This window comes from Gymnogyps californianus, chromosome 1 (genome assembly GCF_018139145.2).
Source record: "Gymnogyps californianus isolate 813 chromosome 1, ASM1813914v2, whole genome shotgun sequence".
In the NCBI taxonomy this organism is placed as follows: domain Eukaryota; kingdom Metazoa; phylum Chordata; class Aves; order Accipitriformes; family Cathartidae; genus Gymnogyps; species Gymnogyps californianus.
In genome coordinates, this window is record NC_059471.1 from 161679902 (window position 1) to 161749866 (window position 69965).

Consider the following 69965-nt stretch of genomic DNA (forward strand, 5'->3'; position numbering starts at 1 on the left):
CTGTCCAATTCCTGTGTCCTGGGCCTGTGCCAGTATCTTGAATATCTTTACAGTGCCAGGCAATGCTTTGGTTGTCCTATTAAGCCCCTCCTCCCAGGGGAGGGGAGTCAGTTTTCAATCAACTTATTACCACAGATTCAGGGCAGCATTTGTTATTAATACTGAATTTGGCAAAGGGTAAGAACACCCCACTTTCCATAACGCATTTCTCATACAGCAGAGCCGAGCCTGGAAATCCTGCTTAGCATATACAGAATGGTATGTCTCAACTGCGCTGGGTTTCTGAGCTTTTAATGAGGGCAAATTGAATTTACGTCGCCAATCTAGATTTCAGAGATGCATTTCAGTCTTTCCACATGATCAACAATCAAAGGGAGAAACCTCTGCTGTCTACATGGACCCGTGCTGCAAAGACTGACTTACCACAGACAGGCAAATACGGTTCTGAAGTCCTGACAGCAGGCCACAGGGAAAACAGCACTGGAGAGAAAGTCTTAACAGGCTGGAGTTATCTACACAGGTAGGATCCATCGCCTCTCACTGCTGCAGGAAGAGAGGGAGGAGGAAGGTGGGAAGAGCAATGCACAGAGAAGTATCTTTATCCAAGGGATATCAATTGCAGAACAAGGCGGCAGGCTAGAGATCCAGCTCTCTTTCCACCTCCACATGCCCTCTCCCCACAAATGCAGCTGCCGCCACTTAACAGGATAAAAGGCGAATTGTTCAGCTTGCTGCTTTCACATCTAGGAGGGGAGTCTTTGCCAGGGAAAGGGCTGTCAGTTTTTCAGATGGACAAAGCAATGACAAACACACACCCCCTACGCTGCCCTTTTTTGCGTATCTGAAAGGGGAAAAAGGAGAAGAGAGAAAAAAAAAAAGGTCTCTGTAAACATTTTAAGAGGAGACATTTTGGATTTTTTTTCCTTAAGGGATAAAATAACCCTTCCCTAGCCCCACCCTAAAAGCACTGGTTTTGGGGAGCACTGAAAACAGAGATTCAGAACTGCGCACTCCGGTCTCGGAAGAAGCCCTCAGCCACTTGTGCTTCTCTGAAAGTGACGGTAATGGAGTTTGCCGTGATGTCTGTCACTGTCACTTCACTGGGGGGCACAGTGGGAATCCAAGGGAGACTGCCATCCACATCTGCTGCAGAAGGAGAGGCAGATAAAAGCATGTTAGTAAGAGAGAAGGAAGGAGGAAGAAGAGAGGGAAGGGAAGGATGGAAGAGAGACCTCCTTTCTGACAAACGGTAGGTGAAATCAGCCTGTACTGAATCCGCACACACAAGGCAAGAAAGAGCATGGGCAAGCCCTCCCCTTAGAGGCTAAGGGAAAATGGAGGATCATTGCAGGATATAATGGGAAAAGGAAAGAGTAGCAAAGGTGTCCAGACACACACCGGCATCGGAGCAGCCTACACAGAGGTCAAAAGACCCTGTAACGCCACCCTAACCATCCACAATTCCCTGATACCTCTCACCCCATCTCAGCCCCTAATTTGGCTCTGTGTCAGCAAAGCACACTCATCCAGGTGTGAGCGTACCTGCTTGTAAATGCCCTACCCTGCTGAAAAGTCAAAAATCACAAACTCTTACACACGCTCTTCAGATACTCCTATGGGAGTCAAAGGGATCCAAAATGGAGGGTCTTCCTTGTACTACACCTGCAAGGCATCCTGGGTGCGATTCTCTCAAAAATCCATCAATACTGCTTCATGGGAAGGCTGCTCTCCCTTTCTCGTATCCCTCCTTTGCTCCCGGATAGCTCCATACAAGAAACCCAAGCATCCCTGCACTTTCTCACTGTAAGAATAAGTACCAGTCCCTCTGCCACCCAAAGCCTCGCTTCCCACCAACCTCCCAGAGACATCCACAAAAATACAGAGAGAGAGGAAGGAAAACATACCCTCTCCCTGTCACTATACCTGTACTATATACCTTGTTGTCCCAACCTGGGCAAGGAACAAGGGCCCCTTAAGAGTGTATTTCCCGGCCTCTTGGCTCAAATACCTGGGGTGCCTACTTTCACCTCACAAAGAGTCCAATCCCCCCTAACAATAACCGGAATTCCATGCAGGCCATGTGTCAACGGGAGAACAAAAAGAGTTACATTTCTGTAGTGCCGTTCACTCTTCTGATCACCAAATGCTTTAGCACCAAGTGCTTCTAGGGGGGAACAGCCCCACACATTTGCCCATTGCCAGTATGCAACACTGGGTTCCTCTGTCCTACCCCCATTGCTGCCTCCCTGGATTTTGGGCACTGTTTGAGTCCCTCTCAGAAAGGAGGGGATAGCGTTGATTCCCAGAACACAGCCCTCTCCCCAAAATCCTGCCTAACCCAGCCTGGCTAACAGTTACTCCTAGCAAGGAGTAACAGGATTCCCTTAGCTACTACAAGCAGCACAAGCCCTGGTTTTCTACTCCTCAGGAAAGCTACGCCTTCAGAAGCTCTAATAATGCAGAGATAGAGTTTCCCTGGTAACTCAGAGCAACACGCACATCCCACAGCCCTCCTGCACAAGATGCTGGTATCCCTCCCCAAAATGCCAAATGTGCTTGGACATCACCCGTGCCTACACTCATGCTGCCTACTCAGTGGGATCAGGCAGGAGTTACCATCCTCACTTCATCTCTCTCATCCCCCTCTCACATAGCTCCATAGCAAGAGACTTTAGAGGACGTGGGGTGTGGAGAGGAAAGGGAAGGAGGAGGTAGAGGAATGCACTATGGGTTCCTAGCGACATTCCTGTATGCTCCTCGGAGCAGCACTATGAGAGGAGTGCTAGTGTCCAAGCTTGTCCACTACCAGCCAAGCTCCTTTCAGCAGAGCAGCAGGCTGAATACGTGTGGATATGTGGACAGAGGCAGAGTTCATCACTATCACACCTGCATGTCACCTCTGCTGGCAGGAAACTGTAAGAGGGGAGTAACTTGCAGTATCTTCCGTGTGTCTTCCAGCACTGGGAGGGGCGTCAATGATACAAGACTACAGAGAGGCAACAGCACCAAAAAAGCAGATTAATCTGTGCTGTTTGTCCAAACAAGAAAGGAACTTGCAGACAAGAGGGCCACAATGTGAGCCAGTGAGAGCTGCTCTGAGGACCTGACCTAAACCACAATCCCAGGATGAGGTGAGCAAGGAGGAAGCATGCAGAACATCCTTCGCATGCCCCAGAACTTCATAGCCGCGGGGTGTCTGGCCTTACCTTCTTTGCTGGTGTGCTGCATTGCCTCCCAGTCCTCAGGGCCCTGCCTGGCCTCTAGGCCCACTGTATCATTCAGGAAGAACTCATGCCTGCAGTTTCGGCTCTCCAGGCTCGCCATGCGGGGGAACTTCTTCCTTGACAGTCGCAGGTACTTCTGGTTTTTGCGTTGCTTCCGGAGAGAAAATGGCAGGACCGCTCCTCCAGTCTTCTCTGAGAACTCTGCCTGCCCTGGCTTGGCCCCTGGCAGACTACTGTCTCCGCCTCCAAACCTCCGTGCAAGAGAGAAACAGAGCTTCTCCTTTCCCTTGTGGGCACTCCTCAAGTCCATGCCATACAGCCGCTGCCAAGACATCAACGCAGCAACGGTCAGAGTGGAAATCTGATAATACCGTCAGGGTTCCCACCTGGAAGTCAGGAAACTATTCTTTGTTCAGTCCCTAAACATCTAGATGAGCTAGGATAAGTTGTCCTGCTTCTACAACACTGTTTCTCTCACCTCGTCAACTGCCATCTAAGCTCTTCCTAATATGTGCCTCCTAGGATTGGCTGCTTTGCTTGGCAACAGTCAAAGCATGCTGGAACTCTGCTTCCAACCAGTGGCTACCTTTAACATGATGGAAAGTCCAAGCCCAACAGCAAATTAAGAGAGCACACAAACCAGGTAACCTGCCACCATCCAAGCCCAAAGTTTATAAAAACCTAGTTCAGAGAGCAAGGGCTGTTGTTGGTTTGGTTTTTTTGTTTTGTTTTGCTTTTTTAAAGACAAGTTAGCTGGCTCTTCAGCTAACAGGTTAAAACAATCTGCCTACCCATTGATTTCATGTTGTTGTGTTAGCTTGTCACCTCCAATTTTGTCCATGCAACAGCAAACGGACAGTTTCCACCTCCCTGTGAGCAGAGGAGCAGCACAGCAGCTAACGAGTTAGAAATACACAGAGGAGCAAGAGGCTACCTGCAGTAGGAGGCGCTTTGGTTTGGGGCCTCTTTTCCTGTACCCCGATGCACGGTCTCTCTCTTCCCTGTGAAAGAGGAACACAAATCAAACCGAGTACTAAATACCACAGCACAAAACCTAGTCGGGACTTCCACCTTTTGCAGCACAGCTCCCTCATTTCCTTCATTAAAACCCAATGGTGACCAGTGTGGGCTTGGAAAACATCCTAGAATTGCTTCTTGGAGGAGTGAAAGCCTTGCAAGTAAGGGAATTTCTCGGACTCAGCTGATCAAGGATGGGTTAGAGAAACTTATTCACCTTGCATCACTCCAGTCCAGCCCTGCACCTGATTAAAACCTGAGACTGATTGCTCTTTGGCTCAATGGTGCTTGTTCTTGGCCTCATATCCTGAACAGTGCCAATCAAAGCTGCTTTAACGCTGTCTTGTCCGTCTCAGCCAACATCAGGGTACACAGATCAAGCAGGATTCATTGCTATACATCTCAACTTTGATTGAAATAGGGACAACAGGGACACTTCATGCACGCTATGAAATAAAGACACTATTTCCCCTTTTCCTGTGTCCAGGGAGAGAGAGAACATGCACCCTTACTTTTCTTCATAAGCCACTACCAGGCGAGGGTCCAAGATATGATCCTCTGGCTCCCATGTGCTGTATCTGAAGAAAAACATAAGGAATATAAAGTAAACAATACTTTAATGAAACATTCTCTCTGCAGGCCTGCTACCAGTGTGCTGCAGCCCTGGATACTGTCTTCACAAGGGTCGGTGGGGCCTGCCACAACATTGCGAGAGCTTTGAGGAATCCCAGCCATTCCCTCCCCAACTTCCTGCAGACACCACCTCCCCCTCCCAAAACAGGCAGGGCCAAGCATCAAGCAGCTCTTTGTAGGAGAACAGGGAAGACTTTCCTCCCCAGGGCCCCCTCCACGCTGTTTGCAAAGCCTGTGCAGACACTTGCAAACAGATTTTAAGTCAATGCCTAAACAGGTCTCATCTGCAGCACTCCCTCAAATCCAACAAACCCCATGGAACAATGAGACGTGATCTGATACAGCTTTCTGAAAAATAGGTCTCTCTTAATTTAGAGTGCTCAAAGAGTAAGTATGCTTTCTCACCTGCATTATTAATTACCTCTAATCACTGGAGCCAAAAGTATTCATTTAAGAAGAGTTTAATTTTTCTCCAGTGATGCCACTCAACTGAACATGTTTAGACCTAGGCCCTGAGGCAAGCTGATGGCAACCTTCCCACTATTCCTCCTCTTGCTCGACTCCCCCTGCAGGTTACTTCTATCTAGCAGAGGTCATCAGTATTTCTGTACCAGCACAGGAGGAACCCACTGCATTGTGGTCAGGGCTACCAAAACTACTCAAAATAAGCCTGATACTCTGAAAGTAGCCTGTGAACAGTGTCACTCACTGCCCCATCTCCCTCCTCAACTGCCAGACAGCTGTGACAGGAGTCAGATGCTCAGGAAAGGACTGAACCCACCCAGCAGGCAACGCCAAAACCGGTTCCCAAAGGGCACAACTGCACTTAATAGCAGGGAGAAGCAGCCAAAAACTCCCATTATGGAAGGTGAAAGGATCACAAGGTGGTCCTCATGGCATGTTTGCTTCTAAGGGGTCATGTTTGCCCAGAAAAGGTGGGTGGCATGTCTCTACCACACAAACTCAGAGGCAAGAAAGCAAGTCTGAAACCCCAAATGCCTCAGAACATTAACCTTCCTGGAATGTGAGGTCCAGGGCCTGGAGGCAGAGACCCTCCCAGCCCCTGGGGAGGAGGGCCAGAGAGGAGCCACATGCAGGTGGCCAAGGGTGCATTTGTATCAGTACCTTTAAGCAGGGGGAAAGCATTTTAGGATGTTTACATTTCTGGATGAAGCGCAGGCTGCACATGAGGGCATGTGATACATGCATATATGTACACAGGGGAGGTGGTTTGGGAATGCTTTTCTCTTTCATCTCTCCCTTAGCTAGAAGAAAGGTACCGAAATATAGGAGCATTCCTGGAGAACGGGTCTAGAAATAAACATACCATTCTTTTACAAAAGGGAGAAACAAAAATATGAAATTCAGATATCCCAAGGTGCACTGTACATCAGAGAGTTAAGAACAGACATGTCTTCAAAACCCGCTGATCCCTCCCTCCCTCCTTTGCTCAAGCCTCCTGCAGCAACCTGACTGTGAGCTGTCAAAGCCAAGATGCTATTTGAACAGAGGAAGGTTTCCTCCCAGCTGCAGGGATTCTGGCACTCATTCTACAAATTTAAGAAAAATAGTAACACAAGGGGGGAAAAAAGACATCGGATTGCTTTTCATGGGCAGGAGAAGAAAGGGGATCTGCTTTTAAAAAAACCTGGTGGGTGTTGCCTTTTTCTCTGCAGCTCAGTTTCTGGCTTCACTGCAGTGGCAAAACACTGCATATAAAAAAACCATGGTTCAGTTTGCCGCGTGCGCGCGCACACGCACAGAGCTGTATATACGGGTACACACAGCCCAGGCTGCAGCAGAATTGCAGTGAGCAGGCACTCTGGAAAACATAGATCATATGATCTTCCTTCTCCCTCCTTCTACTCCTCCTCTTCCCCCTCCCCTCTTAACTCCAACACAAGTTGTAAACAAGCTTGTAGCTAGAATCAGATTGTAACTCCTCCATTCCCTGACTCCAGCAGTACAATCCAGGAATCTGAGGTGCAGGGCATTAACAATAATTTTTTATTAAAAAGAAAAAAAACAAGTGAAATATCAATTACGTGGGAAAGCAGCAAACTACTGACCTATCCTTATTCCCTTCCATGAAGCCTCCAATGGGAACGATGGGATAACTGGTACAGAGATTATGAAGAGCAGTGTGACAAGGCTGGGGAGGGGAATGAAGAGAAGCACGACGTGGGATGAGGAAACAATGTTGGAAGACGAGGATGCAAACAGCTTGTGGTGCTGCATGCCATCACAGGCATATGTATGTTTAGAAACAAGGAACAGAGACTCCGAGCAGGACAAAAGTGACTTCAATGCTCAAAGCATCTTGGTTTTAAGCAACTCAAACCACTGAGTGAACAGTTAAAATGGAGGGGGGCGGGGAAGAAAAATAATCAGTGCTCTTCAGATTTGGAGTATGGGGAAGAGGGAAGGTGTTTGGACATGTCACAGCATCAAAAGAAGGGAACCCTGACATCCCCTTGCTCCCTGGGCAGAAGGCTGTGCTTTTGATTCCCAAAAGAGAGGTTCTGGCTCCCCCTGATTTCGAAGGCGCAGGGCAAGGAAAGGCAGCAGTAAGAATAAGGGCTGCTCTGTCCAAGGAAACATTACGCCATGCCTCGGCCCACCTTCTTGGCAAGTGACTTTATGAGAGAAGGACCCCAATGCATTTGTTGAAGGGAGAATGAGATAAACATCAGTATTCTGGCCAAAAGGGGATGGTGCCTCACAGACTACAAATACATTTCCCAACTTCTACCAGCAATTAAATTAGGCTTGGCTACTTAAAAGGCTGAAGCAGTCCAAGAACTGACCCACACTATATGGCAACTGGTGCTCAACCAGTGCACAAGGTTACACTTTGACAGCAGAACTTATAGTCAAGAACAAAGTCACCCTCTCTCACAACCGCCACAGAGAGGGGAAGCTGCTTATATTCACACATGCCCTATAAGCACAAGAATTAGGTACAAGGATTAGGCACGCAGGAACACATTTCACCTTCTTGGAAACCAGGTACAATCTGTCAGGACCATCCTAGTGGGCCTTGCTTTGCAACTGCAAGGATGAACCCATGAAAGCAGCCCCCTTCGCCTAGCAACACGCAGTGCAACTGCATGTGTAATGTAGTTGTACCCACGCACATTGTGTATGTACACACACACAGTTACAAACAGAAAAGCAAATACAGGGCCCCATATGTGTTGGCCAGGAGGCTGTTCTACTAGACTGCTAGCTAACATAGTAATATTCTCCAGTTACCTAATCCTTTTAATCTCAAAGCATTTTATAGACTGTTTAGGCACAGAGCAATCGCTCTTCTTCAGACACAGCTGCATTTTAGTAAGAGAAGCATCTGTAAACAGCGTACAGCAATGCTGGAAAAAAAAAAATTTTTTTTTTTTTTTTTTCTTTTTGCAACATAGCAACCAAAGCAAAAGCAGAAGAGGCACTCAAAATAACAGAAGGTTTCAGACAAGGAAATAAAGGCATGGCAGTAGTTTTCAAGGGACAAAGATCACCTGCATTTGGCTACAATCAATAAATCTGAAACATTGCCCCTTTCCGTTTGTGAATTGCAGAGGGGAAGCAGTAGGATGAGACGACAAGACCATCAACTTGTTTTCTATTTTAAAAGACTGCATATGGCTCTAAAAATAAAGTGGGGTCCTCTTGGTGCTGACTCAGGAAAGCAGAAGCCATTCCAAGTTGAGAAGAATCAGGGCTCCCTGTTGAACTCATAATGAATTTAAAAACATTTGTATCTAGAAAGCATCTCAATGGAATATTTCAGTGGTGGCAAAACCCAGTCAGAATAGACTGGCACACAGTTTGTATCCCTCAGCTGCCAGTCCGGAAATAGATTTGGTTTTGGTTTGTGGCTCTTTGTTTTTGTTTATCGCTGTTGGAATGAGGCACAAGAGGTTACCCATTAAGAATGAGATGCTCAGTTGCAGAGATACAGTGTAAGCTATTACTGAATATTAAAGAAAAAAAAGACAAGTGAAGCACAACTTACTTTGGGGGCCATCCTTTCCACTTCACCAGGTATTCTACTTTACCCTAAGGGCAGAAAAAGGAAGAAGAAAACAGGTGAACTCCGCAACCAAATATAGGCTACAGTAAGAGATGCAACCAATCAACAGGACTAAACTCTGCAACTGAAAAGCTCATTTTCCATCACTTTATTTTCAAAACAAAGCCACTTCCTCATTCAACTACACTTGCTATACCTTCTTCCCCAGAAAATGGGCACACAAGGGTATTTCAATGTGCGTGAGCTACCACCAGCTTGGGATTGTACCTTCGCAGAAGCCTTGCAGGCAGAACCCCAAAAGCCAACCAGAGAGCAAGACTGCAACCATTCCTGCATTTACAGGCAATCCTACAAGAAGTCAACATGTATAAACGCAAGAGGGAGATGGATGCCAGGAGCAAGTGTCAGAGGAATTTTTTTTAAGCAGAGAGAAGAAATACAGTATTTCAGAACCTGTGAAGCATCTCTTTGGCATGTTCCCTTCCAGTTGCTACACGCTTTACTCAAACACCGTTCCATCCATCACAGTCACTCAACCTTTTGACCCAAGCAAACAGCAGCTCACAGCTGAAGTTCAGAGTTATCCATTTATTGTTCACTCTAAGTACAAGATTTAAAATGAAAAAAAAGGCAAAAAAAAAGGCAAAAAAAAGTGTAGTGATTGGAAACCATGTTCAAGGGCTTCATGAGCAATGTGCACAACTATTAAAATCTTTAATATTGTACTGAGGGGCTTGTTAAGCACTTCCCAAAGCATGGCAGAGGCCTTCACGCGTGCAGGATGATCACACCTCGAAGTGCCACTATTGCAGCTGCAGACACCTTTACACGATAGCATAGCAAGCAAAGCACTTGGGTACTTGAGCCAGAGAACTGGTTTCCTTTTCCTCATGGGGGGCTCATCAGCTTCCCAATGTTTGAAAACACTGCCCTATATGGAACTTTTCACTGGTGGATCTTTACGTGCTGGATGCTTACGGGTTAATCCTCATAACACCCTGTGGGGACGGAGAGTGTTTTCACCGCTGGGGAAACTGAGTCACTAAGCTGGCCGCCAAATCTTTCCAAACCCGCTCTTGATTCGGGCTGTCCGGTTTGTTGTCACCAGCACTGACTTTGCAGAAACTGAAACCCCCAGCAATGACACACCCCGCCTCCCCCCCACCCCGGCTGCCCCAGAACCCCACCCACGGAGACTCCCAAAGCAGCCTACCCACCTCACGAGCAACTCCCGCCAACACGCGTGTCCCTCGCCCGCCGGCCCTGCAGGCCCCAGGCAGGTGCCGGTGCCGCCCCCGCGCCGCCGGCAGCGCGGGGCTGCCCGTTACTCCCGCGCGGGGGGAGATGGCAGGGCGGCCACGCGCGCGCCCGCCGCGCTTGTGCGAGGCAGGAGGGGCGGGGGTGGGGTGTCTCCCGGTGCGCCCCCCCTCCCCCCCCCCCCGGCGGGGCCCGCCCCGCCCCGCCGCAGCCCACCTTCCGCACGCGCTTCTTGCGGATGCTCTCCACCGCGAACACCTGCTCCCCGATGGCCGACAGCTCCATGCAGCGGGCGGGACAGCGGCGCTGGCGCCGGCCACCGGCGGCCCCGCGACGGGGGGAGCCGGCTGTCGCAAGGCGGAGGGCGGGCGGGCGGGCAGGCGGGCTGCCTCCCGCAGTGCTGGTGGTGGCGGCGGCGGCGAGGCTGGCCTGGCGGCGGCGGCGGCAACAGCCGTTACCCGCTGGCGGCCGTTACCCGCCGCTCCCCCTCACACGCCCCCTCGCGCGCGGCCGCGCCCCCTCCCCTCCCCCCGCCCCGCTTTAGAACCTGCGCAACGTTTTCCCCGGCGCGCGCGCGAAGGGGGGGGGGAGGCGGGGCAGGCGCGGCGCGGCGCGGGCGGGAAGCGCTTGAGGGGCCGTTCCCGCCTCCCCGCCTCGGCCCCCGCTTCCCGCCGCCGCCCCGCCTCACCCCGTGGTCGGCCCCCGGCCGGCCCCCGGCCTGTCCCCGGCCTCCCCTCCCCTTCCCTCCCCTTCCCTCCCCTCTCCGGGAGCCAGGCTCCCGCGGGCACCCCGCTTTCCCCACGGAAAGGGCCGTCGGTTTCCAACACCCCGGCGCTTGCGGAGGGAGCGCCGTGAGGAACCTCTGCCCGCCGCCGGCGCGGTCGCTAGCCGCCGCAAAGCGGTAGTATTTACGAGTGTTTTCCACAGGAATGGCCCTCAGCGGTCGGGTGTCATCGGCGGCGGGTGGGAAAACACCAGGTGACAAAGCGTCGAGGCAGGAGAGGCAGGCGGCACGGCCCGGTGCAGAAGAAATCCGGTGTGGCTCGTCTGTCCAGGCACCCGCTTCAAGTGCCTCACCGTGAAGTGCTGAGGGATTTTATGGACGTGGCACACACGTAGCTATTTGACATCCTGAAACAGGCAGGACCTAAGGCCACCTCTTCAAGGCGGCCGAGGCTTTCCTGGGTAAGGCACGAGAAAACAGGAACATCGTGAGCAGGCTTTCAGCACCGAGGTGTCCAGGCTCCTTTGCGCACCAATCTGGTACGCAGAAATGTGCATTTGCTTCCCGACCACTGCATTAAACGACAGATTTTTTTCTTTAAAGTCTCCTGGGACATTTTTTCATCGGAGCAGTGACTTATTTCTACATGTGTTGCTACCTTTGCTCCCACAAGTGTGCTCAATTGCTCCTCCACTGTGACTGCATGTCGCTGGATGCTGTTCGTATGCAAAGTTTGAGATGGGATGAACCTTATTGTACGAATGGCAAATATTATACAAAAGGAAGTCTACAGTGAGAGCGAGTTCATGTTAGTCATTTAGTTTGAAAGCATTCATTTTCACACAACATACCCCATCTGTACATGTGGATGCAGTAACTAGCAGGGTGCTTATTCTTGCTGCAGCCATTTAAGAACTCAAAGTTCACTGTCGGGAATTGTGACTGTTGGGCTAAACATTAAGCAGACCTAGCAGTTTATAGCATAGTTTTGGTTCTGTAACTGCATAGCCGTTGAATATTCAAGGGTTTTGTACTGTATTGCAAAATAATAATAATTTTTAAAAGCTTTGATCTTCTTTTTAATCCTTCCTTTCTCATATTAGGCTTCTATGTTCTAGAGGGAATCGAGAAAAATATTTAAGATAAAATTTAGTTTGTTTCTCAAAATTAAGACCTTCAGAAAAAGTAGAAATGCAAGAAGATCAGAACATTTGTCTGAATTGCAACGACCTGTTTGTAATCCCTTTCCTTGCACTTGAATCTAATTACTGCGGTGCCAAACTGGAAAATAGAAGAAACTGTGCTCCAATGACCACCTTGGGATAAAATAAAATAAATAAATAAATCCCACAGTCACAACAAACTTGCAGATGAATCCATTATTGATAAACTATTGCACTTCTTAGTATAGGGTATTTACAACTTATTTAATATGCATCTTTTTAAGGTCAAGAATATATATAAATGTTTTTCAAAATTAAATAAACTTTGTTAATGAATACTAAAGGAGCTCTCAAAACGAATCAACCTGCATTTTGATCGCAAGCTATAATACTCTTCTTATAAACAGAGGTATACAACAAGAACCCACACACTCGATACCGTCCATGTAATTTCTGCATGACTATTCCCTTCCTTCTTCCTGCTCTTCCCTTTTCCCACACCAGCAACTGACCCAAGTGAAATTTAAGCAATATTTGCATCAGTTATGTCGCAGCTTTCAAAAAAGCACCCCTTTGCCTGGAAGGATGAGTGATGAAAACTGTCTACAAGATGACATCAGCGTGCAGCAAAGTTCCAGGCAAATCCCACGACATAACAAAAATATGCGTTCCCTGTCTGCTGGGGGATTCTTCCATGGAAGTCCTCCTTCCTTCACAGGGGCTTTATTCTCACGTGCGGTTGTACTGGCTGCGGTGAAACCTGTGAGAGTCAGGACTGCTACGACAACGCTCCCCTGGTTCTTCCAGTGCCTTCGGTACCAGAACACGCTGCTTTTGCCTCATTTTACTTTTCAGAAAATGCTACTAAGCGTCTCACGACAGTCTGGTCAGTTTTTTGCAGAGGTTGGGGGGTTTTTTTTTGCAACTCTTTGGACAAAAATGTTACTTTTTAAAGCTGTTACACCACAGTTACTTTTCATTCTACTAATGGCTATAACGTAATTTGAGTAGGGTTTTTTTTGCATTGGCAACCAAAACCTGAACTCTAAAGGTGAAGAGCAAGAACGTCTCCCTTCCTCCCACCCTGTCCCAAGTTCTGAATTACTGTTAAGTGAATGTTACTAAGCCATTTATAGGGACTAGAAATAATTAAGACAAACAATTTAAGCAATCAAGTTTTTCAGATCTTACAGCCTGTTTTAGCAGTACTTTAAAAGCCATTCTGTGATAAAAGACCTTTTCTAAAGTATATCAAGAACTAGATTACAGAAATCTTTATTGGAGTTGTTCTTGTTATGACTAATTGTACAGTCGCACTAATATATAGCAGTGAACTCAATGTGCAGAAAACCAAAGCAAATATTGAACCTCCCTTAGTACAAATTCAGAGACCCAGATCCAGAAGCCTTTAATCAAAATTCCAATTAACTTCAAAGAGTTTCACTTGAGTAAAAAATGCAAGCAGAATCTAGTACAGAAAAATTACCATTTTAATTGCTACTAGCCTGATTAAGCGATTCAGCTTCCAGTTGATACAAGCATTTACATTAACACTAAAAATTTATTAATGGTCATTTATATTCTACAAAGCCTAATCCTGCCAAAGATTTTTTTTTTTTTCCCCCAGAATACTGCAGCAAAGATCAGCATAGCTTCAAAACAACCCAGCACACATTCCTGAAGAAATGGTGCTTGATGAAGCTTCAAGAAACGACCTTGCAGCAGAAGCAAGCCTTGGCAGCCTACGAGCACGGTGCGGCCACGACTCCATAATGTCACGGGAGCTGGCAGCCATGAAGAGCCGTACTGCCGATACCGTGTGCGATGTGTCGCTGACTCGGTGGGTGAACCGGCCTCTCTTTCTCTGCGGTGCTGTATGTTTAATTATCAGTAGATGGCACTCATCATGCTGCTCTGTAAGAGCAGGTCCATTTTATACGCAGATCACGGTTTCGATATGCAGCCTCGTAACACATCACAGAAATAAAGGACAGCGAACGGGCACAGTCAGTGCTGCCCTGGCCCAGGAGAGCAGGGCTCTGAGTGGGCTCACTCAGACCCCTGAGCTGGCTCAGCAAGTGGAGTGGGCTGAGGCACAGGCAGGATGCACGGGGTATCAGTGCAGTTAAGCCCAAAGGCATCAGAAAAACTACCCTGTTGGTACGCCCACATCAATTAGTACTTTTAATGTTAGTTTCTTAAAACCCACAGAAAGAATGCAGCTGCCCTCTGCTGCCAATTGGCAGCTCCTCGGTTTACCCGGAGCCCTTGTGACAGCAGCCAGCGAACAATGTGTTCAAAGCCGCACTTCTGCGGTGCGTTCCTCACCTGGCTCTGATCCTCTCCCAGCACAGGGATTTCCCAACAGTGGATGGATGGCCAGCGAACCACAGCCCCAGCGCAAAGTAGTGCTCTGCCTCCGGGGGTTACACAACACACACAAGGAAAACAAACATGCAAGTCTCCTTGCCTGGGCCAAAGGAGCTAGTCCTAGGGGATAGGAGAAAGATCATCTGGCCCAAGCTTAGGTCCCTCTGAGAGCTCTGGTTGGGGTCTGCCATGAAGAAAAATACCTCCTGTGGTTCAATGTCATTTCACTTCCCCTCTTCGCCCCTTTTTGCCCAGCATGGGTTTTCTCCACCCCTTACAAGGCATACATGACAGTTGTCTACTTCAGCCTTTCAACCTCTTTGGATCAGAGCACCCAGCATTTCTCTTTCATTGTGGCCATGCCTCGGGCACAGATCTGAGGCACCTGGAGTACCATCTAAATGGGTTGGTAAGCACTGAATCCCAGACTGTGATCCCCTAAACACCGCACAGCTGGCGCTTGTCCCCTCAACTCGGTGGGCAGCTCAGTTTTCCTCTGCACCTTGGCTCACACCCACATGCGACTGGGAAGCACCAGGTAGGTGTTTCTTCCCAGTCTTCCCAGAACAAGATCAGTGCAGAAAGTAGCAGCTACCATTTTTCTTTGAAAATGCCACTGGACTTGTTGTTTTCTTACCTGTTAAACGATAGCTCAACAGTTATAGCACATACCCAGCAGTGCTGGTGATCAAGGTCCAGTCCCTCCTCTCTCTTCAGGGCCATGAAATCCCATCTTTTGGGGGACTGCCCCAAACACCAGATTATTATCTGTCTCAGGAGCAAGGGGAGCACACATTCACCCACTGAAGTTGTCTCGCTTGGTGCAAGACAAATTCAGAGTTCACTGGGCCAGGGAACAGGTAGCCGTGTGACACATCTCACCTTCACGGTTATTTTCCTGGGCAAGAGGAGATCTGTGTCCCGATCCTGATATCTGACTGTGTGTACATGTTATCCAGTGCCTGACTCATGCAAAATACCTAAACGGGTCCTAGTTTAGGACTGCCGATCTCTGCTTTCCAAGATACTTAGCTAGAGAATGGTCTTCCTTCTCTCTGCGTCACTTTGACTGCTGAGTACTTCCATGTCACAGCAAGAGTGAAGTACGCTGGTTTGGTACACAAAGTAGACAATTCAGATAAATTCCTCTACGGGAAGCTGTAGTAGGATTTTCAGTGCTCTGAAGCCTCGAATTGAAGTGTGGGTGGGCAAGGGAAAATAAGTGCTTTTGTGGTTTCCGTTTTTGTAAAATATTTTTGTGGTTTCAATGAAATTGAGTTTTGTTGTTTCAATTAATTTGAGTTTCGTTGTTTTAGTGAAAGCCTGCCCATCTGTGGACATATGATATGTCTTTGGAAAGCCTTGGCTCCCACATGCTCTATAGAAACTTCTTCAGCTGTTCATTGCTTAAAACTTCCAAAGACTCCCACTGTCATGGATGATCCTCTCGCGACACCTCCTGCCTGTAGAGCATCCAGCCCTAAAAATGTTTCCTTTCACAGAGGACTGTTTGCATGTGAGGCGGTGCATGTCCCCTGTTCTTTCCACTGTGAAGGGCACAGAGTTGCAGTGCTCACTTTCCTCGTGTCTGAAGCCCCCTGAAAATTTTGGAAGACTTAAAAAACAGGTATGGGACCAGAGAGTCTTTCACACTTAGCTGAGTGTTCAGCATCTGTGCAGGCCATAACGTGATTGGCATTTGTGTTCAGATCTCCTGCTTTGGTGCCAGAAGCAGGCAACCAAACTTCAAGGCAGGACACGTCTGGGTTGTGCCCTTGGGATGCAGAAGCTAGGAGGTGCTCTTCATCCATATTATAGACATACCATATTAAACCCTGCCCTGCCATGCCAGGCCAGGCGGAGTAGAGCAGACTAGGCTGGTGGAAAGAGTGCGTTACAGTCCCTCCAGGCTGAGGAGAACACTTAGCTCAGACCTCCCACTTTCTGGGAGAGGGCTCTGACCACACAGCTGACCACCATTTACACACATGCTGTGCTCTGTGACAGCACCTTTACAAGACGCCTCTGCTGTGGTGGGTGCCTGATCTGAGATCACGACAGAGAAGGTAAATGGAGGAGGAGGAGGAGGAGGAGGAGGAATGCACAGCCCTAACTCCTAAGGTCCAGGGAAGGATTGAGCTCTCACGCGTTTTCTGCTTTCTGCCTCTAGGCAGCTCCTTGTCCCGGGTGATGGTTTGCCCTTTGGGGTGCCTTCTTATATCAGCAGAGACCAGAAACCTGAATGCAGTCCTGGGAGGCACCTCAGTACCTCAGTGTCTTGCTCTCCGGGTCTGAGAAGGCAGTCATTGCCACAAGCATCCAGCTCACGCTTTGTGTGGAGCGCTCGTTCTCCTTCTTGTCGATGATTTCCCACGTAAAAACCAAGCACCAGCTGGCTTCCTCCTGAGGGAATGTCCTTTAGGCCCTTTAGAGCCATTCCTGATCCTCATGCCTGACCACTGCCCTTGCCAATCAAATGGAGCCCAACTTCTGCCTCCTAAAAACTGGGAGTTCACGGCTTGTGACTCAGAAGGGTCCTGGTGGTGCAAAGGGAACAAGCCGACGAGTCCCAGGAGGAGGGTGCAGGTTGCAACACTCTGCACCGTGTCACCTCTCTGCCCTGTCCCTTGGAAGCAGTATTTCCAGAAGTGATGCAGAGAAAGGAGTTCACTCTAATTTGTTACTCAACTACTGTTGACTTGTCTTGTGTATTTGGGCTTGGCAAAAAGCTGCTCTATGACCTGTCCGCAGAACAGGATTAGTATTATCTGCTGCCTAATGGCTGGGTTGCAAGGAAAGAATAAGAAATTTTTGAAGCGCTGGGAGAGGGACGAAAGGCATTAGAGAGGAATGACGTGCCCTAAGGAAGCCTTCGCAACCGCCTTTGCCTGATTTCCCTGCACACGACAGCCCGCATGCAGACTCTGAGCGGCGCTTGTTCATTAGGTGGCACTACAGGCCCAGGATTTCACGGGCGAGCGCTGTCTCCAGAGGGATCCTCTGGCTCTGAGCGGGGATTTGTAGGCTCAGACGCTTCATTGCCCTATTTGCGTATTTTTTTTTTTCCCGGGGAAATGTGCTGTCCTGACAAATCCTGGAAGAACACAGAAGTGGTATTGCAAAAGCAAAGCAGCAGCAATCAAGACTTCCGATACAGCCGACCGGGCCTGAAGTCTCCAGGAACTGCACAGGGGGGGCCTGGAGCTGCTTGGGGTAACACCCGTGCAAAGGACCTGCAGTCCACCCGCCAGCCCTGGCTGCACCAAGGCAGCTCAAAGGGCAGCGCTGTGGGGCTGCTGCCTTCCCCTGAACCGGGAGACAGCAGTGCCGGTCCTCTCAAAAATCTTGTCCTTTCTCCAACGGCCTGTGGAGAGCCCCTCAAAGGCTGCTGGTGATCCAGAGACATGTGCTCTTCGAGGAGAGGGCACCATGCCACTGCGCCTGTGCCTCCTGCCTCTGCTGCGGGGCCAGCAGCGATGCCCGGCACCTGTCCCCGGGCCTGGAGCCTCCTGTGCTTTTGAGTAGAAGATACACAACACATCTCAGGTTGTGCCTCTTCTACTGAAATGTCCTGAGCTGAACTGGGGTAGGGAAGGCGCCTGTGTTCTCTTACAGCCCTCCCAGCCACCTTCTTCCTCGCCTTGATTTCTTTGGCATTTCTTTGGTTAAACGTTTATACAAGTTTTCAAAGCCAGGGAGCGCGCGGGCAAGATCCGGGAGTGCTTCCCTTGAACAATTTGGTTTGAGGTGTTTTAACTCCCTCCCCCCGCGCTGCCAGTTATTCCTGGCCTGGCGCAGTCCTCGCAAAAGGCCGGCTCTACCAAGGCACACCTGACTTGGCTGGCAACTGCCACGGCTATTCCCATCCCAGCACCCTGCTAGAGCCAGGCCTGGGCTCCTCCATCCCAGCTGACAGCTTAGTCATTCTCCAGCCCCGGGTCAGTAACCTGCAGCCTACTCAGTGCCCCTCTGTCTGAAGCTGAAAGATAAATGCCCTTGAAATCTGAAGTAACCACGATAATTTTATTTTGAACAGGAAAATGGACTGTTTTTTCCCCTTATCTAATTGATTAGGAATGTCAAATATTCTTTTCTGTACACCATGCATGCCTCTTATTTATGTAGGAAGCAGCTGGTCTAGGGATTGAGCCAAACACTTTTTTTAACTAGAAAAAATTAAGCTTTCTTTTGGGGCTGGGGGCGGGGCGGAGCGTGTCACTGTATTTCATCGCGAGTTGACAGATAGAATCCATCTCTCTGCATTTCCCTCTGCGTCCTGACATGTCTCTGGGAAACGCTCGCCATGTCCCTGCTTCAAAGAAAACTGCAGGTGTCTGGGAGAACGGGGGCCAGGAGGGAGCGCCGGGACACGGTCAGGCCAACGGGATGTTCGCAGCTCAGGAGCCACGTCTGGGCGCCCGAATGACATCAGAAAAAAAATCTTGGTTTTTGTCTGGGTAGATTTCTGTCCACTTCTATTTCTGCACATTGCTGAGCAGTACTAGATGCAGCAGTTACTATCTAGAGGATGATATTAGCTTTGCGTCCGCGTGACTCTCTAAGTAATGCCTTTCTGTAATGGGCTTAAAATGGAGCGTATGTTCCCGTTTTTCTCAGCAGGCAGTTACGCTTCCCATCTGAAATTATACAGCCTTAGACTGCATTTCAGAAAGTTTTCTTAGGAAGAGCCTGAAATTGCAGCGTAGTTAGATTTGTTGCTGAGGAAATCTGTTCATTCGGCCTGATTGACGGATACAGCACTGTCTACTTGCAAAACCCGAAGATGGTTCTTGGTACAATTCGGTCCAATGGGTAACTGAACCCCACTAAAAGATGTAGGACTCTGTAGAGCCACTAGTCATCATAACACCTAGAAGTTCATGCAAAGAAAGTTGCCAATCAATAGAACTATTTTATAGGATAAACATGTAAATAATTTAAACATGAGGAAAAACAGACAATCAACGTTATAGGTGTCACCATAAAGCTGTCACTATGGATGTTCCTCATCCCAAAGCAGCCTGCTGCAGCTCCACATGACCACGGTCAGTGGTTTTGGAAGTGTGTAGTTTGTTTAAAGGGGGATGTGCAAAAGAAATGGTAATGGGAACACTAAGTAAGGCCACATATTGCATGAGGAACGTAAAAATGTATCTCCAGTAAGACCTCTGTTCACAGAAGGTGAGAGCAGCGATGGATCATACATTGGTGGATCGTTCAACTAGCAATCTTTCATTCAATGTAAGGTTGGCATCATCTGCAGGAGGTTTATACCTGAGTGGAGAGAGCTGGGAGATACCAAGTAAATGGGGTAGTGTCTTATGTCTCCTTTTAAAAATGTTCACGTGACTTTTCATCACTCAGCCATGGCTGATATCACCACCATTGCTTCCCACTTTCTGTGATACAGACCAGCTTGGAGGGTTTTCATCACACCTCCCACATGTGTACCTGCCTCCATAACCAAAATGGGATCTTGCTGGACTTTGCCATCGCTGTTACCAGAGCAGCCACAAATGGGGTGCAAGTGGGGGAGAAAACAGAGGTAGAGATGGACTTTCCCAGTCAAAATAGCACATATTCCCTGTGACAGGTTGCTATGGCAAGTGATCGTTCTGACAGGCACCCTGAAAATACCTCAGTCTGGTGAGTTGGCATGACACTGATACAGCTTTCAACAGGCTCACACGTGAGGTGTCCCACAACCAGCGAAGCCCACCACTTATCACAGACCTCCAAGCTTGAGTCCTGAAGACCATTAAAAATGGTTTGAAGAGCATTTTCACAGCAATATCGAGCCAACCTGGACTATCCTAACGCGAATATTCCCCTTTCTTTATCCTAGTTGTGCGGCATTTCCAAGAGCCATTTCAAAGCTGAACTCGTGGTTGTCATTAGGGCTGTGGCCAGAACGACACTCTGTGCCTCAAAGCTGAATATTCAGCAGTTACTGAGCTGCTGAATGCTGCTTGATGAGCTCGTAGGGACAAGGCAGCTGAAAAGGCTTGACTTCACCTGGTCTGGCAGAAAACACTGGGATTTGTTTAATCAGCTAGCCAAACAACCTCCAGCACCTGCTCCCTTTGCAGAGGAGGCCAAGCAACAAACGTTTTGCTGGATAAAAGTTTCCACCAAGTTCTCGCTGGCGGGAGGGAGATCTGCCAGCAACACTGCTCTCCATCACCGAGACCTGTTCACAGGGGCTGACCTGGACACAGAGGCAAATGTGGTCAACTTGGTTGCTCCCACCAGGCGTGAGGACACATAGCCACAGTAATTTGGGCTGAATGTTTGGGTTTGGCTATTCCAGGTTTTCACTTGTGTTATCAGGAGCTGGTGAATTGCCAAAGGTTTGGCGGCTGATAAAAACAAGTGCTGTGCCAGGTCCAGGGAAAACCCCATGCTCAGAAGCAAGTTGCTAGCCCTAGCAACTCTTTCCTACATGTTTCAAGGTCCCCGAGGGACATATTCTTTGACAACGCCGTTGGAGGACGAGGCACGCTCTGCATGTTGAGCAAGCTGGATTTTGCTGAGGCAGTGGTTCCCATGATCAAATTTTAGCACTAACTGTAGTCGTTAAATAAATCAAGACAGGAGCTGTGTTCCTGGACTTGCTGCTGCTTGTCATACACTGGCACATTGTTCTCCTGAGGTGGGATTCACTGTGCTTGGTGTTTGCCAGCTAAAAATTAAGCACCTTAAATTGAGCTAACTGAAAATGAAGCAGTCAAACACTAGCAGTCCTTGTCTCCTTCTCTAGACAAAGGAGAGCGTTGAGCACTGCCACAGCATGATTCATCCCAACCTTAAAAAAATTAAGCCAGGGAATTGAGTTGCTTTCTGGACGTGCCCATCTCGCTCTGTTGACTATCGAGGGAACTGAGACAGCTGGCTGAGACTTCAGAGCCAACATTTAGATGTCTGCTGCGAGGTGAATCCCACCGTTGGCCAAGAAGGTGAGCTTTCTGCCCCGGTGAGTGACCAGAGTTACCACCACACATGGACGGGTTTGGGTACGCACAGGGGAAGTACACAGCAAGCACAGGGGAAGTACAAACACACAGCCTTCTGTGGGGCTGCGTGCTGCATCCCAGCTCTGTCCCAGTTTCTTTCCTAATGACCTCCAGATGGATGACTAATCCATCTCCAAAACCTCTTTGACACGGCCTAACGTTTCCTCAGAAACTGGCTTTCACTGACCAAGAGGTTACCCTGACTGCTGATGTGACTGACCACATACACCCTGTAGCAGGGGACAGACTTATCTTCTGGGTGGGAGAAGAACAGACCAAAACAGTGCCAAGAAGATGTCACCTCCACAAGGCATTTATTGTTACCCAGAACAGAAATCCATCACCCAGCGGCAGGACCTGATGTTTGAGCCCAGACAATGCAGGTAGGTGGGACCTCGGGTCTGGCTTTTCTGGATTGCCTCAGGAATGTCCGTGCACAAAGTCAATCCTTGAAACAAATGAGTTTGCTCAACTTAGGGCGTCAGTGGACATGTATGTCAGATGCCTACTTAGACCTGCCATCTGCTCCTCCACTGCAGAGTCTGGCCCTCTTTTCTTGTGCCAGGACTGAGTGCTGAGCCTTGTCGGTAACAGAGATGTGCCGTGTCTGTGAGCACCCAAGAACTACTGGGTCCCTCTTGCCCAGCAGCCTGTGTCCTCATGTAAGAGAGTAGTAATGCCATTTTTTTTGTACAAAGACCCCATTTTGATTTTAAAAAGGGCAAATCCTTTCTTTCTTGCACCTGCTATTTAATCAGAAATTCCAGTAATCCTCAGACAAAGAGATATGGATCTGATCAGCCCCTTGAAGACTGTTCATTGACACGGCCATCAAACAAGAGGCGTGGCCTCTCAGATGCTAAATTTCTCAGGAAAGAAGTTAGAATAAACAAAACCAGTTTTACTTGGATTCCTCGACAACACAGACATTTAAATACAGTCGCTTGGGTGCCAGTGACACTGTCATTGGGAAGAGAAATCCCGAAGAAAAGAAAGCTGAGCACAAGCCAAATGGGAACTGAAGAGCCAAGGTGCAAGTAACAGGGGTTCCTCTCATCCCAGCCTGGAAGCCTAGCCAGAAATGTCATGAAACCGTTCATCCCACACGTGATGTATATTGTTTTGTTATTCTGTTTTATTTAATCTGGCAATAAATCGACGTATATGATATGACTGCCGTGATTAGCTTGTATGGATGTCTTCATAGCTTGGGTATGGCTACACGGGGGCGGCTTGGGATGGCTGCCTAGCTTACCTTGAAGAGACATTATCCTGCAAAGTGGCTAAACCTGGATCACACCGGTGGGTGGGAGAGGTCAGGAGAAGCGCTGAAGAGCCCCCCGCTCCCTGCAGGAAAGCCGGGGGGTGCTGGGCAGCCCAACCGCAGGGTCCTCGCTCCTCTGCGGCGCTGGGAACGGGCGATCCATGGCGGTGGGGACGAGCAGCAGCCCCAAAGTGCCGACACTCCCATGACAGGACCCATCCGTGCTGACCGACCCCCGCGCAGCGGAGGAGAAAAACAAAAACCGACCCAGGAGGGCCTTGTTGCGAGAAGGAAGTATTATTTAACGTGCATTGTGTTGGGAAAGGAAAACAAGGGTCCTGGCGCCAGGCCAGGTCCATTGGCCTCTTTTTTTTTTTTTCTCTTTTCTTTTCTTCTGGGCAATTGTTCTAGTGAAGCCAATTTTTTTGGTTGTTTTTTGCTTTGTGTTGTTTTCTTTGGTGTTTTTGGAGTTGACAATGCACGGGGTAATTTCTCAGCGCTCTTCCTGTGTTTTGGCACAGGGGCTGCCGGAGCGCTCGGCCGCGCTTCCTGTGGCAGAGACGCCACCACCGCCACCGCCACCACCGCCACCGCCACCGGCGCGTGGGTTGCATCATCGGGCGAGCAGGGGCTTCTCGTTTGCCCCAGAGCTGGGGGGCAGGAGGGACAGGCAGGAGAGCGGGCAACAGGGTGAGTCAGTGTGGAAAGGCAGCGCGCATTTCTGCGGGGTGACTCACCAGCCCTTAGGAAGAAAAAAAATAATAAAAAAAAATTCCAGCCAAATTCTTTCGGGGAGGTAAACAAGGTCACGCAGTGCGGCGAGATCCTGTTTACCTGAGACAGGACGTCTTTGCAGAGCCCGTGCTGGAAGTGAGGACGTGTTGACATGACTCAGGGCGGCTGACGCGGGGAGACAGTGCTGGGGGCACCGCTCGGCCCGAGGGTCCTGGCTTCACTGCAGCGAGGAGGGGGTGAACCCCCGCCATGGGGCCAGATGCTCCCCTCTGTAGAGGCTCGCCCCGCTGCCCTGCAGCTTGGCCAGGAGGGAGGGCAGGGGGCGAGGGACCACTGGGCGATGGCAGGGCTGTGCCGGCACTCGACGCTTGCCTCTGGCCCTCGCCATGCTGGTGGCCCCCGCAGCTCCGACCCACTGCTGCCCGCTTGCCCATACACCATCGCGAGTGAGCACTTTCCCTGCGGCCCCACAAGGAAGCCCGGTGGCCACACGGTTAATCAGAGCCCATTCCAGACGCTGACTGAGTGTTTTTTCCTGATAACAAGACATGTGTGAGTGTACGTCGCTCCGGTGAATATCCTGTTCTTGCGACGGGCCGGAGAAGCAGGGGGCAGCCAGGGGCGGGGGGGACGACGGGGCAGCGTGCCGGGATTTCGCATTCCTGGCATTCCTGCCTTGGCCGGCGACTGCAAAACAGCCCAGAGGGGAGGACAGGGCATCCACAGGTGGCCACCCCGGCCACCTGCGCACCCATGCTTTGCCTCCATCGCTGCCTCCCTGGCGAGCCTGTCTGCGGCGTCGGGGCGAGGGGTCAGCCCAGGCCACCCCTCTGCGGCCACCAGGTCCCCAGATGGAAGCAGCCCGGCCCCCTCAGCGTCTCCTCTTTCCCTGATGGTCTTGGCCCCTTTTCCGGCACCTGTCCCTCGGTTTGACCTTCCCGGCTGTGTCCTGGGAGTGCCTTCTCCGGCATGGCCCCCACGCTGCAGCCCTGCAGCAGGGCATGCTAGCGTGAACCCGTGCTGGGGGTTGGGGGCACTTGCTGCAGGATGAAAGGCTGCGGGGCCTCGCCGGGTCCCCCTGTCCTGCCCTTGGCCACCCTGGCCAACCGGCAAAGACGTACTGCAAAGACTTTGTGCTCAGGTCTCACAGTCCGGGGTTTCACTGGATGAGAAAGCCCTGCTCTCTTCTCCACTGGGGTGTTGTGCATGGGGAGGACAGGGATATACAGGAGTAGAAGCTACCCTGGTCTGTGCAGTTGAATTTAGCTCTCAATAAGCACGTTTCTCCTGCTCCTTCCTCTTCCATAATCCCCAACCCATCCACCAGACAGGGCTTCTCACCGGGTCCAGACAAGCAAAGGATGCTTGGCGCTTCCCCTGCTCCCAAGCTGCCGTTGGGAACCAGCACGGTGATGGAGGAGCCCACAGGACACCCTCCTTCTGTCGGCACTCCTTCAGCTCTTGGGGGTGCAGGAAAGCACCCACAGCCCTGCTTCACTCCCAAACAAAGCACAGAGCCCAAGGGTACCACTCAGCCGGCTGCCTGGACCTGCTCCCAGCCCCTCCACCCTTGCAGAGCTGAGCCAGGATCTGCAATCCAGCTATTTCAAGAGCTGCAGCAAGAAGAGCTCTTTTCTTTCTTTTTTTCCCTTTTTTTCATTGACACAACAAATCAAACAGGGCCAACGTTGACCCTCGGCCAGACCTACGTCATGATGGTTTTGTCTCACGGTCAAATCAAGATCCTCGGGGTCTTGCACAACCAGGTACTTGGAAAAAAGAAAGATTTCTTTCTTTCTTTGAAACACACCCCTGTTCCACCTTCTCCAGCTTCCCGCTTTCCTCTTTCACAACCTGCTGGGGTTTGGTAACTTTCTCAATGAAATAGGCACACGTTGTAGCCCCACCGACCGCTAAAAAGAAGGAGAAGGAGACTCCCCGGCTCCCATCACCAGCTGCGCACACGTGTGTTGGTGGAAGGGGAAGGGACCAGGAGGAAAGAGGACAGTGCCTCTGGTCACATGCAGAACCCCGTTTTTGAGGAATTGAAAGCATGTTATATCTGCAAGATTTCAAAAAAACCCCAAGGATGCTTCTGCATTTTAGGAAGCAGCCAGTGCAGCCATGCCCCCGAGGCCTGGGCAGGCTTGCGGGAGGCTCTCGAGGGAGTCCCGGCAATAGCCCTCCCTGCAGCCACGGGGGAGAAAACTGGGGCACGCTGGGTGCAGGTTCTGCCTGTGACTGGGCATGCAGCGGGGACCTCAGCCTCTGGTCCCAGTGCCTGGTGCCTTTGCCCTGGCAGCAGCAGGGTGAGGAGCTGGTGAGGTTTGGGGTTTGTTTGGTGCTTGTCTCTTGGGGACGCACACACACAACTTACCACCAAGCCACTCTGATTTTGGTAGATTTGTGTGTTTCTTTGCTGTATTTCAGGTGGGGGAATCCCCGCGATGCAGGGTCAGGGTATCTGTGGGACTGCAGTCAACACCAGATAAGCTGCCTTCACTCGGCATGGAGGCAGGTCCTCGCTGTCTCAGGGCCTGTCTCTGCAGAGAAGAGCTGCTGTGCATCAGTCCCAATTTTCTTCCCGGTGCAGAGGGCCTTTCAGCCCCCCACTGGAAGGGGACTAAGCCACACTGCAGAAGAGCGCTCGGTGCAGGACAAGGCAAATGGGGCTTCTGCACTTTGAACTCAGCCCCCAGTGCTGCACAGGAGGTCCCTCCGGAGCTCCTTTTATTCCTAAAATCCTTAAATTCAACTTCTTTTTGAACAGCCTTTTACACCTGCAGCTGAGGAGAGCCCTGGTATCGGGGAAAGGTGGGAAGATTTTGGACAACACATTGATACATGTAAACACGTTGACCTTATAAACACATCTGGGTCTGTAGGAGGAATGGTGTCGAGGTCTGACACCCGCTGGCAAAGCCCGGCCCAGCCCGAGATTGCTTGGGAAGGGGCGTGCATGAGTCCTGTGCTGCCCAGAGAAAAGGTCCAAAGATCAGGAGCTTAATCTGAGGCACAAAGCTCCAGTTGCTCGAGGACTTCAGCCCTGCCCAGGGCTCCCGAGCAACCCAGCTCCTTGGGAATGGGAAAACCCCAGCAGGTATCCACGGGACTCCCAGAGGATTACAGCCTAAATGACTAAACCTATTAGGTCACTGAGATGATCTGCTTCCTTTTATGGTCAAAATCAAATGTCAGAATCACAGGTTTCCTCTTTCCTTAGAACTGGGCTTTCTCAGTACCACAAATCCTTCTTACAATGCTAAAATTAAATGTCTGAAAGCACATGCATAGTGTTGCAATCTTGCTGCCTTGCTTACTGGTCTGTGTAATGCATGAGTTGAGTAACAAACAATAGAGGTTGGAAATAGCTGGGACCAAGATTTCCTCTTTCAATTGCAGAATTGTTTCCTTGACTGGTGCGTGCATAAGCCAGGTGGCAAAATGCTTGCCCCAACCAAGCTTCCTGGCAAGCAGGAGGGGTCTTTGGGTGAGGGGTGGAAAGGAGTGAAAGAAAAAGTTCCCAAAAAGCAACTCCTTTTCTTGGGCTTAGCTTCACCCTCCTACTCCTTTACAAGTTCACTCTGTCTCTCAGTAGCTGGTTCTTGCAGCTCCTCACAAACTTCTCAGGTCCTTTTTCAAACCTGTGGATGGGAACTATTGGCACCCCATACTAGAGATGGAGACCTGAGATGCAGATGCCCATACCCAAAGCACCTCTGATACTGCCAAAACGGGGCGCTGTGACCTCTCCCATCCAGTGACACATACTCCAGGGAGCCAGGTCCCACCAGTCCTGGGGAGCGGCAGAGCTTGTTGCTCTCCCAAATTCAAGCACTGCAGTGACCACTTCCCTTAGCCCGCAGTAAGTCCCAGACTGTACCTGCTCCAGCCGAGCGCAGGCATCCAGATCTCACCAGGCTCTTGTTTCCCTCCACTCCAATTCAATAAGGACTCACCACATTTGAGGTTCAGGGCCCACCTATCTTTCTTACCCACGGCTCGGCAGGAGGCCAAGGCAGGAGGGAAGTTGTCAAGTCCAGGTCTCCAGGGGACCCGACAGCCCATTGAACACAGGCGGGGAGCTTGCAGTGGAGCAGTTTTCCTGGATGCTCTCGAGCCAGCTGGGTACTTCTGGTCGAGGTTGTGCAGGTAGAGTCACCCACACATACATGTTCCTGCTTCCGAAAAGCCCAACCGTTTGAGGTCTCCTCCAGATCCTGGTGTTTGCGCCTTATCTGACTAAAATGGCTGTCTCTGCTGCACTCAACTGTTGTGACCCAAGAAAGGGACCCCAGGCTGGGAGGTGTAAGGTGGCTGCCTGTCAAGCTTGTGACACTTTAGCTTTGTGGCCACGGGCACCCCAAATGCCAGGGACGCTGCCAGCAGCGATGATGTCCTTCTCCAGCTGCACCCACAGCGCAGGCGAAGCACCACAGTGGGCACGGCAGCATCGTGCCAGCTCCCGCCGTTTGCTGCCCGAGGGCCTCCGCTTCCCGGATGGGTGTTCACATGCACCCAGATTCCTTAGAGGGGTTTTTTTTCATCCAGGTTCATAAATATTCATGTTTTCCAGATAGAAAAAATCCCCTGTTGCTGGCTGGCCTTCCTCGGGGACCAGAGGTGTATCAGCCCCTGCTCTTCCTCCCCATGGCAGCGGGAAGCCTCCCAGCTCCCAGGGCTTCTCCTATACCCATCCACCCAACCTGGCCCTCTCTCCAAAAGGAGAAGCAGCTTCTTAACCCAAACCACTCCAACCAGCTAACCTCTTGCTTGGAAAAAACCACACGGGATGAACTTGCAGTCAAATATCCCGCTTTCTAATGGCTGGGTTAGAGCAGGGAGGGAAGGGAAGGGAACAGGGTTCAGCTCTGGGTTTGGGGGTTGCACCTGGCTCCGCATCTGTGTTCAGAGTGGGAAACTGGGGCAGTTTTTCTGTCCTGCACAGTAGCAGCATCTGGTTGCTCCTTCCTGGCCACGAGCTTTGAAACCATCTACAAAACCTGAGTAAATAAATAAGTACAACAATAGGTCACAGCGTACCCTGTGGGACTATCCATGGAAAAGGGAAAATACGTATCATGGGGAAAAACTGCAAATCCTGTTCAGCTGCTCCTTTCTGTTTCATTTAATGCACTTGAAGGAGGCTGTGCTGGGAAAATGCTTTATTTGATTACTGGGCTGTTCACACCTGCCTCAGCAGAGCCAGGAGAGCCTCGTCCCAGCCAAACCTGAATGCAAAGAGCACCCATTTCAGTCCTTTTACAACTGGCTGAGGAAGCCGGTGGGATACTCTGATGAGCAGAGGATCCCCCATCCCTCCCAGGGGACAAACCTGCACCACTGGCCGTCCGCCTCGCCGCAGCAGGCGCCGGTCCTGCCCTTTGCGGACCGAGAGCCTCACCTGGATTTGTGCATCCTTCTGGGAGGGAGCTGCTCCTCGCCCAGCTTGGGATGCTCCGAAGCGGGGTCCCCCGTGAGCGAGAGGTGTGCTCCCCCTTTGCTCCACCGGCCTGCGCTGCCTCAAACTTTCCAGGGCAAGGCTATGCTGCAATTGCGGTGTTTTGTCCATGGCCACCGGGTTTATGGGACACCAGGGAGACCCCTCTTTTCCTCCCATCCCCCTCCCAGCACAAGCATTTTGTTTTTCTTCTTGATTAGCGGAAAAAATTCCTGGACCTGTCAGAGGGAAGGAAGGTCTTTTCTCTCTCTCTCTTTCTCTCTCCTCGGTCAATTAGTGAAATACAAACAATTTCCATCGTCACAGTGAAACACTTTTTCCACCTAAATAACACCTCTGCAGGCTTTAAAGGCACAGGCCCCTTTGTACAGGCCCCCCCCTCCCCCGGCATGAGAGATGTCCTCCCAGGGCCACACCAGAGCAGGAGGGGGATGGCTGTTCCCCGTCCTGCTTTACCCAGACACGTGCAGTCAGCCCAGGACTTGGGGCATTGCAGGCACCTCGCAGAAACGCAGGCACCTCCCAGGGCTTTTCCTCGCAGACATCAAGTCAGCGTGTGCAGGGTCACGGCAAAGCTCCCTGCCCTCCTTTCTGGGAGCAGCTAACACCCCGGCATGCCCAAATGTCAGCTTTCCTGAGTGCCCCGCCAACCCGCCAATGTCCGTGGAGCCTGCCAGCATCCCCAGCCAAGGCCTGGAGAGTGGTGAAACGCCCTCCACAGAGGTGGCCGTGCCCAGGACCTCCTCCGCACCCAGCTGCGTACGCCTGGCTGAGCTCCGCTGCCCCCCGTGCAGCTCTCCCTGCACTGGGGGACCCCGGCCCCTGCCTGCTGGAGGAGAGAGCGAGCATCCTGCCTGCCATGCGCGCTGCAGAGTGCCTCCTTACAGCCGCCTGCCTAATCTGGGCAGCCAAAGCACTCGTGCGGGTGCGTGGTGTGGTTCACATGTGACCCCATGTGTGTACACCGGGCTGTCCGTGTGCCGGACCCTGATGGGGCAACATCCGATGTCACAGTGGGAGAAGATCACCTATGGGGCATCCAGAGCCCTCTGGCCAGCCGCCTCCTGGGTGCCCTGGGCTGCCACCGGGCATGCATGTCTGAATAAGGGCTTCTTTCTGGGAGCACACCTTGGTTCAATAATCACCACTTTTCCTATGCTGACCTCATTTACTTTTGTCTCTGACGTCATCGCTCACAGCCAGCTCTGTGCTGCAGGGACCAGCAGCAGCTAACACCGTCTCCTCTGCTCTTCCCTGAGTCTGTGCCGAGATTTGTACTGAAAAATAGTTTCTCTTCATGCAGAAAACACCCGAGCAGGGCCTGGGTTTGGGGAGCAGAGCTTGCCTTCACTGACTGCATCGGCCAGCAGTGGCCAGGGCCGAAGGTCAGGGCATTTGGGAACTTGGGAGTTTCCAAAGCTGCTGGGGCAAGACCTGCAGCAGAGCTGCTTGCCCGGCATCTCTGCACCGTCCATCCTTTGGTTTTGCAGCGCGTGCAAAAAAAAAATCACAGCAAACATTTCGAAATGTGCATTGACTGTCAAGCCACAAACCTCCCTGCTGCCCGGGTCCCTGCCGTGTTTGGGTTGCTGCTTAATCGCTTCCAAACAGCTTCTTTTATTGAGTGAGTTAGTAATTACAAGGGGGTTGTTTCCCTTGAGGCTGCTTTCCTCCTGGCTTTGCTAAAGCCTTTGCTGTGAAACCAAGGCAGTCCATCATGCCAGAGAGTCCCGTTTGGTATCTGCCTGGCTGGGGGAGGAAAAATGGTAGGTGAGCCCCGCCATAATTTTATGTTTTGGTCTCTTCACCCTCCTGGTTCCTCTGCCGAGAGCCCCATGGACCCACCACTGTGACTGGGGCTCTCGCATTAACCCAGTGCCTGCACTACCTGCAGGGAGGCCCCAGCATTTGGGGTTCCTTCCAGTTCCCACCCTCTTCCTGCTCATTTTTTGAGGGGCTCTGTTGTTCCTTTAACGCTGCGACGAAAGCTGAAAACAGCCAAGGCTGCCTGGCCTCCTCGCAACATCTTTCAAGATGGGAAATTCCCAAGCCTGCCACAAGTTCACTTGGTCACGGGCAGATCACGGCTCGGGGGGGGCCGGCACCATTTGGTCACGGGCTGCATGAAGGCGAGTGAGGAACAGCTGCATGCTCAGGCAAGGGGTTTTTGTTGGTTTTTTTTCCTAAATAGATTTAATTCTTCATATTTTCCTCCTTCTTTGTACCCTGCTTTTCCCTTGGCACAGACGGCTTCTCCACCCCCAGAGCCCACTAGGCACTAGTGCACGGACAGCGAGACGGGGCCACCCTCCAAAACATCCCCGTCCCACCCTGGGATCCAGTCGGACGGCAATGGCTTCCACCAAGCCCTCTCCGGCCGTGTCCGGAGCGTGGGCGGGTCGGGCAGCAGGACAGGGCGGCCATCGTGGGGGGCACGGTTTATGCCAGGGAGGCGCGAGCTGAGCGCAGGGAGGAAAATGCCTGTGTGGGCTTCGTGCCACATGGCTGGGCTGAAGAAAGCTCTTCCTTCGAGCCACAGCCAGGCATGGGGGCGAGCTTAAGCCGTCCGTATTCCTGAGCACCAATAAAATAAGCAAACAGTCAAGGGTTTTCCTGGGCCCGGTGAGGAAACGCTTGCAAACTGATTTTTCACCTCATTTAGCCATGCAACAGCTTTAGCGTTGCAAACCCTCAATGCTAAAAAGCCCGAAGCCTGGCTTTAAAACACAGGGGTTTGCTTTTTGCACCTGAATAGCGCACGAGCTCGTCCTCCCATCTGCCCGCTGCTTTTGGGAGCCGTGTTCTCGCAGGAGGACCCATCGCCGAAGCCTCTCTCCGCTGCCTGGAAGGCTGGATGCGTTTCCTGCATCGAAAGATGAACCTCCCGTTGAATGACATATCCCGAGGCTGGGCCTTTAGGTAAAGCAGCAGTCGAGCAATTAAATCAGGGAGAGTTGCCAAGGCTCCCCGGCTCCTCCAAGATCACCTGTAGCACCGGGCGAGCCAAGCTGGCATCCCTGCACGGAGGAGATGCTTTCCAGCAGTGTGCCGCAGCCCTCCCAGGGCTTATTTCAGGGATTTATTTCCCAAGCTTGGCTTTGCGGGGTGGATGTAAACCACCGGCTCCAGCCTTGAGAAGCGGCGCGGGCGCCCGCCTTCCTGCGCCCCACGTTGACCTGTGCTGAAGGCGCTGCGAGCAAATGGCGTTCAAGCGAGCGCCCGAGCAGCTGCTGCGAGCGGACACCAGACGCTGCGGAGGTGTTAGCTCCAGGCGCCCGGGCCCGTGGCTTCTTTCAGTACCTATTCATTTCGAGCTGTTAAAAGCAGAGACACACGCTTGCGGATGGGGTTGCATGCCTCCCCCGGGACCGCCGTGGCCAGGCGGTGCGCCGGCGCCCTGGGATGCCAAGCCCTTCCTCTCACTCCCCGCCTCCCCGGTCCAGGCTGATGCACCCATGCTTCCTGTGACTTGTACCCCTCTTTGCACCCATTGCTCCCCAAATTCCCTGCTGACAGGCCCTCAAGCCCAAAGAAGTCTCACGCCAAAGATCTTTCTTCTCACCGGATTATCCCAAGGAAATCAGAGCAGGGATGCAATTATTATCCTTGCTGTGAGTTTGCCCGTGCTTTCCATCCTTGGGGGTGGATAGAGCTCACCCCTATTCCAGCTCCCTTTGGAGGATCAGGAAAAACGTGTCCTCACCCCAAAATGAACCATGCTGGAGCGAGGAACACACCCGGGAGCACCAGGCTTGTCCTTCGAGGACAGCCTGGAGCACACCCAGACACCGAGATCCCCAAGTTCACCGTTGCAGCACAAGTCCCCACTTGGGCCTGCGCTCCTCAGAGCTGAGCCACGGACTGGGGGTGCTGTGCGTGTGCCGGGGGGACCCCAAAACTGAGGCACGGGGCAGCAGCTGCCTTCGCTCCCCGCGGCTTCGTGCCCCAGTGCCAGATGTGTGATACCTCCCTCGCTGGGAGGAAAGGGAAACGCAACGGCCTTTCCGACCGAGGGAAGGACCGCTGTTGTCTAGACGATGTGACTAAGGAGGGAAGGGGCCGCCTGTTTGTACAGCTTTGGGGAGTGTAAACAGTGCCGACTGTCCCAAGCCCTTCAAAGCAGAGGAATGCGGAGATCGGATGAAAGCGCAGGGAAATTCTGGCGGGGTGTCCGAACAGAGCAGCTGAGAAGGGAACCTCTTCGAGACAAAATCCCCAGCGCCTGAGTCATTTCAAACCAGCCTGAGTGCTGGGCGACAGGCGGAAAGGAGGAGGGCAGCACCGCCGGCCATGGGCATGGCTGCGTGTGGGCTCCCAGGACTTGCCCAGCTTTGGTCACTTCTCTCTGCAATCTCAGTATCCTGAAAACGAAACTGGAGGCCCTGGGAATCCCGCTCTGCCCCGCAGTGAGCTAGTTTGGCCTCTGCATTTCGTTCAGCTCACAAAAGAAAGAGAAAATGTTGTTTGAGAGGTGGTTTCCTTTTTTTTCTTTTTTTTTTTTACAACTTTAAATACAGTACTGATTATAAATTAATCTTACATTTAAAAAAAAGCCAAAAAAAATTAAAATAAAATAAAACCTCATCACTTTTACAAACCAAAGGAAACAGATTTTGGAACAGGAAAACAAAGTGTCTTAAGACTTGCGGGCTTGGGGATGGAGGGAGGGAGCAATGTGCTGCCTTGGCAGTGGTACGAGAAGTGCTCTGGGCTTGCAGGAGGTGAGGGCTGGGTCCCTCCACAACTTGTAACAGCTCCTAGGTTGTGGCTTCGCCTCCTTTCCCCAGCTCCCTCTGGGGCTTTGCCCTACAATAGGGGTGCGTGTGTGTGCGAGGGGAGAAGCGGCTGGAGGCAGGAGGGGTGGGGGGACTGCCGCGCTAGCTCTGGGCAGGCATTTTCTTCATGTGTAACACTGCAGCGCCCAGCACAGCACAGAGACCGGGACTCTGAGGCAACGCTGGAAATTCCCATCATATGTAACATTTCTGCTGACGGTGACTGAGTATTAGGTGTGCAGAAATGGCCCTTGCCCGCAGGGTCCTCCTCCCTCCTCTGGAGCAGGCAGTGGCCCGGGAGGGACTCTACAACTGATCCTCCAGTTGTTCTCTGAGTCGTCCTCACTTAGAAGAGCTCATTTCTGTCTCAGGGTGGCTGCTGCCAACTGCAAAGACCATCCTCATTTCTTTCTCTATACCTACACAGAGCTGCCCACATCTTGGACCAGATTCCAAGCCAGGTGGGCTGGGAACATCTAACAAGCAAAAATCCAGAAGGAATTTGAGAGGGAAAATGTGAGGAAAATGATGGGAGATGCGGTGACATTGGCAGGGAGAGAGGAGTGGAGGCATGGTGTGCAGGACACCCGTGAAGGGGTTAAAAACCTCGGGGGAATGACATGATTCTGCTTTCAGGACCACAGAGCAGGCAAGGACAGCTCACTGAGATTAAGTCATGCTTCTAAGTTTGGCTGTTGTTGGTCTTGTTGTGGTGCCACTTCACCTCCCGCAAGGAAGTTGTGCTGGGGGGTTGGCAGAGAGTGAGAGGAAAGGGCAACAAGACGGAGAGAGATCAGATGATGTCTCTGCCTGTCCCGTCCCGGACCTCGCAGGCACGTTGCAGTAACAGTGTGCTTTTCTGCCAACCCAACAAAGCTGATGCATGCACGTGCCTTTGAGCTTCCTGCTGCTGGGGAATGAAATCCATTTAAGAACATATATATATATATTTATATATGTATGTATAAATACACATACACACACACACACGCACACGTATATATATATATACACACACACACACATATACACGCACACACATACAGAGCAAATTTAAAAAATAATTTGAGTCCGAGCCTGGAAAGTTGAATTCTCCACCAGCATGTGCAAAGATGGCTCCCCTTGGCAGGGGCCGGGGGCGTGGAGACAATTCTGCTGCCGTCTGCTCCTTCCCCACGATCCAAACACCTTCCAGTCAGCACCAGGAGCAGGAGGGGAAAGGGAGGGGGGGAATGCATTTGGCTTCTTTGTTTTGTTTTGTTTTGTTTTGTTCTGTTCCCCGAGATGTTGTATATCTTAGTGGTTTTGGTTTTTGTTTTTTAAAATAAAATATACACACGCACATTAAAAATATATATCTGTCCAGGTAGGGCGATAAAAGTCCTTAGTGCATTTTCCATCATCGGTCGCCGCTCGCAATCTGAGATATGCCTGTTTTCAAAATGTAGGTCCAGTGCAAGTGTTGATCTCAGCCGGGCCCCCCAGCCTTACCAGAAACACGAGGGAACGGCAGAATACTCCCCGTCCGCCCTCTGTCCATTTGTTTTTCTCCTCCCCTCGGAAGAAATTGGACCCACGTTCCTTTTCACATTTTCCATCCTGTCCTCTGGAGCAGGGAAGGCATTGTCCTGTCCTCGTTGCATGTTGTGGCTGTCGGGGTTCATGGTTTTATTTGTACTTTGTTCTTTTCTCATATATATATATAGGTCACGTTTGTCTTTTTTTTGTGTGTGTGTAAAACTTTAAAATTATGCTAATAAATGAAAGAAGGGAGAGGCTTTGGCGGGAGAAGGTCCACTGATGGAAAGGGAAGCACCAATTGCCGCCTGAATCAGACGTCGAGGCAGACGGACAAAGAGGAAAAGTTATCACTCCAAGGACCCCATGGGGGCAATACGGCAAACATATTAAATAAACCTGGAAGTGAAACAAAAACAGACATGGCATTAGAATATGTAACCCTCTCCCCCTGCAACTCCCCTCCTCTCCTGTTTTCTCCTCTGGAAATGTTTGTGTTGAAGTGCCAGATTAGAAGCCCAGGAGGGCTTTTGACCTTCTCTATTTTTTCCCCTGGACAGCTTGAGCCAGAGCTGAGATTTGCATGGGTTTGCATCATTTCTACCCTGGGAACTTTGGGCTGGTCAGGAGGATCCTGGGATAATCAGAGCCCTCGTAGTGCTAAGCGTGGGAATACCAGTCCCAAGACACTGCCTGGCGCCCCTTGTCCCCAGCTCCCGAAATGCCACACGTGGAAGCCCGCTGTCCCCTCTCCCGAGGTGAGGGGAAGTGAATGTGAAGCGAGTGGCCCAGGATCATTCGAGGGGCCACGGCAGAGCTGGAACCGATGAGTCACAGGCCAGGGCTTTCCCTGTTAGGCTGTGCCACCTGTCTCTAAATTCAGCCCCGCTCCCTGGTCTGTGCCCTGGCTACTCTTTCTCTCTTTTCTGCACCCTTCCCTCTCTCATGGGGACCCAGGGCTTATTCTCCTTTCCCTTGTACCAGTGAAATTCTTCTGATGACGAGGGAATTACTCCTGTTTACACAAGTCAGGGAGAGAAGAATCAGACCCTGGACTGACAAAGTCCAGATCTCTTGACAGAGACTCCAGTTCTCCTTTCCCCTGGTATGACCTTTCTTATGCACACAGGCTTCCTGCTAGGAGAGAGATGAACCAAAAGGGTTGCTGCTTTTCAGTCTTTCTGCCAACTCAACTAATAAAATAAAAGCAAAAGGGATCCCCAGAGCAACATTAATTCTCTGCTTTCAATGGAGAATCAATAGAGAAAGGAGAGCAAGAGTTGCTCCACAGAAGAGATTAATTACATGGACCCTGAGGGGATTTAGGTGTAGAGAGAAGTCAGGCTCACTCTCTGTCTGTAAGGGAAGCAAAGGAGAGGGCAGGGCCCGAGAGCAAGTATGGTTGCAGCATGATCCTTCCACCTTTGCGAAGAGCCATAAAGCCATAAATAGGGTGCACGTGTTGGGTCCCAGCCTAGTCCTTCCCCCTCCTTCAACCCAGGTTTTATCATGCCCAGGCCCTGCAGTAGCGCCACACTGAATGAGCGGCCAGTGCTGTGGGAAGGGTCTGAGATGCCTGGGCAGAACCGTGTCCCAGGACAACATCTCTCCCGACTGGAAAAGCAGCTTGCTGTTACCTGCCTTGTGCTTTCTCTCCCCTGCCAGCACTTCTATGCTATGAGGATTTCTTTCAGCACTTTCTTATCGTTGACATGCTTGTACTTCTTATGTTTCCTCTTCTGTGCCGGCGGCCGGCGTACTCGCTGCCTCTGTGAGACAGCGGCTGTGGTGAACGACGGTGACAAGCCTGCCAAAACAGAGGGGAGAGCGTCTGTACAGTGAGGGGCAGCCGGCTCGTGTTGAAATATCTTTCTCCACACACTATCAACAAAGAGCTCTGCAACAGGAGGGCCTTCTGTTCTTCTAGCCCTTGTCCTCTGTTCTCCACAGCCTCTGCCCTCTCCTTTTTCCCACAATGCCCTTCCCCTCACCTCTCACCTTCCTCTCCTTCATTTCCCTCGGTTTCAGCCCCTTGCTGGCAGGCAGACATCCTGGGAAAGGTCCCTCGGCTGCTATAAACCAGTGAAGGCCCAGGGGATTCACTGGAGCTAAGCAGATTGAAACCAGCGGAGGGCTCTTTCCTCTCTCCCCAGCCTCTCTTCTCACGCCTCCCTCCACTCTACTAATGCCAAGATCCTTACGTCTCTGTTCACGTGGCCGCGGCCGGCTGTTCCTGGGGGGCTGACGGGACACTGCTTCACACCGACACTGCACATGGTCCTCCAAAGGCACAACGACTTTTTTGAATTTTGGCTTCCTCTGGACAAATTCAATCTTGTTCACCTATTTGGAAGAGAGAGAGGCAAGCAGAAGATTAATACAGCTGTAGCTCCCACTCTGTAAAAATAATCAGTGTCAGTACGCTTCAGTACTGGTTTTCCTCCTAAAGGATCAGAAGGCAGTTTATAGAGCATGGTTCAAATTCCGGGGTGGTGTGTATGGGAGCTAATTCTGCACACAGCAGCCAAGCAGGCCTAGACCAGGCAAGTTTGTATGTAGCCGGTTGTTTCCCCTGTTCCTAACTACTGCCGCTGCTTAAGCAGGATGACTGGTTGATCACAGACAGAAACATGCAACGTGCAGAACATGCTAGCCTGTTTCTGACAGATCTGATGGTGGAGACATGGGGGCAACCAGAATTAATTCCCACAGGATCCTACAGGAAGGGCAAAAGGAAAAAAACTCAGGCCCGATGCAAGCAAATGCAGCCTCACCAGCTCTGCTGAGGCCTGTCTGAATTTGTCTCAAGCTCTTTAATAACTTGCAGGGCTGAAGCCCTCAGCTCTGTGTTTCACGGGAAAGGCGGTGCTCTGGAAATTCCCTCGGAATCTCCACCAGTGCTGACTCAGAGGGAAGACTCACAGCTCCACATCCCACCACAGGGCACAAGCTTTCTAAGTGGTCCTCCCACTCCAGGAGCAGCCGGACCTGACCCCACTCAGCTTATCTAACAAGACCGCGGTCCCTGAAGTGCTCCGCAAGCTATAAATACTTGCTCTGCTGCACATCTGGGATTGAATTCCTCTAAACCCACTGCCCCCAGCAGCATCCCTCAGCCAGTGCCGAAGCAGCCAGGCTGTTTATCTTTCCTTGAAAGCCCACTCCACACGCTTCAGACCACACGCTGCTCGCTAGACAAACACTTCCAGCCAAACAATAGAGAGACCTCTGTCCTCAAAGAAACCATTTCCAGGTCACTTTTTCAGGCTGGCTTTTGACCTCTCACTTGTTTTTTCCACAAAAACAACTCCTGCTCCCCCCCATTTTTCCCTCATTCAGCCTGGCTTTTCTGAGAAAGGAATTTCCTGATGAAAAGGGCTGTGTGAATACAACCTCTCCCAGCCAACCTCTGCCGCCTGCCTGGGGGAGTCACTTACGGCTCAGGCAGAGGATTAGTACGGGATGAGTATTATTTTTAAACAAGCTGTCTGGGAGGAAGCTGTGAGGACACCACTGGTAGCTGTGAGGAGGGCAGGATCAGAGCAAGAGGTTAGCCATCAGGTGTCTGCTTGCTGCTGGAGCAGGTCAGGAGGTAACCGTGGGGCTGAGAAAGAGGAGAAGCTGCTCCAGTGCGTGTCTTGGGAAGAAGCTGCAGCGGCAGCGGGGGGATGGAGCACTGACACTGCAAGCCCTCCTCTTTTTGCATCAAAATCGGTTCCCGTGATGAAAGTGTCCTGTTTCTTCCGCTCTAACACAGCGGACAAGGCTGCCTCCAGCCACAGAAATAGCTGTGGTGCGGAGCTGCAGCTGGGGACAGTGCCTTGTAGCTCTGCTATGGTGACAGTCCCCAGCTGCTGGACACCACCAGCCCTCCGAGTAGCTGGCACGGACATCACCCCGCACCAGAGGCTGCATGGCTAATGCAGAAGACGTGACTGCAGAGGGGCTGCGAGGGAACAGACAGCTGTGTGAGCCTTGCACCTGAGACCTGCTGTGGTTTTGGTTTTGGGGGGATAGGGTCAGAGGTGGGCTGCGGGAGGAGGGAGCAGCAGGAGGTCTCCCTTACCTGGACATGCCGGACGCGAATCTGCGTGGGGCGACACTGCACGTTGCGGTTGTTGCAACACCCGGAGCAGCGCTGCACCTCCACGCAGGGCGGCCACACCACAAAGTTGGCGTTGGTGCTGTCCACCATGTTGCGGGAGATTTCAAAGACCACCGCCCGCGTCTTGCACTCTGCGAGGACAGCTGGCTCTGCTGCTGCCAGAGCATCTACGGAGGGCCAAAAGAAGAAGGGGGGATGAAACAGGCTTTGCAGCTGTTACCAACCCACTGCAGTCACCTCTACTGGAAGAGAAAGACCCCACACGGCTCACACACACACACACACACACACACATGTTCTTTCTCCTTCTCCCACCCCTCCAGCTCCCTCCCTGGACAGAGCCATGCCCTGTGGAGGAGCCCCCAGTAAAAAGATGCTTCTCACTGCAGCGGCAGTCCTAGGCAGGAGGTGACACTTCTTTAGAGCAAATCAGCACCAGGGGGATTTAAAGCAGAGCAGCTTGCAGAACTCCAGACTCCCTCTCCTGCCCACCTGGGGTGTAACGCCCAGCTCCTATGCAAGGCCCAGACCCTCCTTCTCATCTGTCTACACATCCATGCACACTATAACCTCTACTGCCAGATGTGTATTTCAGACATGCATCTACACCCAGCCACAGCTGCTCAGGTGAGTGCCCCAACGATCACAAGGTGCAACACCCCCAACTCACCTAGGCTTCGTCGCTCTCGAGACAGGGCCACCAAGTTTTGACTGGGCTGAGTTGCATTCAGGTCCAGGCTTGAGCTATCCTCCTCTGCAAAGGGAAAGACATGACCTAATAGCACTGGGTAGAGGCAGGAGAAGATGGCAGGCACTTGTGCTCTGCTCACCAGGCAAAGCACAGAGACGTGGGATAAGCCATGGCCCTAGTATGTCACACTAGGTGTAAATCCACCAGCAAGGGCACAGCTGTGCTGGGGCACAGAGACTCTAGGTTTGCTCTTTGCTCAGGCTAGGCAGTTCAAAGCAACAAGCCTATCGTGAAAGAGGGATCCCAGCCAGGTCTGGGAGAGGAAAACTCCAGGTCAAGAATGACAAGGCCTATGGCAGAGCTTTCTGCTGTCAGAGAGGAGTAGCAGAGGGATCCAGATCAGCTGGCTGAGACCAGGATACGGCAAGGAGGATCAAAGACCAGATGGGACCAGCAGAAAGTTTGGTATATAACACTGAGGTGCCTTGCTGGGATGGCTTGGGACTTGGAGAGTCAGGGTGTGAGGGGGCAGGTGAAGGGGATGATGGGTGGGAGGTGGGGTGCTTGCTTTCTCTCTTCCAACCCACCGCAGCCGCTCTAGGTTAGAGTCAGTTTTATGACAGAAGAACAGAAAAATAAAGTTAAAATTACTTTTCCCTTATACTACTCTAAGGTAAGCTGCAGGATCTGGAGGTAGTTCAGTCAGCAATGGGAGAGGAAGGCAGATAGCATTCAGGCCAGCCCTGAGCAGTTCCCTCCCACCCCCACCCCACTGCTTTTTCCCATAGGAAGCGCTGAATAGAGAAATGCCCATAATCCCCATGGAGCACTCCAACACGCAGCCCCTCCTGAGCTCCGGACAATGGCCGCGCTCGGAGATAGCTCCCACCCAGCCACAGCTCTTTCCTTCTCTGACCTGCTTTAGCAGCTGAAGGAAGCTGAATGGACGTCAGCATCAAGGGAGTAATTTTCTTAAAGGGAATTTGGGGCCAGGGGAAGATCTCTGTTTATCAGATGTGCGGTGGAGCAGACTTCCCACACCTATCATGTCCCATCCCTCTTCCTCAGTCCTGCCCTAGTACAGCCCTCTTATAAGGGGGAGCTTGGACTTTGCTGTCCGCTCAGCTCTGAAGCAATTGCTGAAAGATTTGGGATGGGTGCACAGAGGCTGTATTCACAAGGCGGGAATCAAGTGCCTGAGCAGTCAACATCTACGTGTGAGGTGGACAGACAGACACCCTTTAAAGCGGCTGGAGAGGCATGATCAGTTCTAGGACACCATTCACCTCGCCCTGAGGCAGACACCCAAAATGAGATCTGGTGGATCACGCTCTAGAAGGGCATGTAGCTCTCCAGGGGGCTACAGAGGGTGTCTGGATGACCGGCTTAGATGCTCATGCCTGCTTTGCAGGCATCCACAGTTAAGGTCTACAGTAGCGCCTAAGGTCAGGACAGCAGGATCTCAGCTAATCTGCCTCCTGGAGCTGCCTAACCCTGGCTCTCTGTGCAGTCAGTGGAGGGCAGTAGCTGTGACACACACGTGGGGCATGGACAGCACAGGTAATAGCCCCAGCCACTTTGGGATTATTTTGCTAATACACTTGTTTGCTAATACACTAATTCCACACAGGGAAAGCAAATGGTGACGCCCCTCGGTCACTACCTGGGAGCAGATGAGAGCCACAGGGTGCAACAAAGAGACAGCTTCACAGCACCATTTTCTGTTTCCCTGACCAGCCTTTCCCATCCGAGACCTGAAGTGAAACCAGCGACTCAAAGCTCTGCAGCCTTCTCCCATATCCCTGGGCTTTTCAAGCCCACAAGAGAAGCCCATTTTTTTTCTTAATCGTGAGGGCGGTTAGTAACTGCGATAGAGATGTATCTGTTCCTTAGACACCGGGACATGACAGACTGCACGCATCTTCTCAGCCGCTCCTTCCCCACCCCTCCATCCTGCACTGCCTGGCATTTTATCAAACAAGGGTGGGGGTTGCCTTTTGCACAGAGGTTGAGTTGATGAGAGGAGGGGGGGGGGGGAAATAGCAACAACTGTTGACTCGAAACAAATCTCCTATTGAAAACCAGGTCCCTCCCTCTCCCAGGTTGTCCTTCTACACCCTGGGTCAGCACTGAAGACGGTTGGGGCGGGGGCACCAGCCTGGGACAATCCAGCACAGCTAATTTTGGAAGTTGCCCCATTGTGTGGCTCGTGGATGAGGAGGAGGGAACTGGTGAGGGCAGGGAGCGGCCGTGGCAGTGGTGGGGAGCCTCGTCGCCTCTTTCTAAGGCAAACAATAGCTGAACGCAGCTGGTGCCCTCCCCCTCACTTTCCCCCCCGCTGCCCCTCCAGGGCCGTTTTGAAAGGCAGCGGGAATGCTTTTGAGACTGCGCCAGTGGTTGGACTGGCATAGGAAACAAAAGCAGGAAATTCTGTTCCCCCGTAGATAGTGTCTCGGCAAGGATTACAAAGCTCCAAACAGACAAAACACGAGAGAGAAGGCGAGCTGGGGGGGCCGGGGGACGACGGGCGGGAGCAGGGTTAGAATAGAAAGGAATTTGCTCTGAAGAGACCGTTTATAAATAAATTCCTGGGCCAGCCCAGCCGCCGTGGCGCGTGCTCCAATTCCCACACGTGCCGACCCCTCCACGCTTCGCCGCTCCTGCCGCTCGCCGTGCTCAGCCCTGGCCAAGTGACCCCGAGGCACTGCAGCCCCCGGAGCTCTTATCTACGGGCAGGAGGTGAAGCGGCGTTACCCTGACTTAGCCCCTGTCCTGTATCTCAACCACAGACACGTGCTCTGCTGCTCCCGTCCTAAGAGCCTCTGGGAGCCTGCGGGCTTTCGTGGACGCTAAACCTGAGAACCCAGCCCTTTCCTCCTCCGTCACCCTATTTCCACCTCCCTTTTCTCCACCTGCTAAACTAATCCTTGGCCAATTCAAGCCCTACTGCCTGTGCATCTCCCAGGGTGAAAAGTGCTGACCCCAGTTCCTTGCACTCACCTTGCCCATCTCCTATCATTTTTGGAAGCCAGTGACCCTTGATAGACCAGGCAGTTAGGAGGAGATCTAAAAAGGCATCTAGTTGCCTAAGTCCCACAGGTTTCAGGGGGTCTAGGTGTGCAAATAGCCAGGTCTTGGCTCCTGAATGGTTCCTATATTTATAGTGAGGTCTGTTGATAGTGTCCCTGCTGGAAAATAGAATATCCCCTCCCTCCCCACCAAAGAGTTAAGAAAAAATAGAGGAGTGTTTGGTGAAGAGGAGATTTACCTACGGAGTCTATCCGCAGGGCTCGCTGGAGGTCGCTGATGGAGCGCACTGAGCTGCCACCCAAAATCTCATAAATGTCTTCAGGTATGGGGTCCCCCTGCCAGATGACAAAAAGAAAAGAAGGGGAGAAACAAGCGTTAGAGAGGTGATCTGCAAATACTGGCTGCGTCACAGAGCGGGAGTGGGGAGAACCGAAAGAGCATGGAGGAGGCACGACAGAACCAGTGAAACGCAAAGACATGCCCTCATGAAGGCATCAGCCTGAAACCCGAGCAAAAGTGAGAGAGCCCCTCTTGCTGCCTCTCATAAAGCAGCCAGGAGACTGAAAAAGCCAAAAAATGCCCAGGCTGCGCAGCAGAGCCCTGAACACTCTGCACGCAGCCAGCAAGGCTTCCTTCTCTGGTGCTGTATGACTTCTCCAGGTGGCCTCTCATTCCTGCTGCCTGCAGTAAAGGCATTTTAACAGACTTCCCTTACACTATCAGATAAAACCTTCCCAATATTTCCCTGTTATGAAACTCCCTCACAGGCTTTGTCAGATATCGTGTGTATGTGCGTGTGCGTGCGCGTGTTCTCAAACCACAGCGGCCCAATAATATACATCATTTGCATACTCTTTAAAAAAAAAAAAAGTGGGGGTTGGAGAGGAAGATTGACCTTCACAGCTGAGGCTGCTCTGGCATGAGCCCGCGGTGAAACCACAAACGCTGCAGGGAGGACATGAAAGGCTCTTCGAGGCGGTGGGCTTGAGGAGCTGATTTGGATGAAGAAACACATGGGAGTTTGGATGTCATTGCACGCCAGTGCCAAAAAACCTTAAGTAAGCAGGTTTATAGGCATCAGACGATGGGCCAAATTCAGGGTTTGTGCAGGCAGGTGCAACGCCATCAATCTCTTGGGAATGTTACTCTGGCACCAGGCTTGAATGGGCCCCAGTGACAGCACTTAACAAGACTACAAAGGAGCAGTGTGGGAAAGCAAGCACTGATTAAAACATACTTCCGAAAGACTAGAAAAAGAGACGGAGGAAAGTACTGGCCAAAGTGTTTGCTTAGCTCCTAGCTCTCTTCATTCAGGGCTACTCATGCGGAAAAGCTGCTCTTTCAGCCGGGTGCTGGATGCCGTCTGAGCCACAGCCCTACACATGCCCCTGTAACAGAGAGGAGAACTTGGCTCGTGTGCTTGTGAAATGCAGGGATTTTCGTGTGGGTTTTTATGGGCAGTTGGTGGCATGTGTGTGGTCCTTCTAGTGTACAGCTATTCCCTCCCTGCCTGCGTTCAGTGCAGAACATTTCCCCTCCGCTTGGAGTCGAGGAAAACCACCAGGCAGGTGGTTAAACGTTGGCTTTTAAACCTTGAGGGCTTTAGCCCAAACCTGCAGCCACTTTTGCATGGCTGCTTGAGCCCGGCACCCTCCCACACGTGCCTGTCCCTTGGCCACCTGCCCCTACTAACAGGGCAATAAGAGTGCTCCCTCCTCAGCCCTGCTAGCTCACCCTGTAATACTATAACTTAAACTAGGACGCGGTGGCATGAAGGCTGCTGCAGCCCAAGTCACGGGGCAGAAACCTCCTGGGATAGCTGCAGAGCAGACAACAGTAACGTCTTAAACCTCCGCAGCCAGATCCACCAGAGAGCTCGAGTCAGATCGAGCCTCCCTGCCCTGCTCCGTCCCTGTCACTGTCACATCTCACCACAGATCTGGCTGTCTGCCTGCAGCGAAAAGCAGATTTTACATCCCCAGGCATTACTTCCTCAGTCTCCGAGGGAGAGGGAAGAAGCATCAGTGATGAATGCACAGCAAGAGAGAGACTTGTATAATTCAGGGATCACTGAATAGCTGCGAAATGAAGATGCCTTCTGACAACTCCTGCTGCGTGAGGAAGAGCGGGACCAACAGCCCAGTGCCGGAGAGGCTCTGCAGCACTTCCCTGCCTTGCGCCACACACGTTTACCGGAAAAGGGATCATTTGCAATTCCCAGTACTTGCAGCCAGAGCTCAGTGCTGGGTGGTGAAATTGCAGGCTCTTCAATGTTTGCACCTGTCAGCCAAATGCATTTGTGTACGAATGCTGCTGTGCACGGATGCCCCTGGTCCTTCCTGACATTTAATACGTGTAGGAAATGGAACTTTATTTTAAACTCTGGCACTCGCTGGGGGAGAGCGTGGGCAGGTGTTACGAGACTCGGTGACTTTGGAGGCGAGCTGGGAGGTGTCACCTTGCTAGCTGAGGGAACAAATCAGGGATTGCAAATGCAGGCCTTCAGGAGCCGGATTGCTGGGGACTGCCTGTAGAAATAAGCTCCGCTCCCTGCTCACAGCAGCAGTTTTAGGTGCCAATTTTTTCTTGTTGCAGATACTATCAGCATGGCTACGGCGTATCACCAGCCCACATGGCTCATAATCCTGTCCTCCTCCCCCGGGGTTTGTGAGGCAACTCTGCCAGTGACAACTGCAAGCCTGTGAAGCTCCTTACTTTCCTCTAGTGCTGCAGAACCGTGTCCAAAGCTGGCCTAAGACCTGAGCTGTGCAGCTTGTCCTTGCTCCCTTTGAGGTCTGTGACTGGGAACAGCCATGCCACTGGCCCCCCATCCTAGCCCTATGCCTGGGAGGCTCTGAGATCGGGGCACCGCACACACCCAGGCTCGGGGCACTTGGTAGGGATAGGACACAGGGAAGCAGAGGTCCATCAGCCACCTCCACCTGATCCCACGGGGTCAGAAGGTAGAGGAGCATTGCAGGAGACGGGATCCCCAACAGACCAGCCCAAGCAGCTGGTGCTTTTCCTGCTTAGCAGCTCCTCTAGAGTTATTTGTCTAACACAGGTTAACAATCTCCTTTTTTAACTGTGCGGCAGATCAAAGAAGGCTTTTGTCTCAATGGACTCCTGGCTGGCTGTCAAGTGCCCCAAGGCCTGGCCTCGTATTCCTGCAAGGCCCTGAATTCCTAGAAGAAAGTAAGTTTGTTCTTCCCTCCCTCCCTCTGCCCCCAGCGCCTGGCTCTCCCTCGAACCGCAGGGACACTCCCCACTCCGCCAGTCCCCTGGCAGGGACGTCCCCTCCCCTTCTCCCGTCTGCTGGAGCTTTTGGGGCGAGAGCCAGGGCACACCTGACACAAGGCAGCAGAGCACCTGGGCAGGGGGCCCTGCCTGCCCGGCAGCCGCTCTGTGCTGCGGCTGTGACGCCGGGGCTTCTCGGCGCATCAGCTTTGCCTCCCTCCTCCCAGACGTCAGCAGCGCTGTTAGGCCGCTGCAAACCGATGCATGTGCAGCGATGCCCTGCAAACAGGACATTCCCCTGTCCCCGCTCCCCACATGCACGCTCTCTCAAAATCAGCCTCCTCCCTGACCCCACCACCCCCTGCCTCTGCAGCTTTCTGCCAACACATGCTTTTGAGCGCCAGGGATGCTGAAAGGTCCCCTTGCGATCAGCCGCTGCGGAGGTGGCGCAGGGAATATGCAGGGCTGTGCTCCAGTCCTCCCTCCGGCTATTCACAGGCAAGTGTTTCAGAGTCTTGCCCAAAGGTGTGTCTCTCCTGGTAGCACAGCAGATATACAGAGGAGGAGGGAGCAAAGATTGTGCAACTGGCAGGGAAGGCAGACCCTCAGGGCTCAAAGAAACCAGCCAAGGATACTCCCAAGGAGAGGACTCCTCCAGTCCTCTTTTTTGAGGTGGTGTGTCTACACACCCACGTGTGACTGCACACGGAAGGACAGAAGAGTAGCAGCAGCTACCAGTCCAGGGCAGGGAAGCACCCAGCTATCTGCTCCTCTGCCCAGGAGAGGAAGACTTTCGCAAGCACCTCCACACTGACCGCTGCAAGGGATCTTGGCAGCAGGGTCTTGAATGATCAGCCAGGCAAAAAACACCCAAACAAACAGCATTTTTTAATTCCCTCTGAAGCTGACGTGAGGACCCTGAGGGGAGACTCCACTGCATTCCCTGGCAGAGAGCAAGACCAGTAGCCCGCTGAACCCCAGAGGCCCTTGCTCCCCTGGCACAGGGCTTCCACCCTTCCAGCACCACCCCTGGCTAAGGGCGGACCCCGACATCCGCCTACCGGAGGACCACGCGTGCCTCTCCCCACAGCAGGCACAACCCTCCTCACACAAGCCCCTTCCACGTGGGACGGCGGCTTACATTTTCCTCCCTTAAAAGAATCAAACTTAACGTTTGATCTAGCCCACGTTCCTAAAATACAGCCAGACCTACCAGCCCTTTTCCCATTTCAAGGGGGACTCCACTGCCCCATCCTGCTCCTCCACACTCCCCCCACACCTCTCCTGCGAGGGCTGGAGGCATTTCCACCCCCGGGGGCTGGTTGTGTACCGGCAGCACTGGAAACAGGGCAGGAACCACTGTCATTCTCTCCTGCTGCTGCGCATCAGCTGACAGTGAGAGGGAGGCAGGGACTTGCGTGGCTCCTTCCACGAGCTCACCCCAGACATGTCATCCATCCCGGCTTCCACTGCTTTGTCCTTGTCACAGCCTCATGCTAGGAAGACTCGGGAAGAGCCCCAGAGCCTTGCACCAGGAAGACGTGATGGGGAGCTGGGCCAAGGTTATAAGCAAGCGCCCAGCCGCACCCCATTCCTCGGGAATTCCAGAAAGCCCTGCCAGTGGGGCTTCACCCCAGCACAACCACGCCGGGCTCAGCCCATCTCTGTAAATGTTGCAAGGCAACTATTACAGCCCTCGGGGCAAATGCAAAGTGGTGTAGCATCCTCGCTTCCCAACTGGCAAATACCTTCCCGCTGAGGCTCGTACTCCCTCCGGCTGGAAGAGCTCCAGGGCCCTCCAGCTCCAGATGGGTGTGATCGAAGAGGGAGAGGGACTCGGGAGGCTCCATCTCCAGGCTCAAGCCTCTGCTGATCAGGGGGAGCTACTATTCCCTGTGCACTTTCTGCAGCAGGGCTGGGGGAGGAGGTGCAAGCCCCATTCAGAGGATTGCTATGGTTCAGCAGCCTGGTAAGAGTCGTGTTGTATGTGTCTGGTGCAGAGGGTGCAACACGCTGCCCTCAAAGTACATGTGGGGACTGGCTGCAGGCAGAAGCATCTACCCAAGCAGAAACCCTCTTGGTTCTCAGGTCATAAAATGACGAATATCACAATTCCTCCCAAGAAACCTAGAGCTAGAATTCCCAAACTCTAACCCTACTACGCTGTCATAGAGCTGTGCAGTCTTTTAATGTGATTACAGTGCAGAATAACAGCCCTCTGGGATCAGACACTTCCATCTTCACCCTTCCCCAGCGCCAACCATAGCTGATGTTTCACGCTGCGTGGGAGAAAGAGATCTGAGCCACCCACAGAGGAAATACCATCCTCTGCCCAAAACAAACATAACCACTGGGCAGCCCACAGCTCTAACTGCTTCCCTTTGCGGCTTGGGCAAGGGCAAAATGGGCCCATAAGGAGGTGATGTGATGCTTCGCACTCAACCCCTTCCCTGCCACCCACAAGAGGGGCTGCCCGAAAATGAGGAAGGAAGAGAAAGAAATGATGCAAAGGGAGGAAAGTTTTGGTGGAAGGATATTTCCTGCCCCTGAGAACCCCCAAGCTGCAGATCCAACCCATGGTTTTGCCACCTTCGGTAGAGCTGAAGTGGGAACCGAGTGCCATGTGTAAATATTAGGGGCTTTCTGATCCCCTCAATCTGCATGCGATCAGATGATCAAATGTGGCAGCAGAGGTCAAAGGATTTGGGGTCTTGGGGCTCCTTTTCCTCGACCATGGCTTGGGGCGAGGCTTTGATTTTCACATAGGGAAACCGAAGAGGGTTGGAGTGTATGTTCATCAGCCAAATCCACCACCTGGTCCCCACCCTGTGCCCTGCTTCCTCCTGAACAGAGTGTGCAGGAGGACTGCAGGACAAGATGCTTGCGTGACTGCAAGCGCAGCAGAGACACTCATCTTCTGCCTCTTCCCACAGCCCCAGTTAGACACACACCTTACTGAATAACGGTGCCACCTCAGTGTTGGTGCCTCTAGCCACGCTGTCCCCTTCCTTGCCCCTTTCAAAGCCCCCCCGCCCTTTCTCCATCGACCCCTTGGCGACGCCAGGTTGGGTTTCACGCTGTGCCTTATTCTGGAGGTGGCAACTGGGCCTCGGTCCCTGCCTCACACACGCTGCCGCGATGCCAAAATAACCGGAGGGGGCGAGAGGCTCGGCAGAGCCGCCGGCTGGCACCACGCCCCGGGGTGACAGCCGCTGGGTGAAGCCGCCGGCGGGGCAGGAGGCTGAGGGCTCCCGGGGGGGCTCCCCAGCAGCACCCCTGCTCCCACATGAACCAGGGACTGCTTCAGCCCGGTCTCCCCTTCCCCACCAGCCTGGCGCTGACTCCAGCCTGGGACATACACTGGGGTGGGTTTATTTCCACGCGAAGCCTTCCCGGCGGGGCCCGTCCTGAGGGGGGGCAGCCCCCGCCGCGAGGCGGGAAACCGGCCCCAACGGTCGCTCCCCCTCAGGGCCGGGGGCGGCCGGCTCTGCCCGCCATTAGCGCGCCCGCGTCCCTGCGCAGCCCTTCCCTCAGAAAGGGGCACGAAAGCCGCCGCCCGCCCGGGCTCCTCGCCCCCGCCGTGCAGCTCCGCTCCCCCGCTCCGCCCCCGGCCACCCCCGGGCTTCACCCCGCCGCACCTGCGGGGCGAGAAGCGCCGCCGCCGCCGCCGGTCTTCCCCCCCCCCCCCCATCCTCCGGGGCTCGCAGCTCGGCAGCACCGCCCGCTGCCGGCGACGGAAACTCACCTCCAGGCGGGCCAGGGGCAGGGAGAGGATGAACGCGAAGACCACGCCGAAATTCATCCCGACTTCAGGCCCCGCCGGCTGCGGGCACATGGACGGCGAGCCCCGGGAGGGAAGCGCTTCCCGCAGACAGCCCCGCGGCCGCCCGGCCTCAGGCATCGAGGGCACCCCGCGTTCCCATTTCCCCTCCGAGCCGGGCTGCTGGTTGGGAGAGTTGCAGGAGCCCTTGGAAGAGGAGGTGGTGGTGGTGGTGGCGGCGGTGGTGAGGGGAGACAGAAGTAAATCTCGGTGACTCGCCTGCCTCTGCGCTATCTCATAAGCCCGGTGGAAAAAAAATGCAGTCCCTCGAAATTATACGCATCCAGAGTCTGCGTCCCCCTCACCGCAAGGGATGCTTCAGTGTTGCCTTTTGCTAGGTGGTCCACATGCTATTTTTCCTCTTGATTTTCTTCCTTTTAAAAATATATATATGTAAAAGATTTTACATGCAGGTAACAACGACTCAATGTTCTTAGAAAAAGATGCACAAAATAATAGTTAAAAAAAAAAAACTTTTCCAAAGTTTGGTATGAAATCCAAAAAATAAAATCTTCTTCCTTAAGGTGTCCTTTTCTTAAAAATGCTCCTTTTCTTCCTTATGCCCACTTGCTTTTTAGTGAAAAGTTGCTAGCGTACATTGAATTTCTTCCCCTTACATTAGATTGTGGCTTGGGTGCCTTCTCGTTCAAAGTGTTGGCGGTTTGCTTGGACGTGAGGTTTGCTTTGGGTTTGGAGACAGGTGAGAGCAAATGTTTTTGCTCTGGGTTGCGTGTCTGTGTGTGTGCGTGTGCGTGCGCTGAGCCTTGACAAGCCTCAGAGCGGAGCCGCTGCTGCCTCCCGTGCTCTGTTGCAACAAGAAAGGGGGAAAAAAAAAAAAAAGGCAGAAAAGGTAAAATCGAAGGGGAGGCAAGCGAGCCGATGTGTCTTTATTTTAGTCTGCGAACTGCAAGAGAGACTAAACTGGCACTCGGGGCTGCTCCTTTTATAAAGGAGAGGAGATGGGTGGAGCATAACTTGCCATCCTCCTCTTGGCTGGGTATCAAGGCGAAAAATCTAGTGAGGGAGTAGCAGTCCGTTGCTGACAAAATAAAAAGTGTGTTAATTTAAACGATAAATTAATTAAAAATTACTAATGCTGTAATAACCCATATAATGTGGCTTTAATATCACGTGAGGAACGGGGACAGAAATTCCTTCCTCCTCGGCAAGAGATAAGAAGAGAGGAGTTCCCGGCACGGTAGTTTGTTATTTTTTTGGCCCCGGGTTCTCGCTGTTGCAGTCTGGAGCCCATTTCTCTAAGCTGCACTTGCCTTCTTCCCTGCCCTGCTACACCACTACCGCCGGGGAGAGAGACAGCTTTAATATCTTACATCTCTTTGTGTGCAGGGGAAAAAAAAAAAGCCAGAGAAATTTAAACGTTGCTACAAGACAATCTGGTGTTGCTTGTGGCACCAGGAGGTATTTTGCTGCATTATTATCTCCACGATATAATAAACATCTGAAGGGAAATTAAGCAAGCAGATATTTGCTGGGGGGGGAGAGGGATGGGGAGGGGAAGGCTGCTAACAGGTGAGTTCAAGAAAGAGTCATATCCTATTGAAAAAACACCCGTACGCTCGCCCTCTCATGTACGTACGAGTGATCTCCTGGTGCGGAGTTGCACACTCGCAAAAGCACACTCCAGGCACGACCAGGAGGGGTTTCTGCACCATCTTTGTGCAGGCTCGTATCCACCGATACATTCCTGCACCGTCATGCACCGCAGGCACTCGGCAGGCGTTCGCTCTGAATCCCAAGCATCTTCCCTGCTTTTTCTATGCTACGCACACGCTTCTATTCGAGCCGCTCGCATGCACAGCTACGTGCAAATTTTGTCTCATTCACACATCCCTGGGTATCCATGTGTTCTCCTTCACTCTCCCCCTCTCTCTTCCTTTCTCACATACATACACCCACTGGCATACCAGTAGCCTCAGCTCACAGCACCACTCCCTTAGACTATCTAGCTGCCCGCGAGTCTCATGCAGCCAACCTTCTCTAAAACACACGGTCTCGCACCAGCACTCGCGTATACACCATCCAAAGTGTCCGGGTACGAGGAGCAGCTACCAGAACTGAGCAGCAGGCAGCCCACCAAATGCTCTTCTGTAGTAGGCATCTGACAACACCTCCCAGCTTGGCTAGCTACAACCCCGAACCTGACTTTGGTCTCACGGATGTGGGTGTTGGTCAGGAAGCACAGGGACACAAGGAGGACTGGGGGTCCCCCATAGCTTTCTTAAAATAGCATAGCTCCTCTGCTCCTCCCATCAGAGAGACAGGCAACTCAAACACAAAATGAAAGGTCCTATGGTAGGGCAGCGTGTCAAGATGCTCTTGGGTTGCAAGGGATCACTGCACTTCACCCTGACCCAGAGGAAGAGGGGGCAGATTTCCCCACAGGTGGGGAGTTCATCAGAGTCATGCCAGCTCCAAAGCCCGGGCCATCTGAGGTGCATGAGTGCAGAGACAAGGAGTCTCCTGGGAGTCCCTCAAACTGAGTCTGAAGGGGCTTGGTCCCAATTTTGGAGCTCAAGTGGGAGGAAGTGGAAATGCAACGCATACCTTTGCTCGTTTCCACCGCCAGAGACCTTAACAGGACTTTACCTTAGATGCTCCAGCCATGCTAGCCCTGTCCCACCCCAAATTCCTCAGGACGCTCTTAGAATTCCCCTCATTCTCCATCCTGGCCTGCCAGCAGCGTACCAGCCATTTCACGTGATGACAATTTGGCTCCGACCTCCCAGCAGGGTGGAGCTACTACCCCAACATCTACCTGGGCACTGAAACTCCTTCTGAAATCTGTAGGAGGCTCCAAAAAAAGGTTTTAAAAGGGCCTGGGTCCATCTCACCTCTCTCCAGATGGCACCAGCCAAAGGAACGCTGTAGCCCTGGGCTCCTTGGTGGTCAGCAGGGGGAAAGCTGAGGATTTGGGATGGCCAAACCAGCTTCTGGAAATCCTTCTATCTGTGTAGAGGGAGCTGAGGGCAGCTAGGTCCTGAAAGTCCATGACCCCATTACGTGTTTAAAGTTCATAAGGGGTAAATGGAGGCTCAGGTGCCCTTTGAGGATCTCTGCCCTTGAATAACCTGGCGTGGCCCCACCACCTTCATGCCACCTTGTTCAAGCTGTGTAGGGGGTCCCCCACACCGTAGTGGCTGCCTGGCCAGGACAGAACAGCCTGCATGTGGGAGGGTTGATTTAACTCCTCAGCAGGGAGAGAGATCACTGCCGGAGAGGAGAAGGACTCAGCAGTAAGCTAGCAGGGACTGCTACAAATTTCTTGCTCTGCAGCAACAAGAGCTGCTGCAGGGCCTGGTTTTAGGGGGGCTATGTGTGGTGTGTTGGTTTTTTTTTAAATATCCGGCTATATTACATGTGAGCTGGGATAGAAATAGAGTTATTTATTTTCACGTGGATGATGCTGGGCAGTTTTTAGAAGCTCGACATCAGAAACAAAAAGCTAATCACTGTTGAACCTCCAGACGGCAAGGAAGAGGATGTTTGGAATTTGACTGATCATCTACCTATGACTCTGCCTGGAAATAGAGCAAAATGATATTCGAGCTGCTCAGGCGTCAGTCGCTTTTCCTTAGCTTTCCAACCGCTTTCTGCTTTTAAGACGGACAGATTTTTCTCTAGTGAGGTCTTTAGACTCACTAAAGGCTGGGCCAGTCTCATTGGCATTGAGTTCAATAGGGGCACGTGCACTTAAAAGTGCTGTGCCTTGAGCTGGGCGGGTACTCCTTTGATTCTCTTGCTTTTGTGAAATTAGCTTGTCATTTATCCCACAAACCCCTAAATCCCTAGTGGGGACGACTCTATCTTCCCCTCACCTGGCCTGTGGGGTGGGTGTGGAGGCCTGCGGTGCCATCCGTGTCCCAGATGTCCCAGGACAAGAGTTTGAAACCACCATCGCATATGGTGGGAAGATATTTCCAGGCTACGTGAAGCGGCTGGACTGTAAAAATGTCCCGTTAGAGCATCGTGACTTGACAAGGTCCGGTCGCAACTGTGCTAGCTGGCAATGGCCCCGCAGACAAACCGCAACAAAAGCAGAGATTTCGTAAGAGCCTGTAGCAGGGTTTCTTACTAAAACACTTTCACCACCACTACAGCTTTCTAACCTGCGAACAGCTGAACTCATCTCCTCGGTTATTTTCTTATCACTAGGGAGGAGGGCAACACGTGTCCGAGGACAATAGGCAGTTCCTTGCTGCAAGGCTGCTCTCCCCTCATCTCATGTCGGTGGAAAAAACGATCTACTAGCCCCCATCCACAGAGGCATGATGTGAGGGGTGATATCTTCTTTTTTTTTCTTTTTTTACTTTTTTTTAGAGGGGGGAGAGAATTGTGAAACAGCAGGAAGAAAAACAAGGCTTACAATGGAAAGCAAGACTCAGTCTGAACAGCTGAAATGTCTCAGCCTCTCCATGATGAGTCCTATTTTGAAAAACAATCAATGGAAAGAAATTAGGAGGTGTTGACAGCCAACGTGTAGTCAGCCCGCCCACTTAAGGTATCTAACTTAGGTGTTGCTCCCGCTCCGGTCTCTAAGTTCAGGAGAACGATGAGCAATTCCTACGCCTACTCCGTGGGGCTGCCGCAGCCGTCAATGGAGGGGAGCAGCCGTGACACTGAAATGAAGCACCTAGAGTAAGTTTTATGCCTAGTTTACACCAGGAGGCCCATTCTGTGGGCGCATCGGTTTTACGCCATATCGCCCGGTTGTATGAGGTTTATCCCGATCCAAGCGATCAGAACAGAGTCATCGTATGTAGCTTACACCGCTGTTTACACCATTTGCCCCAGAGGCTGCCACCGTGGGAGCTGCCCCAACTTCCTAACAACTGAGTTCAGCGTAACAGAGGAAGAAAGGAGGAAAGGAGAAGAGAGACCAAAGGAAGGAGACAGAGACAGGCAGGGAGCCTGGTGTTTATATTTGGTGCTGGAGAAAGGCAGAGCCTCAGGGTGCCCTGGGCTTGCATAATTCACCTTCTCGCCCCTGGCGCTGGCAGGGAAAATGCTTTCCAAGGATGAGTAAAGCCCTCACAGAGCAACTGGCTCCAGGGGAAAGGGAAGGTGTCACCTGGCGAGCAGGCATTTGATGGGACCTGCCAGGCTTCCTCCAGGAACCCCCCCTCTGCCTGTCTCTCCCCGGCGGAGGGATTGCCCCAGCCCCTCACCACCTCCTTCATCTCACCCATTCCTGGCAGAAACCCGGCAGAGAGGAGAGGATGGGGAAGGGGGACGAGCGGACAGACGCATGCAGAGGGCAGAGCATGGCCCCTGACAATGGCAGAGAGGGAGAGGGCTCGCACCGGCCGCAGCTTGCTGCCCCACGCTTTGGGGTGAAGGAGAAGGCAACGGCATTTCACATCTCTCTGGATGTGCAGCTCGAGCAGGATTCAAAGAGAGAAGGCAAAGCTGGGGGGACTGATTTCCCAGCGCTTTCCCGTGTGCATACACGTTCCTACGCCAGGTGGGGAGGAGGGGATGCAGCCTGCCCTGCTCTCTCTACCATATATTTCTTCCCCCCTCAACCCCCAAGTTTAGGGTAGAAGGGAACAATTTCCTTACTCTGGCAACCATCCATTATGTCTATGGATCTGCTCCCCACCCCATTCCCCCTCTCTTTCCTGTTTTGATGAAAGGAAAAAATGTTCTGCTTTCCTTCTTTATTTTTCCAGACTGGTGAATAGCACTCGAAAGGAATTTCTCTCCCTCCCCCCTTCCCCTCTCCCAGTATAATAAATATATACGTATGTGTGTGTGTGTGAATACACCACACAACGCAGGTCATCTGTTGTTTTTCAAGAGGCATATACTATTTTTGTTTCCAAATTGATTAGGTGGGCAGCGGTCCCCCTTTCCACTGACACCACCCCAAACACCGCTTCCCGTGCCCTCAGCCTCTGCCACTCACCGTCTCCCCATCCTTTGCTTCTGGGTCTGCAGCAAGCGGCGGTGGCAGCAGCGACAAGGAAGCTTGCTGAGCTGGAGTAAAAATAGCCCCAGCAGTTACTCAGCTCAGAACGTAACATGACTCATGATGTGAAATGAAGATGAGGGTCGAAAACCAAAAGCAAGCGGCTCTCCCTCCTCCCCCCCCCCCCCCCCCCCCCCCCCCCCCCCCCCCCCCCCCCCCCCCCCACCTGCTATCGCTGCTCACGTCGCAGAGCAAAACCCACTCTAAATATTGCTTGCTGGGGGTCAGGGCGTCCGCCAAGGCGGAAAGCCCCATGTGCGCTACCCGCGAGAGCTGGTCCTCCCGCCCGCGCCGATTCGGTTGCGCCGACACCAGCGGCGGGCGGATTTGGTGACGCTGCGCCCAACCCTCAGCTCGTTTACCTCCCGTAAGCCGCGGGCCCCGAGCAAAACTGGCATCTTGTTGATACAGCGGGACGAAACACCCTGCGGCACCCTTGTGCCGGCATAGCCAGCAGCTCGTTCGCAACAGCACAAATGCAGCCGGGCACCCTGGTTTGCCTGCACCCGCCATGGCCTGAGCTGGTGACAGGGGACATGAGCGCGTTCATGCCTGTAGCCCACCCTGTGCCCCGTCCCGGTTCCTGGGCAGGGTGCCCCCACGGGGCGTGCGGGAGAGCAGCACCCGTGGCATGGCGGGAGGCAGGCCGTCGCTATCTGCTGGCCTGTGTAATAAAGGAGGGAGTTTAAAAATAGACTTTGAGCTGCGATGCCGGAAAGGCAGTGAGACGTATAGAGCGGGTGTGTATTTATCCTACACGCCCTGTGTCTGATCGCCCCACTGGCATGGGGACTTGCCCCGAAGCAAAGGCGCCGCTCGCCAGTCACGGGTGCTCACCGAAGGGCCCTTGTGCCAGTCCTTACCACCGCCTTGACTGTGGATGGCAGTGGGTATGCAGGGTTGAGGGGAGCCCCGAGCTCTGCCTCGCAGGTACCAGGGCTGCTCAGAGATGCTCACCCACTACCCCATCCCAAGGCCATTTGGAGCAGCAGGACATGCAGCTCTCGCCCACGCCGGACCGACCCGATCTGCGACTCCTCCGCCCCCGTATACCCAGACAAAGTGGCATCTCTCAGGACAAAGCCTTTCAATAGATCTCCTGCCCTCTGCCCTCTCCTGAACAATGAGAAATCAAGGAATATTGTCCGAGCTGAATAAAAAGATCTAAATTTAGAGTGTCTGATGTGTTCTTGGTTTCCTGCCATGACTCCCCTCCTCCTCCCCGGCCTCCCTCTTCATTGCTCGCTAGCCTTGAAGAAACAGAAAGGTTTCTGATGGGGTGAGATCACCACCAAGACCCTGTCTCCCCAGTGATGAAACAGAGGGGAATTCCAAGTTTGACTCTAGTCTCTATTTTTGTAGGGCAGGGAGGAGGAGAGCACACCGTTTTTTGCCTCACCAGCTTAGATGTGCAGAGAGGAGAGGGAAACCTAAGGTCAAGAGAGAGGGAACTTTCTCTCCCACTTCAGTCTCCTTGTGTCCTCGCCCTGACGTGCCCCAAACGCTCTGTCCATGTGTTTCCACCTGCTCATGGCATCCTCACCTCCAGCTCTGCCACGGCAAGTCCTTGGAGCAGCGCTGCCCCTGTCCTGTTCCAGCCCAGAAGTCCTGGCTTGTAGGACCCTCACTGTCCTCCCACTTTCCCCGAGCAGGTCTGGCAAGAAGCAAGCAGCTCAGAAAGAGCAAATAGAGGCAGAAAAAAGCCCAACCCAACTGAAAAAAAGCCAAGAGGGGAGGGAGAGGAGGGGTGTTATCCAGCAATGTACTCCTGACATTTAAACAAGGGACTCCCTTGGGTTCGTGCCTGATAAGGCTGGGTGTCAGGGGAATCTATTCATTTGTTTTCCTCTTTAAACAAAAAGGCCTTCCCATAACCACAGTGAGGAGGGAGCCAACACCTCTTGATGAACAGACTTGTCTTAAGTGCACACGCGGGAAGCCTTTCTGTCTTGCTCCTAGAGAGGAAAAAAAGCCTAGACTGTGAGTATTGACCGCACCGCTCAGTGTCAGTGGAAAGGGGAGCATGGGTCAGCAGTATTTTCTGCATGAGGATGGACACCAGGAGCTAACTTGAGCTTGCCAGCACATCTGTGGGGTGTCTGGAGGTGCAGAGGTCCTTTCTGATAGCAGGATCCAGGCAGATGGGCTGGGGGACTGCCTCAAAAGCAAGGAAAACTCCTCCTGCCCTCCCTCGGCTTTGAACAGTGTCTCCCAAGAGCCTCTTCCAACCCTCCCCGGCTTGGTGGCTGAGTTGGCGAGCAGGTGGAGCAGGGCTTTGAGGCCAGCCAGGCTCTCCCACGCTTTGCTCTCTTTCCCTGGCTGTGTAATCTGGCGGGGGGGGGATTATGAGTCTTTTTTATTGTTAATTTCCCTTTTGCCAAGAGTTTGGGGGCAGGCTCTTCGGAATGATGCTCGTGTGTGCCAAGGACAGCACACCAAGCGTGCCAGAGCCGTCAGTGGGACAGGAGGGGGGAAGGAACAGCACTAGGTGCTCACAGGGAGGGGGAGAGCCGCCATAGCCCTGGCCATTGTGTGAGCAGGCAGAGAAACTGAGCGGGGCTGGACCTGCTGGGGCAGAGGGGAATGCCCCCCTTCCTTCCCTCTCAGCCAGGGTGAATGGCACGTGAGGCTCAAGAAGCAAAAGGGAGAGCCAGGAGCCATTTGTTGGTGGAGAGCAAGTTTAATGCCCGTTCCCAGCTCAGAGGGGTTGGCAGCGCCGGAGACTGGGGAATGGAAAAGTTCAGGCCTCCCGTTCCACGTGCAGCCGCTGCCAGAAAGCATCAGGCTAATGGATGCAGCAGGGTGGGAAGGGAAAAACCAGCATCAAGGCCACTGGAGATGAGGCCTCCTACCATGGTCTGGCTTGTCACCAGTGTGAGGGAGCAGCAAGAACAGGGCTGCTCTACAAGAGAGGACAAGCCAGGAGCCGGGAGTGACCCCAGCCCAGGTGGTGACCCTGCTGAGCCAGGTACAGTCCCTCAGTACCTGAGCAGAGACAGAGACGGGACTGGAGATGAAGCGACCTACAAAGTGGGTCTAGAGTCTGTCTAGGAAAATCCGTCAGTAAGCCAGGACAGCAGGAGACAGGACCAGGCATGGGCACACCTACAGCATAGCTGGGGTTAAATGGAGCTCCTGGGCCATGAGGATGTCTGGGTGCAAGTCCCAGGAGAGGCTGGCCAGGACAGATAAGGCCCAGTAATGCATTCAGGGTCCTGACAACCATCAAGGTATGTTCTCACACCTTGTGGAGGTCTGGGCTCGATGGATGGCTCCTTGTGAAATGCCCTGGCTGCTGTTGGTCGGGTGACATGCAGCTGGGGCAGGGACATGGAGCTGGGTCAGGATGGTGGCACAGAACCAGGGCAGGGTTACAGTGTGGGGACAGGGGACTTGGAGTCAGGTTAGGATCATAACTTGGAAGCAGGGCAGGGACAGGAATCTGCTTCAGAGACAGAGAGATGAAAAAGGGGTCCCAGAGGCAGGCAGGCATCGGGAGGGGTGCCACACCCCCACTGTGGAGAGGCCAGGTAGTGGTAGGTGGCATGGGAGAGCCAGCACTGAGGAGCCACAGGGACAGAAAAAGGGATGCAGTAGTGCCCTAGGGTTGCTGGGGAAGCAGTGGGGTGCAAGGTCCGTGGCCTTCACCTGAGGAGGAGGCGTGGGTCCAGGTCCTGCACAGCCCGAGGACCAGGTTCTGTCATGTGCAGCGCAGAACTGGAGAGACCTCAGCTCAGGGCCGGCAAGGAGCAGGAGCGGGGCTGCCCCACACAGGGGACCAGCCCAGAGCCAAGCACAACCCCAACACGGTCCCACAGGCGATCAGCAGGTGACAACAGGGACAGATTCCAGTCACAGCCCTAGACAAGGGAAGGTCCGGTCAGGAGCAGCAGGAGACAGGGCTGGAGACAAGGCTGCAGCGTAGGTCCAAGGTGCATCCTGGAGACAAAGCTACCACCAGCTAAGGTGTGGAGTCCATCTGGGACAACCAGTCAGGAAACCAGGACAGCCGGGGACAAGGCCAGGCACAGATACACCTACGACATAGCTCAGGCCAGAAGAAGGTACGTGGACCTGAGCTTAAATGGAGCCCATGGGCAGAGGCGTGGTGGTCCCAGGTGAGCCTGGTTGGGGCCATTAAGCCCCACCGATGCGCTCAGGGCACTGCCAAGCATTAGCCATCCCCATGGCAGGACATTCCCAGCTCTTCAGGGCGTGGGGCCTGTAAATCTGTCCCTGGTGAGGCTCACCATCCGGGCAGGATGTTGATTACCTAAACCAGCCAGAGGGAAAAGCAGCTTCAAAGCCAAGACACACCTGAGTAACACGTAGTCAAGCTGAACTATCCTTGCCTGGCCTCATCTTTCTTTTGCTCACTCTCCCTTTCCCTCTGGAATGACAACGCAAGATACTGCCTCCATCTCTGAAATCTATGCCAAGAAACTTTTATTTTTAAATTCACAAACAATGACCTAGCAGCTGCTCCAAGGCTTTTTTTTTCCTTGCTAACAGAGTGGAAATCATATATATATTTAATTAGCTCATCGGAGCTAAATTTCCCTTCCCACCATTCTTCATTAAAGGCAGATGTAAAATGACCCCCGACTCCAATCTCTATTGAAGGGGGTGTGACCCCTCTCCATCTAACAGAAGTTTCCAGAAAGCCAGTTTCTCCCATCCTGCCTCTTTGCTTTGTCCAATTGTTGGTAGAGGGAGCCAAGAGTTTAAAATGCCATTTTGGCTGCCTCTCCATTATCTTGGGCAGAGGGAGGGTTGAGATACCTCAGAGAATGGAAAAATCCCGATGAAAGAGGGGAGTGTGGTACAGATATACCCTCATGTCTTGCAGGCCCTTGGACCCAGCTGGGATCCAAGGATGCTTTCTTGTTGTTAAAAAAAAACCCACTATTTTTTTTTTTAAATATCAGCCGTCTCAAGTTCTTGCTGGACTTGAAGTCAAGCCCAGCCTGCAGGTCTTTACCTTCGGCACCCAAAGACTAGCCCTTCCCCATGCATTGGCCATGTGCCACTCCAGGGCAACTCTCCTGACCTCACGCAGAGCAAATGGGGCTCGGGAGCTCCCCGCAGCCTTGTGCTGCCTGGATGGGGCTGCCGGCACCACTCATGCACACCGCGCTGCGGGCAGTGCTGCCAGCACTGGCAGAGGACTGTCATCACCGCATTAGGATTGTTTAGCACAGTGCGTGCATTCATCGGCCTGAAGCACAGCAAGGGGATACAGTCTCCTGTTCACACCTCTGATGAAAATTTGATTAAAACATGCAAAACATTTTGTTTTCTTCGTGTTCCCCCTGAAGGGATTCCCTGAAAGCATTACTTTTCTTCTCCTGTCCCCTTTTTTGAGGAAAGGTGCTGGGCTGACTGCCCTGGTCCCTAAGGTCCAGAAGTGATGAAGGAGCACGCACCCCCTTTTTTCCCCCCCCGCCAACCTGCCAAGATATTTGTGTGGGCAGCAGGAGACAGAGTTCATCGCACGCACGTCCTGTACAACCACCACTCCCCGGTTTGAGAAGGGGCCTGTGCTCCAAGGTGTACAAGACCTCATCCTTTCCACTGAAGAAGCCAACCAGGGGTACTTGAAACATGGATTTTGGTACCTTTGCCACATGTCAATCTTTCTGCCATCCTTCTTCTCATTCTCCCCCCCCCCCAATTATTTATGGCCTGGATCTGGACTTGTCTTAACTAAGCAGAAAATAACAGCATGCTTCTGGCATGCTTGTTTGCCACAGCGACTTGGACTTGACTCCAAGCCATCGATCTAGGTGGTTGGCTCTTGCTTTGAGAGGTGTCCTACAGGATTTTGGGATCAATGGTCACTGGATGCATATGCTGTGAGTTAGACCCCTCCGGATGCCCCAGCCTCCCAAGTCAACCTGCTTGGCATAGGTCCAAGACAGGACAAGCCAGACGGGCTGGTTTGGACCTGGCAGTTGTTGGCAAGTCTGGGCTTCTGTGCATCGCCCCAACCCCATGCCGGGTATGCCTCAAAGTTTGGGAGTTGTTTGATTACTGCCTTAATCTCCTCCAATGTCTGAGCCACAATAGAAGGTCAAGTCAGACGTAAAGGCCAGCTCCTGCTGCTGCTCCGGAGTGACTGCGAATAGGTCAGACTTATCTCGAGAAAACACAGCTCCAGGAATGGCGCGGCCCCTCTTGTCAACCTGTCTGGCCTCTCTTTCTCCTTCCCCCCCCGGCTTGCTCCCAGTGGGAGCCTCTGCGGGACTGCCAGGGCCACGGGAATCTCAGCAATGCTGGCTGCACAAAGCCCTCTCCGGTGACAATAGCTCCTTCCTTCCTTCCCCCATTCCTCCTTCCACCTCTCGAGCTCTCACATGTTCCCAGAGCTGCTCCCAGGGCCTTCCAGAAGGTCCTGAGCAAAAACCCCCTCCCGCCCTCCTCCCCCAGCCCAGCTGGACCCCACCATGCAGGGCAGCCGAGCGGGTGCTTTTGGGGAGGAGGAGGGGTGTCCCTGTGATGCAGCTCTGCTTGGGAACAGACGTATTTACATCTCTGTCTGTGACTGAGGGTGTGGTTTCAAAATTGGCGTGAGTGGCGTGGAAAAAAGCTTCTGGAGAAAGCGGTTCTCCTGCCTTCTCCCCTCTCCCTCCAGCTGTGCATTCCCTCTTTTTTTTCCTGGTTTGTTCGCTTTGCTGGGATCGTTTTCAGCCGGATCAGCTCCAGCTTGCCACCGTGCCACCTGCTCGCTCATGCTGATGTGGGAAGCTGGAGAAGGCATGGCCAGGATGGAGGCACCAGCCCTTTTGCTGGCAGCAAAAGCTTAGACCAGCAGAAACCAATCCTGAAACCACCCACTCCCAATCCCTCTCTCTTCCTGCTGGGGAGTATCCCTACAGCTATGTGGGATGTATGTATCTATGGCTCTGCCTCCACACAAAGGATGCTCCACACATCTCCAGAAGGCCACATAAGTGTGTGCAGGGAGATTTTTGCCATATAATTTCTTGCATGGGAATGGATGCCGTGCAAATGGCCCAGAGGTTCTCTATGGACTCACCTGTGTCCCCATATCCATGCCTGTGAGATCATCCGTGTTTCTTATGTGAGGTGGCCGTGCACCATGGCACAGCTTTGCCTTTTCCTTGCCCACATAGAGTTTGATGAGCCTGGAGCTGGGAGCCAAACATACACGAGCCGCTCCATTCTTCTGGGCCTCGGCTGAGGGAAGCGAGGCTGTAAGAAGCAGCAGGGTTCTGACAGACCCACTGTCTTCTCCCCCTCCTCCTCAGCCTGTTTCCTGACACAATTCCTATATAGGACAAGTTTCTGTTGCAATCAACTGTTAGGTTAATGAAACCCTGAATTAACCCCCCTTTTCTCCCCCCTCTCCAGGGAAACTGTCCCAGCGGGCAGAGCAAATCTCAGGTATCTGTTCTCTGCTCCGAGGGAGGCACATTCCCAAGGACATGTGTGGGAACTCGGGCTGGAGTGGCCTGCCGGGAGAGGGCTGGTTGATACAGACCTTTAAACCCTGCTGCACATGTGTGCACAGGGACACTCACCACCCTCACCGAGGATGGTAGGAAGAGGAGGAGGGAGAGGTGGGATTGTGTAACTGGGATTTCTCTTACCCAACAGACAGCTACCCCCCAGGGCACCAGCAGATAACGGGGTAGTGGCTGGTAAAGGCATGAGAGCTTTCAGGCATTACCTGGCAAGGTGTTTGCTGGCCCCAGACAGGCTGGTTCGTCGGTGGTCTGGAGGGCGACCTGGCTGTGTGGCTCAGAAGAAATCATTGAATTTGGAGAGAGGCTGCTCCCCTCCTTTGGGAGCTTTTCTACCCAGGAACAGAGCTAGTGCAGGGCCACTCTGACTGCCGTCTTAGCCAGGGGTGGTGAGCACCTTTTAAAATCTGCTGATGCTGGACTAATCAGTGTATTTTTCTAATGTGGTGCCTTTCCTCATTCAAGGTTTGCCCTGAGGTTCCTGCCTGACTCTACATGTTTCCAGAGACATTTTTTGCCTTTAGCACTGATGGAAATTGCCAATCTAAAGACTTCAGTATATTAATACTGTGTATTTGTTTTCATGCCTCCTCTTCTGGATTGAGGGGTTGCAGCTTAGCTCATGGTGGGGCTAGAAGAGTCTTTCCCTCTGCCTTTTATGTTCAAGCTGGCACACTAAAGGAGCGGGCTTCCCCCTCATTTGCAGCTTTACTGCATCCCAGATCTGGAGTGATGCTGGCCTCCTTCTGCTGAGGGACTGGGCTCGTCAGGAGCTGGCAGCAGCGGGGTGTTCTCTGGTCCTGCTCTCGCTCCGGGCAGGGATGCAGCAATGGGCTCTGAATCATAAAGACCTGTGATTTTTGCCGAGAGGTGGTGCTGGGTAGAAATGCCAAACTCGGACTGATGTTTCTGTAAAAATGCGGGCAAGCTGGAAGGGTCTGGGGGGAGGGAGCGTGAGTTGTACAGAACAGATCCTTTAGTCCTGTCTGGCACTAGCAATAATAGCAACAATAGTAATATTCATCATCATCACAGCATTCAGATATCAATTTCCATCTTGCAATTTCTGTGTGTGCACTGACTCATTTATTTTCCCTGGTGAGACAGGGAGGAATTGTTAGCCCATGGCAGATGTGGGGAAGCAGACATCCCAAGTCCTGCGGAGAGGGCCAGTAGTGGGGTTTAGTCGATAAATCGGTCCTTGCCTTCTAGTTCCATGTCCACAAGACTCTGCGTGGTAAGTGTCTCCTAAAAGACGACTACCCTGTCATGGTACCCCAGCCACAAAGGACTCGGTGAATCAAAGTAACCGTCTCTCCGAAAATATTTGAGATTATTTTTTCCCTAGCAAAGCTGTTATGGTGTGTGGGCACATGGGAAGGTATTTACCACCACTGTAAGCTCCTGAAGTCATGTTATGGGCTTTAATTTTCAGTGCAGAGGCTCTGGCACCTCGCAGTGGGACTAAATCGGCTAAGAAGCGTATCTAACCACGGAGCCATCCGTGTGACGCATGAGCCACCGAGTGCAAAGAAAGGCAGGCTCGTGGCTGAAGCCTTTTTCCCAGGCCAGCCTCCCCCGCTCCCAGCTGTGCTGGGCAGGACCCTCTTTGCAGCGGTGGGACCGTTGCGTCTGCAGCTCCGTGTCATCGCTGGCTATGCCTGCCCAGATTCAATAGCAGCCATTGTCCCGGGGAAAGGTCACCCAAGCCAGGCATGCAGACGGCAGCGAGCGTGGAGGCTGCTGCTGGAACAACTGAGCACGGGGAAGGGAAGCGGGGGCAGAGGGCAGAGGGGACCGAGGGGATGGAAGGGGCAAGGACGTTGGAGGAGGTCTGGGTTGCCTCCTGCTTGGGGGAGGTTTTGGGTCCGTATGTAGTGGGGAACCGGCCAGTTTCCAAAGGGTTAAGCTTGCGTTTGTGTGGGCAGGACATGGACCCTTGTTGGGAAACGTCTAACAGCAGAAAGCTCAAGGCTTTCCTAGGCAATCTGCTTTTCCCATAACTGGCTGCGCTTTTCTTTTCTTCCCGTCTTGAACACAGCACTTGCAGGGCTTTAATGGCTTTAGCACCACACCTACAACCGACATCACCTAGTCTCCTCTTACACATCCCAGTCCCCAGACAAGTGCTGTGATTTAGTGTGTCTGACCTTGTGCTGTGCGACATAACGAAGGAATGTCCTCTGCACAGGGTCCCATCGCCTTTATCATCCCGACGAGGTGCTGCGTTCGCCGTGCCAGGGATTTTTACGCCTGTTCAGCGAGACCTTTGCTCCCCAGCCTGTTAGCATTGGGTCATTTTGTGCTTCTTATTGAAGCTTCACAAAGAAGCAGGGCTGGAGCCATTCTGGCAGTCGTTTCCTTTCCCCTCATCCCCTCTCTCTGGAAAACACACTGGAATTTCAGTAACAAATATTCCTCCAATTTCACGATCAGATGTCTGGGTCGTGAGTCCCACCCTGGTTTCTGTAGCACGTCTTCTACCAAGCCAGGGTGGGTGTCTGCCTCCACCAATTCCTGCCTGTGAGGATATCCATGAAACCACTCACAAAGTCAAAGCAATTGCTAGCATTTTTTCCTAATCTATTCATAGTTCTGTAGGGCTTTAGTCAATGCTCTGGAAGCATATGCCATTGGGTGATCATCTTGCATTTGAACAGCTGCTAATCTCTGCAAATTTGCATTCACCGGGGTTTTTAGCCTCCTTGTTAATCTCAGGGCATTTGGTTGTGGGGTTTCTATAACAAGTATTTTTTAATTTTCGAAAGCAGTTCTCATTATCGGAGGGATCACCCTGGGACAATCATTCTCCAGGGAGAATAGAATGGAGATAAATTAGAGATGCATTTAATTTTAATTCATTTAACATGCCCAGGATGAGCTGGAGGGTGGGCAGGGCGGCAGGGGAGAAAGAAAAGTGAGAGCAGTTTGCCCCCGGGTACCTGTTGAGAGAGGCCTTGCTCATTACGTTATGAGACATCCTCATTTAGGAAAGATCACAGACCTGGGTTTTGCCCCAGACCCTGTGGAACCTTGCTGTGCCCGTGGATATGTCTGCAAATCTCCAGGAGGCTCCTCCATTTTGGGATCCTTCTTCCCAAACTATTGCCTCCCAGCCTTCTCCCTGTCCTTCCTCTGTAAGCCAGGGGACTAAGAGGGGGAAGGCAGAGCTACTTTTCCAAACTCTTCCTGCAAAAGGAGGTCCACCAAAACACGCTGCCAGCAGGAGACCCCGGGAGAGCAGACTGTGCAGTGCTGCTTGTACCGAGCTGGTAAAGCCTCCAGAGCCCGACTTCCCCTGGCTGAACCTGCTTGAACCTGCCCTTGCGTTCTGCCAGGCTTCTTTACGTTGGCACCAGCTCCTCTTCAACGAAAAAATAAGGGGACTTTCCCAGGCATCCTACTTCAGCGGTACCAAAATGAGACAGCTCTGAGAACGGACTGGTCTCAGCTACAAAAATCCTCTGCCTTCGCCGGGCTTGACTCTGCAGGGAGCTTTGGTGGCTGTTCTTATTTGGGTCAGAGTTCCTCTTTTTGGCTGATTTCTTCTTCAGACTCCAGTTACGATTTCTGGTCAATGTTATTCCAAATCAGCATGTCAGCCGCAGGCATTTCTAAGTTCTCAAGACCTTCAGAGACATGCTGCTGTGAGAGACCTCAGTTACCGAGAGAAGGGTCCTTGCAACCTCCAACATGAGAAAAGAGAGTGGAAATATTTGCACTTTCTTTGACTTTGGCTCTACAAGGATTTTGTCCCCCATCCCTGTGCTGAACAGACCCTTTTATTTTGATTGCCTTATGACCACTTCTTCAGAGGTTTGTCTGTGCTACCTAAAATTCCCAAAGTGCTATCAGAAAAGGACTGAGCAGCAAAATTAAGTATTTTCTTTAATATATCCATAATCCTGGGATCCTGTTGCCAAAACGGAGTTGTTCAGAGCCATTTGAGATGTCTTGGGGTATCTGAGACGAAGGGGGCTGGCAGAGCTGCCATGGGACTTACTGGAGACCAACGCCCGTCTGGAGTAGCAGCTGGAGGCCAGGCAGGATACGCTGCTGCATCTAAAATGAAACTGGATACCAATATTTGGGGAACTGCATCAAACCACAGCTGAGTGAGTTGCGAGTGCATCCCCAACTTGAGCGAAACAACCTCAGGATGAATAAAAATACAAGAGCTGAATAAACGCGGCACTACCAAGCCTTGCAAGCACCCTGTCTTCTCTGCCAAATCAAATCCGGTTCTTGCACTAACACTGAATCGAGCTGCTTGTCAGTTCTGCAACAAAATAATTTCATCCCCGCTCAAGCTGGCCATCTGTTCACTCTTTGGATTCACATGATTTTATGCCGTAGCTCTGTAACCTGATGATCAATAGCTTCACCACTTCTGGCAGCTGGCATGCTGCATAAAATCTTTCCCAAGTGCTCTTCTTACATGGATGGGTGGAAGGAGCCTTGAGATTTCAATATAGTGTTGACCAGCAGTTTCTTCCTGCTGTTGCCAGAATGGAGCACGGGTCTCCGCCATCTCTGCCTCTCCCACATGTGGTGGTATGGACTGTTTCAGCCCTTCTGCCTGCCCTTGAGGACCTCGCTGCTTTAGGGGCATCTAACCACCTGTGGCTGCCTCCTCCCATCCTCAGCCAGCAAGCTCAACCCTCTCTGCTTCTGTCAGAGATTTAATTGACTTTGGTCACTGTGTAAGCGTGCTGCGACTCACTGCAGGGCTGATAAGAGCCTGAGTTTTATTTCTTGGCCTCAATTACATGACACTGATGAAGGTTGCGGTGAGTTATATCACCATCACGTGGCTGGGGCCACCATGCAATGCCCGTGCTGGCTACCCAGCTGAGCGTGTGCTGGGACTGGCACGAAACCGTGGTACCCCCAAAGCAAAGCAAATGGCTCTCTATTCCCTGGGGGATCGCCGGTGTGTTTGATGAGGGGTGCGAAACCCAAAGGCACTGTGGTGGGCGCTCAGGTGAGGACGGAGATGCAGGCATGGCGGGGAGCATGTGCTTAGGGGTGCCTGGTGAGCTGCGGGGCAGGGAGCGCTGTGGCCCGGAGCCCCCATCACATCCCCATGCGGCCGGGGGTAGGGGAGGAGAGGCCCCCTGAGGAACAACAGAGCATTGAGCTGCTGTATCTCTCCGGAGCGAGGGAAGCGGAAAGGCGATAAGAGCCCTCTCAGATGAGGAATTCCTTCTCACTTTCCCCTTTCTGTTTGCCTTTCATCAGAGATAAGGCGAGTCTCGGGCAGCTTACCGGGACGCTGAGCTGCCAGCACGAGAAGGGTCAGCCACAGCCACCCTTCCATCTGCCCCCCCACGCATGCGCCCACGCCTGCCACCCTCTCTAGTGGGCTCCCATGGGAGCAGCCCGACCACGGCCTCCTCTCCTTCCCCCCCTGTCTGACCCATGTCCTCAGGTCCCCTTGCATGACGCCCCATCGATTACTATCAGGAGCTGTAACCTGAGGAGCGATTCGGAAAAGAGGAGTGAGATTATGGGCAGTAAAGCCAAGGCTGATAAAGATGGCAGAATATTTGGGTAGCATTTCACTGCGGCACTACCTACCTGGGAGGCAGCGAGGAGCATCTGAACGCCTGCCCCGCACTGTCTCCAGCCTGGGCTGTGCACACTGTTGGGAGAGTCAGTGCCTCCTGGCTCTCAATGTCCTTGAGCCCTCCAGCTGCATCGCATGGTGGTGGTCTTTCCAGCTACCACCCAGCAGAGGCTTCTGCAAGCTTTGCCTAGCGAGGCCATGTTCTTAATTCTCAGAGGCCCTGAGTCCATCTCCTGCCTCCACAGATGTGGTGGATTTGAAACGAGGAGAGCCCTGGGAAGAAAGGCCCAGAGGAGCAGTCCTACAAAACCACGAGTTCCTTCTGTAACTACCTGAACCATCTCCAGAAGAAGAGGCTGATTTCCAGCTGCCTTTTCTAAATCCAGGGACAACCACTCTGACTGCTTAGTCCAATCCCCTTTTCCCCTGCCCTGCATGACACAGTCCAGAAGATCTTGCTTGCCAAGCCTTTTCCCCAGCCCATGTTATTGTGGCTGTGATGCCTCCAGTGACCGATCCTAGCGGTGTGGCACAGTGAGGTACAAGCACGTTATGGGCTCAGTGGGAGCTCTCTGGGAGATGGGAAGACAGAAAAGTTGCAAGCAGTCGGACCCAGTGAGGCTCAGCCTGTTGCCAGTTTTCTCAAGAGAGGCTCAGCAGCACAGCGCTCGGGAATCCCAGAGCATGACTGGGCTTGCTGGTTGCCTCCTCAGCAGATGTGACTGACGAACAGTTTGGCTGGAGATTTGGGCTGTGGTGGTGCCCCAGCTCCACACCTTCCTGCCTACGCCCCCTTGCCAACAGCGAGGAGATTGGGCATTTGCTCTGGCAGTTCAAGAGGACCCTTCAAGGT

At 52.6% G+C, this 69965-nt stretch overlaps 2 protein-coding genes across 2 annotated transcripts; both read right to left on the reverse strand.

Annotated features, from left to right (window-relative positions):
* Positions 1-946: 946 nt before the first annotated feature.
* Positions 947-10494, reverse strand: CBX7 (chromobox 7). Its single transcript, XM_050915548.1, has 6 exons — positions 10378-10494; positions 8887-8930; positions 4754-4819; positions 4159-4225; positions 3207-3546; positions 947-1146 (listed from the first exon to the last, which is right to left on the reverse strand). The coding sequence occupies exons 1-6, from the start codon at positions 10444-10446 to the stop codon at positions 998-1000; spliced, it is 735 nt and encodes a 244-aa protein (XP_050771505.1). The 5' UTR covers positions 10447-10494; the 3' UTR covers positions 947-997.
* Positions 10495-36845: 26351 nt separating this feature from the next.
* PDGFB (platelet derived growth factor subunit B) lies at positions 36846-50148 on the reverse strand. Its single transcript, XM_050915547.1, has 6 exons — positions 49993-50148; positions 43249-43345; positions 39960-40043; positions 39251-39456; positions 37386-37527; positions 36846-36991 (listed from the first exon to the last, which is right to left on the reverse strand). The coding sequence occupies exons 1-6, from the start codon at positions 50146-50148 to the stop codon at positions 36855-36857; spliced, it is 822 nt and encodes a 273-aa protein (XP_050771504.1). The 3' UTR covers positions 36846-36854.
* Positions 50149-69965: the final 19817 nt, after the last annotated feature.

Coding starts and splice junctions, on each gene's coding strand:
- PDGFB (XM_050915547.1), bottom strand. CDS start 50,148: ATGCCTGAGGCCGGGCGGCCGCGGGGCTGTCTGCGGGAAGCGCTTCCC. Junction 39,457..39,959: donor TCGAGAGCGACGAAGCCTAG/GTGAGTTGGGGG, acceptor GGCCCTCCGTAG/ATGCTCTGGCAGCAGCAGAG. Junction 36,992..37,385: donor GCGGCCACGTGAACAGAGAC/GTAAGGATCTTG, acceptor CTGTTTTGGCAG/GCTTGTCACCGTCGTTCACC.
- CBX7 (XM_050915548.1), bottom strand. CDS start 10,446: ATGGAGCTGTCGGCCATCGGGGAGCAGGTGTTCGCGGTGGAGAGCATC. Junction 4,820..8,886: donor TGGAAAGGATGGCCCCCAAA/GTAAGTTGTGCT, acceptor GTTTTTCTTCAG/ATACAGCACATGGGAGCCAG. Junction 1,147..3,206: donor GCAGCACACCAGCAAAGAAG/GTAAGGCCAGAC, acceptor CTCCTTCTGCAG/CAGATGTGGATGGCAGTCTC.